At 39.0% G+C, this 72,089-nt stretch overlaps 6 annotated features.

Annotated features, from left to right (window-relative positions):
* Positions 17,111-17,612: an enhancer, noted in NCBI's record as "H3K27ac hESC enhancer chr4:56573715-56574216 (GRCh37/hg19 assembly coordinates)". NCBI's record gives its function as "activates a minimal SCP1, AML or CMV promoter by ChIP-STARR-seq in primed H9 embryonic stem cells {active_cell/tissue: H9 hESC(primed)}" and the evidence as "EXISTENCE:reporter gene assay evidence [ECO:0000049][PMID:30033119]".
* Positions 17,613-18,112: an enhancer, noted in NCBI's record as "H3K27ac hESC enhancer chr4:56574217-56574716 (GRCh37/hg19 assembly coordinates)". NCBI's record gives its function as "activates a minimal SCP1, AML or CMV promoter by ChIP-STARR-seq in primed H9 embryonic stem cells {active_cell/tissue: H9 hESC(primed)}" and the evidence as "EXISTENCE:reporter gene assay evidence [ECO:0000049][PMID:30033119]".
* Positions 33,073-33,232: a transcriptional cis regulatory region, noted in NCBI's record as "candidate enhancer chr4.1625 targeted for multiplex CRISPR interference". NCBI's record gives its function as "positively regulates NMU gene expression with high confidence in K562 cells {active_cell/tissue: K562}" and the evidence as "EXISTENCE:mutant phenotype evidence [ECO:0000015][PMID:30612741]".
* Positions 39,251-39,977: a transcriptional cis regulatory region, noted in NCBI's record as "candidate enhancer chr4.1626 targeted for multiplex CRISPR interference". NCBI's record gives its function as "positively regulates NMU gene expression with high confidence in K562 cells {active_cell/tissue: K562}" and the evidence as "EXISTENCE:mutant phenotype evidence [ECO:0000015][PMID:30612741]".
* Positions 40,028-40,491: a transcriptional cis regulatory region, noted in NCBI's record as "candidate enhancer chr4.1627 targeted for multiplex CRISPR interference". NCBI's record gives its function as "positively regulates expression of the NMU and SRD5A3 genes with high confidence and the PDCL2 gene with lower confidence in K562 cells {active_cell/tissue: K562}" and the evidence as "EXISTENCE:mutant phenotype evidence [ECO:0000015][PMID:30612741]".
* Positions 43,425-43,790: a transcriptional cis regulatory region, noted in NCBI's record as "candidate enhancer chr4.1628 targeted for multiplex CRISPR interference". NCBI's record gives its function as "positively regulates NMU gene expression with high confidence in K562 cells {active_cell/tissue: K562}" and the evidence as "EXISTENCE:mutant phenotype evidence [ECO:0000015][PMID:30612741]".

Genomic DNA, 72,089 nt, shown 5'->3' on the forward strand with positions numbered 1-72,089 from the left:
TAGCTCCCAAATTACTATCGTGTGTTTGATTGTGGGAGGCTCACATAATCTACTTTAATCTTGTAGGAATATTATTACAGATTCTACCTGATCCAGCCATCCATCCATCCACTTATGCAATTATTTATTCAATATGCATTTATTGAGCATCTACTAAGTGCCGATCACTTTCACTTGAGACATCTTAGAGTTAAACTAGATTCAGATTCTGCCCTGGAGGAGACCAGTATAGAAAGAGAGACAGACATGAATATAAAACAAGGCAGTGTAAAACATCATAGGTGACATAAAGAAAACCTGTCCTGATCACAGTGGACAGAAAGAAGAGGTCACTTCTTGGTGACTATGTTGCCCAGGCTGGTCTCAAACTCTTGGCCTCAGAGATCCTCCTGCTTTAACCTCCCAAAGTGCCAGGATTACAGATGTAACCCACTGCACCTTGCCAAGAGTTAGTTTTTAAATCATTGACAGTATGAAGGGTTTCTTTTCTTTTCTTTTCTTTTGGTGGGGAGATAGTGGCTTACAGTAAAAAAAAAAAAATTATACACTATATCTCAACTAGAAACTAAATGAAACCAAACTAGTATGCACTTTTGAGACATTAAGATGAAATCAAAAACTAACACCAATCATACTTCCAAACTCATTTATCATATCAAAGCCAGAGAAGGACACTATAAGAAAATAAAAATTACAGGCCAATATCCCTGATAAACATAGATGAAAAAGTCCTCAACAAAATACTAGCAAGCCAAATTCAACAGCACATCAAAGGATAATTCATCAAAAGGATAATTCATCGAGATCAAGTAGGATTAACCCTGGGATGCAAAGAAGGTTCAACATAGGTAAATTAAATATATGTAATGTACTGCATTAAGAGAATGAAGGTCAGGAATCACATAATCATCTCAATAGATGCAGGAAAGGCATTTGGCAACATTCAACATCTTACAATGATAAATACTCTCAATACATTAGGTACAGAAGGAATGTATCTTAATACAACAAAGTCTATATATGACAAGCCAATAACTAGCATTAGTGAAAAGTTAAAAAATCAGAAAGGAAGAAGTTATTTCTGTTTGTGAATGACATGATCTTATATAAAGAAAATCCTAGGGTCTGTTCCAAGATGGCCAAATAAGAACAGCTCCGGTCTGCAGCTCCCAGCGTGATCGATGCAGAAAACAGGTGATTTCTGCATTTCCAACTGAGCCTCTGCTGGTGGTACCCAGGCAAACAGGGTCTGGAGTGGACCTCCAGCAAACTCCAACAGACCTGCAGCTGAGGGACCTGTTTGAAGGAAAACTAACAAACAGAAAGGAATAACATCAACATCAACAAAAAGGACATCCACACCAAAACCCCATCTGTAGGTCACCAACATCAAAGACCAAAGGTAGATAAAACCACAAAGATGGGGAGAAACCAGAGCAGAAAAGTTGAAAATTCTAAAAACCGAGAGCCTCTTCTCTTCCAAAGGATCACAGCTCCTTGCCAGCAATGGAACAAAGCTGGATGGAGAATGACTTTGACGAGTTGACAGAAGTAGGCTTCAGAAGGTTGGTAATAACAAACTTCTCTGAGCTAAAGGAGGATGTTTGAACCCATCGCAAGGAAGCTAAAAACCTTGAAAAAAGATTAGATGAATGGCTAAGTAAAATAAACAGTGTAGAGAAGACCTTAAATGACCTGATAGAGCTGAAAACCATGGCATGAGAACTACGTGATGCATGCACAAGCTTCAGCAGCTGATTTGATCAAGTGGAAGAAAGGGTATCAGTGATACAAGATCAAATTAATGAAATAAAGTGAGAAGAGAAGTTTAGAAAAAAAGAGTAAAAAGAAATGAACAAAGCCTCCAAGAAATATGGGACTATGTGAAAAGACCAAATATATGTTTGATTGGTGTACCTGAAAGTGACAGGGAGAATGGAACCAAGTTGGAAAACACTCTTCAGGATATTATCAAAGAGAACTTCCCCAACCTAGCAAGGCAGGCCAACATTCAAATTCAGGAACTACAGAGAAGATCACAAAGATACTCCTCAAGAAGAGCAACTCCAAGACACATAATTGTCAGATTCACCAAGGTTGAAATGAAGGAAAAAATATTAAGGGCAGCCAGAGAGAAAAATCAGGTTACCTTCAAAGGGAAACCCATCAGACTAACAACGGATCTCTTTGCAGAAACTCTACAAGCCAGAAGAGAGTGGAGGCCAATATTCAACATTCTTAAAGAAAAGAATTTTCAACCCAGAATTTCATATCCAGCCAAACTAAGCTTCATAAGTGAAGGAGAAATAAAATCCTTTACAGACAAGCAAATGCTGAGAGATTTTGTCACCACCAGGCTTGCCTTACAAGAGCTCCTGAAGGAAGCACTAAACATGGAAAGGAACAACCAGTACCAGCCACTGCAAAAACATGCCAAATTGTAAAGACCATCGATGCTGTGAAGAAACTGAATCAACTAACAGCTAACATCATAATGACAGGCTCAAATTCACACCTAACAATATTAACCTTAAATATAAATGGGCTAAATGCCCCACTTGAAAGACACAGACTGGCAAATTGGATAGAGTCAAGACCCATCAGTGTGCTGTATTCAGGAAACCCATCTCATGTGCAGAGACACACATAGGCTCAAAATAAAGGGATGGAGGAAGATCTACCAAGCAAATGGAAAGAAAAAAAAAAGGCAGGGGTTGTAATCCTAGTCTCTGATAAAATAGACTTTAAACCAACAAAGATCAAAAGAGACAAAGAAGGCCATTATATAATGGTAAAGGGTTCAATTCAACAAGAAGAGCTAACTATCCTAAATATATATGCACCCAATACAGGAGCACCCAGATTCATAAAACAAGTCCTTAGAGACCTACAAAGAGACTTAGACTCCCACACAATAATAATGGGAGACTTTAACACCCCACTGTCAATATTAGACAGATCAATGAGACAGAAGGTTAACAAGGATATCCAGGACTTGAACTCAGCTCTGCACCTAGTGGACCTAATAGACATCTACAGAACTCTCCACCCCAAATCAATGAAACATACATTCTTCTCAGCACCACACCGCACTTATGCCAAAATTGACCACATAGTTGGAAGTAAAGCACTCCTCAGCAAATGTAAAAGAACAGAAATCACAACAAACTGTCTCTCAGACCACAGTGCAATCAAATTATAACTCAGGATTAAGAAACTCACCCGAAACTGCACAACTACATGCTCCTGAATGACTACTGGGTACATAACGAAATGAAGGCAAAAATAAAGATGTTCTTTGAAACCAATGAGAACAAAGATACAACATACCAGAATCTCTGGGAGACATTTACTGCAGTGTGTACAGGGAAATTTATAGCACTAAATGCCCACAAGAGAAAGCAGGAAAGATCTAAAATCGACACACCCTAACATCACAATTTAAAGAACTAGAGAAGCAAGAGCAAACAAATTCAAAACTAGCAGAAGGCAAGAAATAAGTAAGATCAGAGCAGAACTGAAAGAGATAGAGACATAAAAAACCTTTCAAAAAAATCAATGAATCCAGATGCTGTTTTTTAGAAAAGATCAACAAAATTGACAGACCACTATCAAGACTAACAAAGAAGAAAGGAGAGAAGAATCAAATAGACGCAATAAAAAATGATAAAGGTGATATTACCACTGATGCCACAGAAATACAAACTACCATCAGAGAATACTATAAACACCTCTACACAAATAAACTAGAAAATTTAGAAGAAATGGATAAATTCCTCGACACATACACCCTCCCAAGACTAAACCAGAAAGAAGTTGAATTTCTGAATAGACCAATAACAGGCTCTGAAATTGAGGCAATAATTAATAGCCTACCAACCAAAAAAAGTCCAGGACCAGATGGATTCACAGCTGAATTCTACCAGAGGTACAAGGAGGAGTTGGTACCATTCCTTCTGAAACTATTCCAATCAATAGAAAAAGAGGGAATCCTCCGTAACTCATTTTATGAGGCCAGCATCATCCTGATACCAAAGCCTGGCAGAGACACAACAAAAAAAGAAAATTTTAGACCAATATCCCTGATGAACATAGATGCAAAAATCCTCAATAAAATACTGGCAAACTGAATCCAGCAGCACATCAAAAAGCTTATTCACCACAATCAAGTCAGCTTCATCCCTTATATGCAAAGCTGGTTCAACATATGCAAATCAGTAAACATAATCCATCACATAAACAGAACCAACGACAAAAACCACATGTTCATCTGAATAGATGCAGAAAAGGCCTTCAACAAAATTCAACAGCGCTTCATGCTAAAAACTCTCAATAAACTAGGTATTGATGGAATGTATCTCCAAATAATAAGAGCTGTTTATGACAAACCCCCAGCCAGTATCACAACGAATGGGCAAAAAACTGGAAGCATTCCCTTTGAAAACTGGCACAAGACAGGGATGCCCTCTCTCACCACTCTTATTCAACATAGTGTTGGAAGTTCTGGCCAGGGCAGTTAGGCAAGAGAAAGAAATAAAGGGTATTCAATTAGGAAATGAGGAAGTCAAATTGTCCCTGTTTGCAGATGACATGATTGTATATTTAGAAAACCCCATCGTCTCAGCCCAAAATCTCAAGCTGATAAGCAATTTCAGCAAAGTCTCAGGATACAAAATCAATGTACAAAAATCAGAAGAACTCCTATACACCAATAACAGATGAACAGAGAGCCAAATCTTGAGTGAACTCCCATTCACAATTGCTACAAAGAGAATAAAATACCTAGGAATCCAACTGACAAGGGATGTGAAGGACCTCTTCAAGGAGAACTACAAACCACTGCTCAACGAAATAAAGGAGGACACAAACAAATGGAAGAACATTCCATGCTCATGGATAGAAAGAAGCAATATCGTGAAAACAGCTATACTGCCCAAGGCAATTTATAGATTGAATGCCATCACCATCAAGCTACCAATGACTTTCTTCACAGAATTGGAAAAAACTACTTTAAAGTTCATATGGAACCATAAAAGAGACCGCATTGCCAGACAATCCTAAGTAAAAAGAGCAAAGCTGGAGGCATCATACTACCTGATTTCAAACTATACTACAAGGCTACAGTAACCAAAACAGTATGGTACTGGTACCAAAACAGAGATATAGACCAATGGAACAGAACAGAGCCCTCAGAAATAACACCACACATCTGCAGCCATTTGATGTTTGACAAACCTTGCAAAAACAAGAAATGGGGAAAGGATTCCCTATTTAATAAATGGTTCTGGGATAACTGGCTAGCCACATGTAGAAAGGTGAAACTGGATCCCTTCCTTACACTTTATACAAAAATTAATTCAAGATGGATTAAAGACTTAAATGTTAGACCTAAAACCATAAAAACCCCAGAAGAAAATCTAGGCAATACCATTCAGGACATAGTCATGTGGAAGGACTTCATGACTAAAACACCAAAAGCAATAGCAACAAAAGCCAAAATAGACAAATGGGATCTAATCAAACTAAAGAGCTTCTGCACAGCAAAAGAAACTACCATCAGAGTGAACAGGCAACCTACAGAATGGGAGAAAATTTTTGCAATCTACCCATGTGACTAAGGGCTAATATCCAGAATCTACAAAGAAATTAAACAAATTTACAGAAAAAAAAACCCCATCAAAAAGTGGGCAACGGTTATGAACAGACATTTCTCAAAAGAAGACATTTATGCAGCCAACAGACACGTGAAAAAATGCTCATCATCACTGACCATCAGAGAAATGCAAATCAAAACCACAATGAGATACCATCTCACACCAGTTAGAATGGGGATCATTAAAAAGTCAGGAAACAACAGATGCTGGAGAGGATGTGGAGAAATAGGAAAGCTTTTACACTGTTGGTGGGACTGTAAACTAGTTCAACCATTGTGGAAGACAATGTGGCGATTCCTCAAGGATCTAGAACTAGAAATACCATTTGATCCAGCCATCCCATTACTGGGTATATACCCAAAGGATTATAAATCATGCTACTATAAAGACACATACACACATATGTTTATTACAGCACTATTCACAATAGCAAAGACTTGGAACCAACCCAATGTCCATCAATGATAGACAGGATTAAGAAAATGTGGCACATATACACCATGGAATACTATGCAGCCATAAAAAAGGATAGTTCATGTCCTTTGTAGGGACATGGATGAAGCTGGAAACCATCATTCTGAGCAAAGAATCATAAGGACAGAAAACCAAACACTGCACGTTCTTACTCATAGGTGGGAATTGAACAATGAGAACATTTGGACACAGGGTGGGGAACATCACACACCGGGGCCTGTCATGGGGTAGGGGGTTGGGGGAGGGATAGCGTTAGGAGAAATACCTAACGTAAATGACGAGTTGATGGGTGCAGCAAACCAACACGGCACATGTATACCTATGTAACAAACCTGCACGTTGTGCACATGTACCCTATAACTTAAAGTATAATAAAAAAAGAAAACCCTAAAGACTCTACAAATAAAAATATTAGAACAAGTAAACAAATTCAGTGAAGTTGCAGGATAAAAAAAATCAACATAACAAAAATCAGTAGCATTTCTATACACTAACAACAAACTACCCCCCAAAAAATCATGAAAATGATCTTGTTTATGATAGCAACTCAAAAAATAAGATACTTAGGAATAAATTTCACCAAGGGAGTGAAAGATCTGTACTCTGAAAACTATAAAACACTGATGAACAAAATTGAAAAAGACAAACATAAATGAAAAGATATTCCATGTTCATGGATTGGAATAATTAATATGGTTAAAATGACCATAAAAAACCCGAATAGCAAAGCCATCACAAGCAAAAAGAATAAAGCCAAAGGTACCATACCACCAGATCTCAAAATCAGAACTACAATGTATCTCCACTAGAAACTAAATGTCAGTACCATGCTGTTTTGGTTACTACAGCTTTAGTAGTAGTATAGCTTAAAGCTGTAGTAACCAAAACAGCATGGTACTGACATAAAAACTCATACATAGTCAAATGGAAGAGAATGAGGGACCCAGAATTTAATCCACATATCCACAGCCAACAGATTTCTGACAAAGATGTCAAGAATACTCACTGGAGAAAGGACAGTCTCTTCAACAAATGGTGCTGGGAAAACTGGATATCCATATGCAGAAGAATGAAACTAGACCCCCACCTCTCACCCTATACAAAAATCAACTCAAAATGGGTCAAAGGCCTAAATGAAGAAGAAAAACAATAAAGCGACTAGAAGAAAACACAGAGAAGATGCTTCACAGCAATGGTCTGGGAAAGATTTTATGAATAAGACCTCAAAAGCACAGGCGTCAATAGGAAAAATAAACAAATGGGATTATATCAAACTAAAAAACTTCTGCACAGCAAAGGAAATATCAACAGTGAAAAGGCAACCTACAGAATAGGAGAAAACATTTAAAAATTACTCATCTGACAGGGGATTAATATCCAGAATATACAAGGAACGGAACCATCTCAACAGCAAAACAAAAATCTGTTTTTAAAATGGGCAGATGATTTGCACAGACGTTTCTCAAAGGGAGACATGCAAACAGCTAACAAACATATGAAAAAATGCTCAATATCATTAATCATCAGGGAAATGCAAATCAAAACCACAGTGAGGTATAATCTCACTCCATTTAGCATGGCTATTATCAAAAGGATAAAAAAAGATGCTGATGAGGATGCAGAGAAAAGGGAACTTTTATACACCGTTGATGGGAATGTAAACTAGTACAGCTACTATGGAGAACAGTATGGAGGTTTCTCAAAAAACTACAAACAGAACTACCGTATGATCCAGCAAGCCACGACTGGGAATTTATCCAAAGGAAAGGAAATCATTATATTGAAGGAACATTTGTACCCTATATTTATTGCAGCACTATTTTCAACAGCCAAGAGATGGAATCAACATCAGTATCCAGCAACAGATGAATGGATTTTTAAAAGTAGTATATATACACCGTGGAATACTATTTAGCCATAAAACAGAATGAAATCCTTTTATTTGTGGCAACATGGATGGAATTGGAGGACACTATCTCAAGTTAAACAAGCAAAGAACAGAAAGTTAAGCACTGCAGGTTCTCACTTGGAAGTGGAAACAAAAACATTGATCTCATAGAAGTAAAAAGTAGGACAGGGTAGTAGAGGCTCAAAAAGGTAAGGGAAAGGAGGGGATAATTGGGAGAGATATGTTAGAGGATCCAAAATTATAGCTAGATAGGAGACAAAAGTGTTCTATACCACTGTAGAATTATTGCAGTTAACAATAATATGTTATATAGTTTCAAATAGCTAGAAGGAGGATATTAAATCTTCACAACACAAATAAATGATAAATGTTTGAGATGATAGATATGCTAATTACCCTAATAGAATACATTATGCTGAAACATCACTATGTACTCCATGAATTGGATGGTATTATTTGTCAATTAAATAGAAATGAAACAATTTAAAAATGTATACAATTTTTAAAAATTGCTAAAATGTCCATACTGCTCAAATTAATATACAGATTCAATCCAATTTCTATCAAAATTCCAACGACATTTTTACAGAAATAGAAAAAACAATCTTAAAATTCATATGAAACCACAAAAGACTCTGAATAGCCAAAGCAGTCTTGAGCAAAAAGAACAGAGGGAGGTATCACACTACCTGATTTGAAAATCTACTACAGAATTACAATAACCAAAAAAGCATGGTACTGGCATAAAAAAAGTCACATGCACCAATGGAATAGAACAAAGAGCCCAGAAATAAATCCACACATTTAAAGTCCATTGATTCTCAACAAGGATGTCATGAACACACAATGGGAAAAGAACACTCTTCAATAAATGGTGCTTTGAAAACTGGATATTCATATACAGAAGAATGGAATTAGATCATCACCTCACACCATGTAAAAAACTCAATGCAAAATGAATTAAAGACTTAAATGTAGGACTTGAAACTTCAAACCTCCTAGAAGAAAACATAGAGGGAAAGCTGCATAACACTGGTCTAGGCAAAGACTTTTTGCATATGACTCCAAAAGCATGGCAACAAAAGCAAAAATAGACAAATGAGATTATATCAATCTAAAAAGCTTCTGTACCACAAAGGAAACAATCAGCAGAGTAAAAAGAGACAACCTATAGAATGGGAGAATATATTTGCAAACCATATGTCTGCTAAGAGGATAATATCTAAATACATATAATGAACTCAAACAACTCAATAGTAAGAAAACAAATAGCCCAATTAAAAAATGGGCAAAGGACCTGAATAGACATTTCTCAAAAGAAGACATACATATTGTATAACATGACGACTACAGTTAACAAAATATTGTATTCTTGAAAAATGCTGAGAGTGGATATAAAATGTTCTCACCACAGAAATAGGAATGCTTTTACACTGTGAGAGTGTAAATTAGTTCAACCATTGTGGAAGACGGTGTGGCAATTCCTCAAGGATCTAGAACAAAAAATACCATTTGACCCAGCAATCCCCTTACTGGGTATATACCCAAAGAATTATAAATCATGCTACTATAAAGACACATGCACACGTATGTTTATTGCATCACTATTCACAATAGCAAAGACTTGGAACCAACCCAAATGCCCATCAATGATAGACTGTATAAAGAAAATGTGGCACATATGCACATGGAATACTATGCAGCCATAAAAGGAGTGAGTTCATGCCCTTTGCAGAGACATGGATGAAGCTGGAAGCCATCATTCTCAGCAAACTAACACAGGAACAGAAAACCAAACACTGCGTGTTCTCACTAATAAGTGGGAGTAAAACAAGGAGGACACATGGACACATAGAGGGTAACATCACACACCGGGGCCTGCCAAGGGGGTGGGGGGCAAGGGGAGGGAAAGCATTACAACAAATACCTAATGCATGCAGGGCTTAAAACCTAGATGATGGGTTGATAGGTACAGCAAACCACCATGGCACATGTATACCTATGTAGCAAACATGCACATTCTGCACATGTATCCCAGAACTTAAAGTAAAATAAAAATAAAAAAGATTTAGTTGTAAGAACGTCCGCCGGGCGCGGTGGCTCACGCCTGTAATCCCAGCACTTTGGGAGGCCGAGACGGGCAGATCACGAGGTCAGGAGATCGAGACCATCCTGGCTAACACGGTGAAACCCCGTCTCTACTAAAAATACAAAAAAAAAGAAATTAGCCGGGCGTAGTGGCGGGCGCCTATAGTCCCAGCTACTCGGAAGGCTGAGGCAGGAGAATGGTGTGAACCCGGGAGGCGGAGCTTGCGGTGAGCCGAGATCAGCGCCACTGCACTCTAGCCTGGGCGACTGAGCGAGACTCCGTCTCAAAAAAAAAAAAAAAAAAGAATGTCCTATAAATTTTTTTATTATGAAAAAATGTTATCACCACAAAAATGACAGCCATATGAGGTAATGCATATGTTAATTAGCTAGATTTAGTCATTCCACAATGTATAAATACTTCAAAATATTATGTTGTACACAATACATACATACAATTTTATCTGTCAATTTAAAAAGTAAATATTTATTTTGGGGTATGATAAAGCAAATATCTTCAGTTACATGCTGTTACTGAAATTTAAGGACTATTATTGTTCAAGAACGATTTTTAAATTAAAATTCTTTATACTCAAAAAATGAGGGCATAAATGGTTAATAGGTATATTTTTTTAATGTTCAACATCACTAATCATGAGAGAATGCAAATTAAAACCACAATGGGGTATCATCTCACACCTGTTAGAATGGCTACTATCAAAAACATGAAAGATATCACAAGTTGGCAAGGATGTGGAAAAAAGGGAACCCTGTACACTCTTGGTGGGGATGTAAGTTAGTACAGCCATTATGGAAAATAGTATGGAGGTTCCTCAAAAAATTAAAATATAACTAGTATGTGATTCAGCCATGCCATTTCTGCATATATATCCAAAGGAGATGAAATCAGTATGTCAAAGAGATATGTGCACTCCCATGTTCACTGCAGCATTATTCACAACAGCTAAGACATGTAAACAACCTAAGTATCTATCAGCAGATGAATGGATAAAGAAAATGTAGTATATATACAAAGTGGAATACTATTCCGCCTTAAATAAGAAGGAAATCTAATTTGCGACAACATGGGTGAACCTGGAGAACATTAAGTGAAATTACCCAGACACAAAAAGATTTAAAAATTGCATGATCTTATTTATATGTGGAATCCAAAAAATTCAAACTCATAGAAACAGAGAGTAAAATAGTAGTTACCAGAGGCTAAGGGGTAGGGAGTTTGGTGAAATGTTGGTCAAAGACACAAAGTTTCAGTTACACAGGAGGAGTAAGTTCAAGAGATCTACTGCATACCATGGTACTATAGTTAATAACAATATATCGTATACTTGAACATTGTGAAGAGGTAGATTTTAAGTTTCTTACCATACACAAAAAATGGTAACTATGTGAGGTGATGCATATGTTAAATAGCTTGATTTAGCCATTCTACAATGTATACATATATCAAAATATCATGCTGTGTGCCACAAATAATACAATTTTTAGTCATCAATTTAAAAATTTAATAAATAGTAAATAATAAGCAGTTTTTTATATTAAGTATAGAAACCTTAAAAAGAGAAAAATCAAATAATTTTATCTATTACTTTTAATTTAATGGCAGCTAAAAATAAGCAGAAATACTACAAATCTAATAAATTCAAGAACAGAAATTTAGGAGGAAGATATGCAAATGAAATTACTCATAAGATTATATATTACAAGGCAAATCAAACTGTTGTATAGGTCAAGCTAATCTTTTTTTTTCAGTGTAATGAAGTAGGATTTGCCCATTAACTAAGTTATGTAGATCTACCTTGCTTTTTTGCCTATGTTCAACAAGATACTTAGAAAGGAATTATTTCCAACCCATTAGCATGGTGGTTTTTCAAACCTGAGTGTAAGAATCACCTGGGGAATCTGTGAAAATTGCAGATCCCACGGCATCATCTCCTTCTGCCAGATTCTAATTCAGTAGGTCTGAGGTGAAGCCAAGGAATCTGCATTTTAGCACACATACAAGGGTATTTTAGTGCTTCAGGTTCACAGACCATACTTTGAGATAAACTATATTGTAGATGGTCAAGTAAAAACAATCTATCCCACATGTATCCTGATTTTTTTTTTTTTTTTTTTTTTGAGACACAGTCTTGCTCTGTCGCCCAGGCTGGAGTGCAGTGGCACAATTTCAGCTCACTGCAACCTCCGCCTCCTGGGTTCAAGCAATTCTCCTGCCTCAGCCTCCCGAGTAGCTGGGATTACAGGTGCATGCCACCACGCTCGCCTAATTTTTGTAATTTTAGTAGAGATGGGGTTTCACCATGTTGGCTAGGCTGGTCTCAAACTCCTGACCTTGTGATCCACCCGCCTCAGCCTCCCAAAGTGCTGGGATTACAGGCGTGAGCCACTGTGTCTGGCCATGTATCCTGAATTTTGAGATACAGTTGATAAATGATCAATTCTAATTGGAAGATTCCTTTAGCATCAAAAGGTAAACTCATGTTATGTCATATTTATCCTTTGAACAAGATCTCCAAGGATTTGACCATGATCCTCAAGTTAGACTTGAGGTCCAAGATGGCTGTGACCATGACATGTACCTACAGCCTCCCAGTAAGGAAGAGTGTCACCCATCGCCTCTTCTGTTGGAAACTTCTCTGCTCTCCTGAAACCCACAATGGATCATTTTAGGGAATTTAAATTAGCGTGGGCATGCCCATTGGTGTGCTCTGACATGTAACCAAAGGAGACAGGGAAAAGTCAGAGTTGAATGAATCCTGGAATTTCAGAACTGGAAGATGATGCTTGAAGGTCTAATCCTCTAAATGTACAGATGAGTAAACAGGCAGCCAAATAAATAAATAAAAATGTAAGCAACTTACTAAAAACCACATTTGTGGAGTTTCCCTGTACTCTATGTCAGATGATAGCCTGACCTTTAATTCCTCCATAATGATGGATTGCTTCATCCATCCTTCCATACACCAGGAAAAAACAAACTAATTAGATGCATATTTTCTATCTACTGAATGGCAAAAGGGATTCTTGGAGTGGGGCAGCAGGCAATTTGGGCTCTTGCAATTTTCCTTATAATTATGTCATTTAAAATTTTTAATCTGTCTTCTCTATTGAGATGTCTTCACTGGTAATGAATAATGACAGATGCAAACTTTTTAACTAGAATTTCATATGTTATGGAAATACTGACACTCAAGAGTTGAAGAAAACTCACTGGTGTTTTTGCTGATAAAATACATAATTTGCTTTTAGTTGCTCCTAGATTTTTATGTTGTATATACCAGTACAAAAAGAAATAACTGACATAATTGTACCTGATTTGCTAAATAACTAGCAATCATGGCAATAGTTTGATAACAGTATGACAGATAGGAAGAAAAGCAGCAGCTATTCTATATAGTCTGTGAGGACCAGAAAGTGAAATCTATGCTCTTTACTGTAGCTGAATGCATAGATCCCAATAAAAATGGCATAGGTATCAATAAAATGAGAAATGAATTGATTCCTAGATTCAAGGCCAAGTGCTTCTTGTAAGCCACCTCAAACCATTTTGTGAAACAGATCAAGGTGTAGATAAATGCATGCACACGCAGCACATTCATATATACACATAAAACTATTTTTCTCTTTCACTTCACCATCATTCATTCAATTTATTCAACAAATTTTTACTTCATGCCTACCAAGTACCAGGCACTCGTGTGAGTAACAGCAGCAAACAAGACATACCAAGCTTTCTGAGGCTCATAACCTAGAGGGAGGAAGACAGACCATAAGCAAAAAAGCAAACAGATATACAAAGTAATTTCAGAAAGTAATAAGAGCTCTGAAGAGTTGGACCAAGACATGAGAGACAGACTGGGTAAGAGGTCATTTTGATGGGAAGACCCCAGTGAAGAAGTGACTCTGAGATGGGAACAATGAGAAGGAGCCTGAGAGTGTAAAGCACTGTGTGAAGAGGGAGGAACATTCTGAGCAGGGCAAACAGCAAGGACAAGGTCAGTCAGGAGGCAGGAATAAGCTCAGCCCTAAGCATCGTGAGCGGGTGAAATGAGCAAGAAGGGGATGGTATGAGCTGAGGTTGGCAAGACAGGCAGATGTCAAGTCATGCTGGGCTTTAGGGGTTATTCCAGTGTTGCATAGCAATAAGGGTCAGAACTCTGATTTTCTGATTTATAGCTCAGGTCCTTATTCTCCCCTTTGCCACTTTCTTTGGGGGGAGGCATGGAATGGAATAGCCAGCTGCCCATTCAAACAAAACAGAGACCTGCCAAGCTCTGGGAGGCATGGAAGAGGTGACTATGTCCTCAGTCGCATTTTGCCTTCTTGGATGTGGCTCCCCTTGGGGTTCTCTTACTTTGATTCCCATCAGTCCCATCCTGCCCAAGTCCCTGAAGTATAGTTGTCCATACACGGACAAAGAAATACTGCTGTCCTTGTTTCTCCTTGGCATGTGTGAGATAAGCAAACATTTTTAAAGGAGAAATTTAGTAAATAGAAAGGGAGAAATAGATTTCCAAAATGCAGGTTACTGAACATAAGATTCATTCATCCCTGTGTTACCCAGCCTCAATGGATTGGTGCAGATCCTCAAATACCCTGACCAGCTTTTTTCCCACCCAAGTGCCACCCATTATTTGACATTAGATCTTGGGGACCCATCCTGTTTCCTGACTGTGGGAGATGATCTTCCTGTCCAGTCTGTCATTCTGAGACAAGTTTGCAAAATAATCAAATTAAACTTTGATTCAAACTTGCTCTCCTTATGAATGAAAAAAAAATTTACTTTCCCAAGAAGCTCTTTCTTCATTGCCTATCCAAACCCTTTTCATTCATTAAGATCCAGTTCACATTCTATCTGATCACTCTGGGTTATATTACTGTCTTTCTCTAAATAGCTACCTACCTACCATTTATGTAAGCCAACAAAGCATTTATTTACATATGGGTTTATTCCCAAATTGTGGCAGCAAAGCCATAAACTTCTCAAGGGTAGAGACAATGTCATAATATTTTATTATTACTGTCTGTTATAACTTGAAATGTAAATGTTGCATTTCTGTTTTTTGTTTTTGTTTTTGTTTGTTTGTTTGTTTGTTTGTTTTTTTGAGATGGAGTCTCGCTCTGTCACCCAGGCTGGAGTGCAGTGGTGCAATCTTGGCTCCCTGCAAGCTCTGCCTCCCGGGTTCACACCATTCTCCTGCCTCAGCCTCCTCAGTAGCTGGGACTGCAGGTGCCCACCACCGCACATGGCTAATTTTTTTTTTTTTTTGTATTTTTAGTAGAGATGGGGTTTCACCATGTTAGCCAGGATGGTCTTGATCTCCTGACCTCATGATCAGCCCGCCTCAGCCTCCCAAAGTGCTGGGATTACAGGCGTGAGCCACCACACCTGGCCCTGAAATGTAAATGTTGTATTTCTTGGATTGTTATTTTTCAGTTATTTAAAAAAAAAAAAAAACATGGACTACATTTATATCTTAAATAAATAAAACAAAAAGATATCTTTCTTGATTAGACAGTCTAGCATAACTTTGGGTACAAGATTATGTAACTAACATCCTTATTAAATTTAATTAGGAGGTAGGGGGTTGCACTTACATACTAACATTTTTTCTTTGTGCCAGGCAATGTTCTTAGTGCTTTGCATAAATATTTTTATTTAATTAAGTGGAATAAAATCTGAGTCACATATAAACATTAGTGTACATTTAGGATGCGCAAATAAGATGAATTATTTTTATCAATTTAAAAATGTCAGTTAATCTAATTCAGCTACCCAAGAAATCATTCCTCAGAATCCCAAATTTCTGTCTTGATGCACCTCATCATGATGAAAATATCAAACTTAGAATGTTCAATACACTATAACATTGCTAATCATATTCTCCAATAATTTATAGTGATAATCATGTTCTTAAAATATGATTACAAAAACTATTTGAATTGTCCTAAAACGATTTTCATTTTATGCATTTGAATTAAAGTCAATAAGTTCCTCTAAAATAATTACTTTATCTCACTTTCCTTGGTATATTCTCTTAGTACTCAAGAGTATCTTTGTTTATATTAGATTCACATGACTGTCCAAATATGTAACTGTGGATGCCAGAAATATTTTTCAGATTAGGGCAAATAGTTACTGGAAAAAAATTACTATTTTTCTACTAAAATAGTCACTGGAAATTTTTTTCTAAAAATACCCAATATGAAATGTGGTAGAATTATTTAATGTGGGAACCACAGCTTTAACTCAAATATTGTTGGCATCAGTGAGAGTCTGTGTTGCTACATAAAGGAAAAAATAGCCCTTATTATAGATGAAATATTAAAAAGATTTCAGAAATATATAAATTTAAAAGAGGTCACTTATATTTAGTGATATATTTAGTGATATAACTTGAAATGTAAATGTGGATTTGTTGGATTGAATGTTATCTTTCAGTTTTTTTTAAAAAACCATGGACTACATTTATATCTTAAATAAATTAAACAAAAAGTTATATTTTCTTAGATAGTCTAGCACATAGCATCACTTAATAAATGTAACCTTTCATATCACATTATCACATGACTCTCAACATTTCCAATGGTGAGATTTAGTGAGTGATAGAGATAAGTTACTTATATGTTAGTTTTTCATAACAGTCTCAATCAATACTTATTTAAATATTTACTCATGCAGATATTCATTCCTAAAACATTTTTGTCTAATACGTGCCAAGGACTGAAGAATTACATGTTTTCTATAACACATACAGGATGTGCACATGCATCAGTACCTAATCTACTATACTCTAAAATTTAAATATTATCTCATGCTTTCAGCAGGGAGTGATTATTTAACTATATGTATATCATGCTTCTATTTACACCTCTAAATTTAAGTAATAAATAGAGGCAGATTTACCAAGAAACAATGAATCTTAAACTTTAGAGTCCCTCATTTGCACAGGCCCCTTGCAAGGTCTAAGAGGAGTTCCAGCAACAGAGTCACAAAAACATATATTTTTTGTCAAATTTGAAAATGTAAGACATTTTAACTACAATTGTTTAAGAGCTTTCCCGGGGGGCAGTTCCAAGATGGCTGAATAGGAAGGAACAGCTCCAGTCTATAGCTCCCAGCATGAGTGACACAGAAGACGGATGATTTCTGCATTTCCAACTGATGTACCAGTTTCATCTCACTGGGGATTGTTGGACAGTGGGTGCAGGACAGTGGGTGCAGCACACTGAGCGTGACCCGAAGCAGGGTGAGGCATCACCTCACCCGGGAAGCAAAAGGGGTCAGGGAATTCCCTTTCCTAGTCAAGGAAAGGGGTGACAGACAGCACCTGGAAAATCAGGTCACTCCCACCCTAATACTGCGCTTTTCCAACGGTCTTAGCAAACAGCACACCAGGAGACTATATCCTGCGCCTGGCTCGGAGGGTCCTACGCCCACTGAGCCTGGCTCATTGCTAGCACAGCAGTCTGAGATCAAACTGCAAGGCGGCAGCGAGGCTGGGGGAGGGGCACCCGCCATTGCCGAGGCTTGAGTAGGTAAACAAAGCAGCCAGGAAGCTCGAACTGGGTGGAGCCCACCGCAGCTCAAGGAGGCCTGCCTGCCTCTTTAGACTCCACCTCTGCGGGCAGGGCACAGACAAACAAAAGGCAGCAGAAACCTCTGCAGACTTAAATGTCCCTGTCTGATAGCTTTGAAGAGAGTAGTGGTTCTCCCAGCATGCAGCTTGAGATCTGAGAACGGACAGACTGCCTCCTCAAGTGGGTCCCTGACCCCTGAGTAGCCTAACTGGGAGGCACCTCCCAGTAGGGGCAGACTGACACCTCACACGGCCAGGTACCCCTCTGAGATGAAACCTCCAGAGGATCGATCAGACAGCAACATTTGCTGTTCAGCAATATTTGCTGTTCTGCAGCCTCCGCTGCTGATACCCAGGCAAACAGGGTCTGGAGTGGACCTCTGGCAAACTCCAACACACCTGCAGCTGAGGGTCCTGACTGTTAGAAGGAAAACTGACAAGCAGAAAGGACATCTACACCAAAACCCCATCTGTACATCACCATCATCAAAGACCAAAGGTAGATAAAACCAAAAAGATGGGGATAAAACAGAACAGGAAAACTTAAAATTCTAAAAATCAGAGCGCCTCTCCTCCTCCAAACGAATGCAGCTCCTCACCAGCAATGGAACAAAGCTGGGCAGAGAATGACTTTGATGAGTTGAGAGAAGAAGGCTTCAGATGATCAAACTTCTCCGAACTAAAGGTGGAAGTTTGAACCCATCGCAAAGAAGTTAAAAACCTTGAAAAAAGATTAGACGAATGGCTAACTAAAATAACCAGTGCAGAGAAGTCCTTAAAGGACCTGATGGAGCTGAAAACCACGGCATGAGAACTACGTGACGAATGCACAAGCATCAGTAGCCGATTCGATCAACTGGAAGAAAGGGTATCAGTGATGGAAGATGAAATGAATGAAATGAAGCAAGAAGAGAAGTTTAGAGAAAAAAGAATAAAAAGAAACGAACAAAGCCTCCAAGAAATATGGGACTATGTGAAAAGACCAAATCTACGTCTGACCAGTGTGCCTCAAAGTGATGGGGAGAATGGAACCAAGTTGGAAAACACTCTGCAGGATATTATCCAGGAGAACTTCCCCAATCTAGCAAAGCAGGCCAATGTTCAAATTCAGGAAATACAGAGAATGCCACAAAGATACTCCTTGAGAAGAGCAACTCCAAGACACATAATTGTCAGATTCACCAAAGTTGAAATGAAGGAAAAAATGTTAAGGGCAGCCAGAGAGAAAGGTCAGGTTACCCACAAAGGGAAGCCCATCAGATTAACAGCTGATCTCTTGGCAGAAACTCTACAAGCCAGGAGAGCATTTCTTTAAGAATATTCAACATTTTTAAAGAAAAGAATTTTCAACCCAGAATTTCATATCCAGCCAAACTAAGCTTCATAAGTGAAGGAGAAATAAAATACTTTACAGATAAGCAAATGCTGAGAGATTTTGTCACCACCAGGCCTGCCCTACAAGAGCTCCTGAAGGAAGCACTAAACATGGAAAGGAACAGCTGGTACCAGCCGCTGCAAAAACATGCCAAATTGTAAAGACCATCGAGGCTAGGAAGAAACTGCATCAACTAACGAGCAAAATAACCAGCTAACATCATAATGACAGGATCAAATTCACACATAACAATATTAACCTGAAATTTAAATCGGCTAAATGCTCCAATTAAAAGACACAGACTGGCAAATTGGATAAACAGTCAAGACCCACCAGTGTGCTGTATTCAGGAAACCCATCTCGCGTGCAGAGACACACATAAGCTCAAAATAAAGGGATGGAGGAAGATCTACCAAGCAAATGGAAAACAAAGGCAGGGGTTGCAATCCTAGTCTCTGATAAAACAGACTTTAAACCAACAAAGATCAAAAGAGACAAGGCCATTACATAATGGTAAAGGGATCAATTCAACAAGAAAAGCTAACTATCCTAAATATATATGCACCCAATACAGGAGCACCCAGATTCATAAAGCAAGTCCTGAGTGATCTACAAAGAGACTTAGACTCCCACACAATAATAATGGGAGACTTTAACAACCCACTGCCAACATTAGACAGATCAACGAGACAGAAAGTCAACAAGGATATCCAGGAATTGAACTAGGTCCTCACCTAGCGGACCTAATAGACATCTACAGAACTCTCCACCACAAATCAATGAACTGTACATTCTTCTCAGCACCGCACCACACGTATTCCAAAATTGACCACATAGTTGGAAGTAAAGCACTCCTCAGCAAATGCAAAAGAACAAAAATTATAACAAACTGTCTCTCAGACCACAGTGCAATCAAACTAGAACTCAGGATTAAGAAACTCACTCAAAACCACTCAACTACATGGAAACTGAACAACCTGCTCCTGAATGAGTACTGGGTACATAACGAAATGAAGGCAGAAATCAAGATGTTCTTTGAAACCAACGAGAACAAAGACATGACATATCAGAATCTCTGGGACACATTTAAAGCAGTGTGTAGAGGGAAATTTATAGCACTAAATGCCCACAAGAGAAAGCAGGAAAGATCTAAAATTGACACCCTAACATCACAATTAAAAGAACTAGAGAAGCAAGAGCAAACACATTCAAAAGCTAGCAGAAGGCAAGAAATAACTAAGATCAGAGCAGAATTGAAGGAGATAGAGACACAAAAAACCCTTCAAAAAATCAATGAATCCAGGAGCTGGTTTTTTGAAAAGATCAACAAAATTGATAGACCGCTAGCAAGACTAATAAAGAAGAAAAGAGAGAAGAATCAAACAGATGCAATAAAAAATGATAAAGGGGATATCACCACTGATCCCACAGAAATACAAACTACCACCAGAGAATACTATAAACACCTCCACGCAAATAAACTAGAAAATCTAGAAGAAATGGATAAATTCCTCAACACATACACCCTCCCAAGACTAAACCAGGAAAAAGTTGAATCTCTTAATAGACCAATAACAGGCTCTGAAATTGAGGCAATAATTAATAGCTTACCAACCAAAAAAAGTCCAGGACCAGACGGATTCACAGCCGAATTCTACCAGAGGTACAAGGAGGAGTTGGTACCATTCCTTCTGAAACTATTCCAATCAACAGAAAAAGAGGGAATCCTCCCTAACTCATTTTATGAGGCCAGCATCATCCTGATACCAAAGGCTGGCAGAGACACAACAAAAAAAGAAAATTTTAGACCAATATCCCTGATGAACATCGAAGCAAAAATCCTCAATAAAATACTGGCAAACTGAATCCAGCAGCACATCAAAAAGCTTATCCACCATGATCAAGTGGGCTTCATCCCTGGGATGTAAGGCTGGTTCAACATATGCAAATCAATAAACATAATCCAGCATATAAACAGAACCAACGACAAAAACAACATGATTATCTCAATAGATGCAGAAAAGGCCTTTGACAAAATTCAACAGCCTTTCATGCTAAAAATTCTCAATAAATTAGGTATTGATGGGACATATCTCAAAATAATAAGAGCTATTTATGACAAACCCACAGCCAATATCATACTGAATGGGTAAAAACTGGAAGCATTCCCTTTGAAAACTGGCACAAGACAGCGATGCCCTCTCTCACCACTCCTATTCAACATAGTGTTGGAAGTTCTGGCCAGGGCAATCAGGCAGGAGAAGGAAATAAAGGGTATTCAATTAGGAAAAGAGGAAGTCAAATTGTCCCTGTTTGCAGATGACATGATTGTATATTTAGAAAACCCCATTGTCTCAGCCCAAAATCTCCTTAAGCTGATAGGCAACTTCAGCAAAGTCTCAGGATACAAAATCAATGTACAAAAATCACAAGCATTCTTATTCACCAATAACAGACAAACAGAGAGCCAAATCATGAGTGAACTCCCATTCACAATTGCTTCAAAGAGAATAAAATACCTAGGAATCCAACTGACAAGGGATGTGAAGGACCTCTTCAAGGAGAACTACAAACCACTGCTCAATGAAATAAAAGAGGATATAAACAAATGGAAGAACATTCCATGCTCATGGGTAGGAAGAATCAATATCATGAAAAGGCCATACTCCCCAAGGTAATTTGTAGATTCAATGCCATCCCCATCAAGCTACCAATGACTTTTTTCACAGAATTGGAAAAAACTACTTTAAAGTTCATATGGAACCAAAAAAGAGCCCACATTGCCAAGTCAATCCTAAGCCAAAAAAACAAAGCTGGAGCCATCACACTACCTGACTTCAAACTATACTACATGGCTACAGGAACCAAAATAGCATGGTACTGGTACCAAAACAGAGATATAGACCAATGGAACAGAACAGAGCCCTCAGAAATAATGCCACACATCTACAAATATCTGATCTTTGACAAACCTGAGAAAAACAAGCAACAGGGAAAGGATTCCCTATTTAATAAATGGTGCTGGGAAAACTGGCTAGCCGTATGTAGAAAGCTGAAACTGGATCCCTTCCTTACACCTTATACAAAAATTAATTGAAGATGGATTAAAGACTTAAATGTTAGACCTAAAACCATAAAAACCCTAGAAGAAAACCTAGGCAATACCATTCAGGACACAGGCATGGGCAAGAACTTCATGACTAAACACCAAAAGCAATGGCAACAAAAGCCAAAATAGACAAATGGGATCTAATTAAACTAAAGAGCTTCTGCACAGCAAAAGAAACTACCATCAGAGTGAACAGGCAACCTACAACATGGGAGAAAATTTTTGCAATATGCTCATCTGACACAGGGCTAATATCCAGAATCTACAATGAACTCAAACAAATTTACAAGAGAAAAACAAACAGCCCCATCAACAAGTGGGCGAAGGATGTGAACAGACACTTCTCAAAAGAAGACATTTATGCAGCCAAAAAACACATGAAAAAATGCTCATCATCACTGCCCATCAGAGAAATGCAAATCAAAACCACAATGAGATACCATCTCACACCAGTTAGAATGGAGATCATTAAAAAGTCAGGAAACAACAGGTGCTGGAGAGGATGTGGAGAAATAGGAACAGTTTTACACTGTTGGTGGAAGTGTAAACTAGTTCAACCATTGTGTAAGTCAGTGTGGCGATTCCTCAGGGATCTAGAACTAGAAATACCATTTGACCCAGCCATCCCATTACTGGGTATATACCCAAAGGACTATAAATCATGCTGCTATAAAGACACATGCACACGTATGTTTATTGCGGCACTATTCCCAATAGCAAAGACTTGGAACCAACCCAAATGTCCAACAATGATAGACTGGATTAAGAAAATGTGGCACATATACACCATGGAATACTATGCAGCCATAAAAAAGGATGAGTTCATGTCCTTTGTAGGGACATGGATGAAGCTGGAAACCATCATTCTCAGCAAACTATCGCAAGGACAAAAAACCAAACACCGCATGTTCTTACTCATAGGTGGGAATTGAACAGTGAGAACACATGGACACAGGAAGGGGAACATCACACACCGGGGACTGTTGTGGGGTGGGGGGAGGGGGGAGGGATAGCATTAGGAGATATACCTAATGTAAATGACGAGTTAATGGGTGCAGCACACCAACATGGCACATGTATACTTATGTAACAAACCTGCACGTTGTGCACATGTACCCTAAAACTTAAAGTGTAATAAAAAAAAAAAGAGCTTTCCCTTTCCACTACTACTTTTCCTTTATCACATTTTCCATTTTGTTGGGTGGCCTTGGTGTGACCAGAGGTATTTTGAAGATCCACCTTAGGGGAAGTTGAACTGGAGACATTCAGCCTGAATTTAGTGGGATCTATTGATTCAGTCATCAGTCAATTCTCTGTGTAGTTAGGTTACTACTGGCCTCCCAGGATAAAATTTCCTCGATGAATAGTGCAAGTGCCCACTCTGGGACTCATCTGGTATCATAATTCAAAGATTAAGGGCATGGGCTATATTGTGTAATGAATGTGGAGACAAACAGAACTTTGAAATAAACAGAGCCAGATGCTAGTCTATGAAGAATTCTTTCAATTATCAGATAGGTAAAATCGTAAGTTGAAGATTTTATCTCATTTTCTGCTATTCAAAATGGAAGTTCTATTTTGTCAGAGACATGCTTGATATTGCAATGTATTCAAATGTAAACACATTGTATTTTTTAAAGTAGGAATCCTAAAATAAAAATGTTCAGAATTCCTATGAATGGAGGGTACAAATTTACAGTGACACTACAAACAGTGTTTTTGTAAGCAAACTTGGATATCTGTGATCTCAACATATCTGATCATCTCTTGGCATATCTGACACATCTTGCAGTGTGGAAATTCCAGAGAAAATGGGTTCCAAAATTCCTTTTCTTAAAAAGTGATCTCTAAATTATATAAGGTTCATGTTCCACAAAACCTGGATCTGTCCCTAGATTATCCTGAGCCAGTGAATCATAAAATCATAACATCTTAAGAGATGGTATAGACTTTAAATACCATGTAGTCTGGTGGGGTTTTTTTCATATATTTTCTTTTAAGTTTCAAGATCCTTTCTTTTTTTTTTTTTTTTTTCAAATAAAGGCCTATGTTAGTTTCTATAGCACTTCCCAGGAGATGCAATAGAAAGTCTTAGTAGTTGATATTATGAAAAAAGTAGAAAATAATAAACCCTGGAGTTATATATATAAGATGTATACTTGTTTCTATTTAATAAGAGAAGAACATATGCAGAGAACAAGGACACCAAATAGTTCTAGAAAAAAAAATAAGAATTGTACCAAAATAAAGAAAGGATTGTCTAGCATGGGTAATCAAGAATCATAAGAAAAGGAATCCAACAATATGTGTCCTAATGATAAATTAACCCAATGTCCTAAAGACAAAAATTAAATATGTGTCTTCAAGCTCTCATAGCTGGGGGGTCAAACTTCTATACTACCAAACTAACTATAATAAAACTCTTGGCCGGGCACGGTGGCTCACGCCTGTAATCTTAGCACTTTGAGTGGCCAAGGTGGGTAGATCACTTGATCTCAGGAGTTCAAGACCAGCCTGGGCAACATGGCAAAACCCCGTCTCTACAAAAAAATACAAAAATTAGCCAGGCATGGTGGTGTGTACCTGTGGGGCTGGGGCAGGGAGGATTGCTTGAGCCCAGGAGGTGGAGGTCGCAGTGAGCCAAGATTACGCCACTGCGCTCCAGCCGGGGTGACAGAGACCCTATCTCAACAAAAAATAATAATAAAAAAATTCTAATACAATGTACATAGTTTTATATAATTTTATTTTTTTTAAATGTAGCCACATGGTTCAAATTTCAATCATAAAATATTAAAAGGTATAATTTTAAATTTTACATTTCTTTTTAAGTCCCTCTTTTTCACTTGTCCCCCATCTGCTCAGTTATGAGTGTCTCAGAAGCCCCTCCCAATCCAGGTAACCACTGATCAGTGTGTTATGTCTTCTTACAGAGTTTCTTCATGCATAATAAAGAAAATAATGAATTATTTGTCCCTCTTTCTAAACAAATTTTATTCTCTTCCCAGGTTTTAAAAATTGAAACATAATATACCATAAAATTCACTCTTTTAAAGTGTACAATTAAGTGGTTTTTATTATATTCATAAAGATGTACAGCCATCATCACTAATTAAAGAACATTTTCATCACTCCAAAAATAAATGCCCCTTAGCTATCACCCCCCTGCCCCCAGTTCCCCCAACCCACTATCCCTAAGCAATCATTAATCTACTCCTGTCTCTGTAGATTTGTCTATTCTGGACATTTCATGTAAATTGAATCATACAGTAGGTGGCCTTTGTGACTGGCTTCTTTCACTTAGCACAATGTTTTCAAGGTTCATCCATGTTGCAGCATGTATCAGTGCTTCATTCCTTTCTATGATTGACTATCCCCATTGTATAGACATATACCACATTTGATCTATTCATTAATTGATAGATATTTATTGTTTCGAAGCTTTTGGCTATTATGAATAATACTGCTACAAACACACATGTACACATTTTTGTATGAACAGGTATTTTCAATTGTCTTGGGATGCATCTAGGAGTGGGATTGCTGGGTCATACAGTAAATCTACATGTAATTATTTTGCAAAACTGCCAGACTCTTTTCCAAAGTGGCTACATCATTCTACCTTCCCACCAGCAACTTATGTGTGTTCCAATTTCTCCACTTCCTCACCAACAGTTGTTATTGTCCATCTTTTTAAATTATTTCACTTTTTAATACAAAAGGAAGGAAGCATACCATGCACACTGCTGTGAAACCTGCTCTTTCACATAGTATCTTGGGCAGATTTTACTATCTGGAAAACAGAAAGGACCTGTTTCTCGGAAGCAGCCTCAGCTGGTACAGAAGAAGAGGATGTGAGGGGAACCCTGAATGCACGTGTGCATGCACTCACACACACACATTAATACAATATAGTATATATAATATATATGTGTATAATATATATACTATATAACACACTATACTATATATACACTATATATACATACTATTTCATTTGTTCCAGTTTTCTGTATCACAAACACTCACACAGAGGCCCCTGAAAGGCTCCAAGAACACCATCAATAAACTACTTATCTGCTGTAATCGCAGCACTTTGGGAGGCCAAGGTGGGCAGATCACTTGAGGTCAAGAGTTTGGGACCAGCCTGGCTAAAATGGTGAAACCCCATCTTTACTAAAAATACAAAAATTAGCCGGGCATGGTGGCAGGTGCCTGTAGTCCCAGCTACTCAGGAGGCTGAGGCAGGAGAATCACTTGAACCCAGGAGGTGAAGGTTGCAGTGAACAGAGATCGTGCAACTGCACTCTCCAGCCTGGGTGACAGAGCAAGACTCCGTCTCAAAAAAAAAAAAAAAAGCTACTTATCTGGTTCATCCCTCACTTGACATACAAGGAAACCAAGTCCAGAGAGGCCATGTGACCTTCCTAGGTAGACTGGTTTGCCGAAGCTATTGTAATAAAGTATTGTAAACTGGATGGCTTAAACAACAGACATTTATTATCTGGGGTTCTGGAGGCTGGACATCCAAAATCCAGGTGTCAGCAGGGTTGTGAGAGAAAATCTCTCTTCTGACCGCTGTGAGAGAAAATCTGTTGCAGGCCTCTCCCCTGGCTTCTGGAAGTTGGCAAGCAATCTTTGGAGTTCCTTGGCTTCCAGAAGCATCACTCTGATCCCTGCCATCAGGTTCACATGGCTCTCTCCCTGTGTGGGTCTTTGTGTGCAAATTTCCCCTTTTAATTAAGACACCCATCGTATTGGAGTAGGATGCAGCCAAATGCTCTCATCTTAACTTGATTCCCTCTGTGAAGACCCTGTTTTTAAATATAGTCGCGTTCTGGGGTGCTGGGGGCTGGGACTGCAATATATGAATTTTGGAGAAACACAATTCAACCCGTAACACCAAAGTTACTGCCACTAGCAATGCTTTCTAGATTTCCCAGATATCCTTGAATTTCCTAAGTGTCTTTTATACGAAGGATCTAAGCTTATAAAACATTTTCATTAGTAACACCTCTAATTAAAGACAAATCCCTTAATTCCACAAGAAAACAACTGAGATTTGATGTCAATTCAAAAAGCTAGTTATTAATCCATCATAACCCATTTTGTGGGCATTAATGGAGGATAACTTTTCATGCACACTGTGAGCTGAGGGTCAGGAAATATGGGGCCAAGCCCTGACTCTGCCATTCATTCACTGTGGGATCATTTACCTTCTGGATTGCCACTGCCTCTTATTGTAGAGGAGTTGATACGATTTTGAAATTCCAGATGATCCTCTGATTCCTATTCTATTTGGTGATGCTCTGTTTTGTGCTAGTCTCTTCTATGCCCCCACACAAATATAGGCAACAGAGAGACAGATGATATGTACAAGCAAGCATACTTATAACACTTATTCACAGCCCCCTAGATTCTTAGAAATAGAAGGCTTTCACTGACTGTCCTCATTTAACAAAGAAATGGAAGCCTAGGGGGCTTAAGTGACTAGTCCTAAGACACACACATCATTCCTTGCTTGAACAACTTCAAATAGGGCAGTGGTCCTTAAATTAGATCCACAGACCCAGGGGTCTTCATGGATGAATTTTAGGGGTCTATATATCCCTGAGAGTTAGTACACAGAAATGGAAATGAATGTACATGTGTACATTTTAATTTTTTCTGTTGGAATGAGTCCCTAGCTTTCATCAAACTCTCAGCTCTCAGCACAATGCCTGGTATATAAGGCATACCTAGGAAACATCAGTTGACTTATGTGTGTCAAGTTCTCAACCACAGAAAAGTTAATAACTACTGAAATAGGGTAAAATAGAATACAGTCATTCTCTGGAAAATAATCCTCACTAGTTCCCATCACCCAAATGCCCTATGTATACAGAGTCTTTCATCATCCTGCTGTTCTGAGTCCTGGATGAATTACACCATGCTGTGCTTGTCTATTAAACCAATAGAGAAAGATTTTTTAAATCACTATTTCATCTCCTTCAGGAAATCATCCATTTTTTAAATTTCACTTTACTATCCTATTTAATTAATAAGGGTTTAAAGGTAGTTAATAAATTATAATTAATTTAGGAAATGACCGTTTTGTCCTTATTAAAGTAATTCAAATTTTAAATGCTTGTAATTTTCATTAGTTCAATCAAGTAAGACAGCCCCATTCCAATTAAACCTAAGCTAACTTACTTTACTGTTAGTCCAGGGAAAATCTCTGATACATTGAGCACATGTGATAGAATGATTATTAAAACTGTGACTTTGATAACTTAATTATTTCTGTAAAGAAAAAAAAATGTGACTCTGAAAAAGGCAGGGAAATGCCTTGGGTCCAAGACAGGTGGTATCATAAGCAGAGAGCAGCAGCCCCATGGAGTAGGTGCTCAATACATATGTGATGAAGCAATGAATTAAAAAGAAGTAGCTGGCCGGGCATGGTGGCTCACACCTGTAATCCCAGCACTTTGGGAGGCTGAGGTAGGCAGATCACCTGAGGTCAGGAGTTTGAGAGTAGCTTGGCCAACATGGCAAAACCCCATTGCTACTAAAAATACAAAAAGTCAGTCAGGCATGGTGGTGCATGCCTGTAATCCCAGCTACTCGGGAGGCTAAGGCATGAGAATCACTTGAACCCAGGAGGTGGAGGTTGCAGTGAGCCAAGATTGTGCCACTGCACTCCAGCCTGGGCGACAGAGCGAGACTGTGTCTCAAGAGAAAAAAAAAAAAAAAGAAGCAGCTGATGCTTCTAAGAGAACAGAAAAGGCCGGGTGCGGTGGCTCATGCCTGTAATCCCAGCACTTTGGGAGGCCAAGGCGGGCAGATCATGAGGTCAGGAGATCGAGACCATCCTGGCTAACGGTGAAACCCCGTCTCTACTAAAAAAAAAAATACAAAAAATTAGCCAGGTGTGGTGGCGGGTGCCTGTATTCCCAGCTACTCGGGAGGCTGAGGCAGGAGAATGGCATGAACCTGGGAGGTGGAGCTTGCAGTGAGCTGAGATTGTGCCACTGCACTCCAGCCTGGGTGACAGAGTGAGAATCCGTCTCAAAAAAAAAAAAAAAAAAAAAAAGAGAACAGAAACTCTCTTTGAGCAGAAAACTATCCACCTTAAGAACAGCTAATAGGACATCCATCAGTGGAGGGATATATAATGGTGAGACCCTTGTCTAAAAGATCATGGTTTTTTTGTGACCCATTGAGGAATGGTGCCATGCTGACAACTATCAATATGGATATCAAATACAACTATCTGTCTGTAGTTATTAAACATTTCCTTCTGTCAATTTGTTACTAAGGACATGCCAATATGGAAGAAGCCCAGAGGTCCAGGGACAGGGCCTCAAGACGGAAGAAGTATGATACCCTACAAGAAGCAAGCCAGGCCATTTGTGCCATAGATATGTGAAATAATGAATTATGTTAAAAAATCAAATCTTATTTGGAAATAATGTATATTGTTAAGTATTTACAGATAATGATTAACTTTGCCAATGGAGGTTAAAAGCTCTCTTCCTTACAGTACAGGGTCTTACTCATGTTTATGTCCCCAATCCCAGGAAAGAGTAGCTGCTTAATAAATGATTGTGGATATAAATTAAGTTTAATCAAGAACATTATTAAGATAATCAAGGAAGATCTTACAAAGTTTTGCCATTTATCTTGTCTAGTTTGTTCAGCTACCTTATATTACAAGGAAGGAGTGACTTTTGCATCCTACAAACTTCCTGGAAGAGTAATTATCAGTTAGACATCTAGGGACCATCCAAGACTTAAATGAACACAGGAACTTTGAGTGCTCCCTTGGTGATCATTTTTATCAAAAGGATCTTTCTATCTCATTACTCTGTACTCCTTTGAGCAACAATCCTCAATATTTTAGATAGTAAAGAACCTAAGAGCCAGATGTTCAATGAGACACCAAATTTATTCCATTTATCTTACCTGGAGCTGAGGTTTCTTTGTGTTTAGCGTTGTTTTTCTAGAAGCTGAGAATGATGTCTTGGGAGAGACTGTGGATGCTTTCAGAAGAGTACATATTTTGTTGTTACAGATTTTTATTTTAAAATTATTCATATTATGATCCATTTATTAGATGAAATACTAGGCATTTCTTAAAATGGACTCATAGGAGGATATTTAACGAAAAAGGCAATACATATTTTAAGCTTTTTCCTGATTTTTATGGTACATTGAAATTATTTTATGTAATTAATAAAAATAAATATGAGACAGATAACAGGCCCACTATTGGTAGATTCCAACTCAGAAATCAATTTCAATATTTGTGTAGCATCATTTCACAGAAATGTTCTTACTTTCTAAACTTCTCCCAGGTACATCAACAGTTCCTGTTGGTGGAAGACCAGTGTGGAAATTTTTTAGGTTGGAAGAATCTGTCATTACCCAGGAATGTACAGATATTTTCTCATAATTCATCTGAGTAATTACCAGACAATGGCCCTGAAAAAAAGACTGAATAACTGACTACCAAAGAAACTTGGATTTCTTTAACGCATCATCTTCTATATTGACATGTAAAGATTATTTAATTCAAAATTCCAAAGAGGAGTTGAAATTACTCCTGATTAGTTATACTATTGAATCATCGAATATGTCAATGGGTAATCTATGGTCAGGTTCAACTAGCTCCTAGTTCTAGAGATGATCATAAATATGAAGGCATTATAGAAGATATGTAATCTTTGGTTGTAGCTCTCTACCAGAATTTTAACTGAAAAAGTTAATGCTTCTATTACATACTTACAGATGTGATTAATACAAGGAAATCTGAGTTTAAATTATCAGAGATAATGTTTGTTCCAGCCCTGAAAGAAAATGGGGGATTCAAGATGCATTGAAAAAATGTCTATTTATTCATACAAAACACTCATTGAGATTATTACGCACTAGGCCTAAGATAAAATGAGCAAGGCAGAGACAGTCCCTCACTGTGAAGTGTACGTATTTATCCACTCACAAGTACTTCTTGAGCATCTTCTATGTGCCAACATTGTAGATTTGGGGTGGAGAGGGTCATAGCCCATAGTGCTAGCCTTGAAAAGGAACAATATATTCTATTTGTGCTCCACCTGGAGATATTGAGGAAACACACTACTTAAAAAGTTGGGGGAGACCATTACATGATATCATTTAAGCAAATGTGCAGTGGTATAGGCAGAGTAATTTGAGGTAGGATTGTGAAATAGATGACATTTGATTGCAGTGCTCCACTTCTGTTTTTATATGTATATTTCCTTTCTCTGAGTGTCTCTGAGGCTCCTCAGCCCCTTCTTGTGGTCTCCCCCTTAATATTCACCATCTATGTCCTCACAGTGAATTCAAGGCCAAATAACTAATTTGATAAACTAATCTCTAGTAAATTGCCATGGAAAATAATTTAGGGTTAGTCTCTTAAATAAAAGATATGAATTTTAACTTCAGCCTTGTAGAGACACCTGGAATACAACCATCATGCCTCATATTATAATTATGCTGTTAATTTATGTGCAAACATCAGTGCAAGGTACTATGTGTTAAGCACTAAGGTGATGCGTAAAGGAATAAGATGCTAGCTCTATCTATCAGGGGTCTCATGAGTTAACAAGGGGGAGAGATCAATATAGAGACAACTTTGATCAAGGCAGTTAATAGCATGGGCGGAATAGGCACAGTGCCAAGAGAGGGCTGAGCTTTCACCGGTGCCAGCTGTTGTGCACGCCTGAGATTCTGACGCTTGATGTTAATGGGCGTTTGTAGCTAAACCTGTTGTCACATTTCTCTAATGAAACCAAGCCCTAGGCAGGGAAGTGGAGAAGTGAGGGGTGACCCCAGTATAACAGAGGAGCAGGGCAATTAGTGAGCTCCCCATGGGAAAGATAACCTCTAGAAAGAGAAGGCAGGGCTCTGAGGTCCAGCCATTCCCATCCACATGAAGAATCTCTGTTCTTTCATTAGCTTGGAAGGTCCAGGTCCAATTTTTCCAAAGAGTTAGCTTTTTCTTAAATTCATACATAGCTTTTCAGAGATAGAAGCGGGGCTGATGAAAGGTTACTGTCCCAGCCTACCGGGTCCAAAGACTTTTGAAGGAGTTTTGTCTTTGTGGTTTAACCCAGCAATGATGAATACTGGTAATTCCAGGTCAAGCTGGGGGAAAGATAGTGCCCTGGCAGGGCAACAAGGATACAACTGTGGGCAGCCAGTGCCTTAATTACCACTCAAGTTACACTCAGCTTTGGAGGCTTATGCCAGGAAGATAGGTCATGAAACTTATCTACAGGTCCCAAGTGCATCCTCAGGTCTCCTGGATCCTTCCCTTCTTGTATTTTCATTCCTGTGACATAGATCAGATTTTTCTTTCTCTCTAGATTACAACAACAATATTCCCTGTTTCCAATAAATCTGATGGCAATGCATCCTCTTTTTTTTTTTTTTTTTTTTGAGATGGAGTCTCGCTCTGTCGCCCAGGCTGGAGTGCAGTGGCACAATCTCAGCTCACTGCAACCTCCGCCTCCCGGGTTCAAGCAATTCTCCTGCCTCAGCCTCCCAAGTAGCTGGGATTACAGGTGTGTGCCACCACGCCCGCTAATTTTTGTGTTTTTAGTAGAAATGGGGTTTCACCATGTTGGCCAGGCTGGTCTCGATCTCCTGACTTCATGATCCACCTGCCTCGGCCTCCCAAGGCAATGCATCCTCTCTTAGCAGTCACCAGAATAATCCTTAAACACAATTACACTGTGTTAATTATATAGATAAGGGTAGTTTTCTTCTAATGTTTTTTGGAGGCTGATCCTAAAGTATTGAAAGCTTCCACCTACCTCATCTCATCTAAGTTAATTTCTTCATCCCTCTATGTTACACACACTCTCCTCTCCAACCCAGAAACACAATTTAGGCTTATCTGCTGAAGCATGTTGTTACACTATCTGTGCTATTTACTTCTCTGGATGCTTTATCCAGAGAAGTTACCCCAAAGCTGGCTTTACACGTGTTATTCTAGGAAACCTCTAATCATTGACTCTAACTTAACCTTTCACATCTGGAGTCAATGCTTCCAGTATTAATATTAATTTGCTTGTGAACCTGCTTGTTTCGATTTCTTTATTCCAAATGTGTTATTTTGTTGTTTCATGTCACATTCTAACTTCCTAAGGAGCTTTCAAAGCCTTGAGATCGGAAACCATGTCCTCCAGTTGTGTTTTGTTTGTTTTTGTACTCTCTGCATCCCATCTCCCAACTCTCCAAGACAGTTTATTTTGAGCTATATATTTCTATCAATTAGCGGATCATGAAATCAGTTTAGTAAGTCTCCTACTAACATCTCTAAATGAAATAGAATTGAACCTAAGAGAATTGAAAACATGAGAGTGACAGACGCATGGTAAGGGCAAGTATCTTTCTGAAACTCTGACACAGGAGTGTGCATCAGGCTATGATATAAAATATATTTCATACTATGAGTTGTGGTCAAAACAGCTTGAGAAACACAGGTAAGGATGAAACATCTGCCTGAAGCAAGAGATTTACCTTGTGCAAATTTATTTGGGTCCCCCTAGCATTTGCTCCCAGATTCCTGGCTTTAGTTTGGCTTTTGGTGTCACCCAGTTGGCTCCAACCATTACCCAGGTGACCTCTCAGGTTGGATCCTGCTTGCCCCTTGGATTGCAGGCTGACCTCAGCATGCTGCTGTTCACACTGACCCTATACACCTTGGTCTCGAAACTTTCTGCCCCATATTATTTTTTTATATTTTGAGATGGAGTCTTGCTCTGTCACCCAGGCTGGAGTGAAGTGGCGTGATCTCGACTCACTGCAACCTCCGCCTCCCGGGTTCAAACGATTCTCCTGCCTCAGCCTCCCGAGTAGCTGGGACTACAGGTGTGCGCCACCGTGCCTGGCTAATTTTTGTATTTTTAGTAGGGACAGGGTTTCGCCATGTTGGCCAGGCTGGTCTCAAACTCCTGACCTCAGGTGATTAGCCCGCCTTGGCCTCCTAAAGTGCCGGGATTACAGGCATAAGCCACTGCACCCGGCCTCTGCCCCACATTATACCGGATGCAACCTTGCTCCGAGCAAAAGCCCAGACATGATGATGAGAATACTGATATACATAAATGCAGATACCTGGCTCTTTTTGGAAAGAGAGTCCAATATTCTCTTTCTATGTTAAAGTATTGGGTGCCTGGTATCTGATTTTATCATATAATGGGAAAAACAGACTCCAGGAAATTAACATTTCTTGGAGCTTCCTGAGAGTAAAACTCTAATTCATGGAGGAGTACTTAAACCCATGATTTTAAATGAGCAACTTAGTTGAATTTTGAAAATACAGCAGCAAAAATTCAGCATTCTTGAAGAAATAAGTCCTGTGAGAAAAATATTCTAATTACTAGTTACATCTGAGATGATATAATTTTTCTAACTTTCCTAATGCAAATGATTGGCTTTAAAAATGGCCTAGAAGGGACTTTCCTCTACAATAATTTTGCTTAAAATATACAAATTAGGTAGTGATTTGGAGGAAATCTGTAGCTTTTCTTGTTGCCATGGTAACAATCTACGTTTCCTTATATTTGTACAGTCAGAATGGTCCATGCATAGTTTGCCCTGGAGCCGTAGATGACGATGTTGGTGCCATGGAGTGCTCTCACAACATTTGAAAAATGATAATCATATCCTTATCTTATTTGCTGCCATTTAGCCAATGTAGAGGAAACAACATATAAATGAGGTTTCTTTTGCAGAAGCAGCTATAACCTAATGAAAAGCCTGCCAGTAGTTCATTTTATTAGACGTTAATATAATGTACTAAGTACACACAAGCTAGAATAGAAGTTCCTTGAAAAAAATTGAGGGATATCCAGTCTCCCCAGCATAATTATATGAATGGCTTTACAGTCTTGGCATTGAAGACTTGAGAACTTGAAAAAGACTCAGAGAAGAGCTAGCAAGATATCGATGGAGTGGGAAAGAAGGTCCTTTGATGAAAAATACTAGCACCATCAAGATTACACTGTTGCCTGATTTCTACAGACACACAATAGTAAGGAGTAGGTGATTTCATGAGAGTATGGGTAAGTCAGGACTGAATTATTAACACTAAAACTCTGGTGAAGGTTTGAAGCTGGTCTCTGAATGTTTCCTCGTCCAAAAGCCACAGCTTTGCCCTGGGTCGGGTCTGTATTCCAGGAGAGCAGGCACTGTCTATCATGTGGGACATGACTAGTGTTCAATAAATATTTGTAACACTTGGCTTCATCTTATATTCCTATATTTATTTTTCTTACATTTGCATTTTCTCATTTATATTGTATTTTCTTCTATAGATTTCCTTTATGGAACAGGGAGGGTTATAAATTAAATGTTGTTGAAGAGAAAAGGAAGAAAATAAAATGGGAGGGCCATAAAGAACTTACAAACAAAGGTGCAATGTATGGGGTTTGAAGGATGGAAAAATCACCTATCGATGGATGAGCCAGGAGAGGTTTCATGGAAGAGGTGATTTTTGACATGATTATAATCAGTAGGTAGTAGTGTGACTGGCAGAGAGGATTCTGAAAGGTGAAGACAGCCAGGCCTTCCAATTCATCAAAACAAATTTGTACTCAAATATTTATTGATTCTGAAAAAGAAACTGAAAAGTACAAAATATAACAATATAACCTGTAGTATTGGCATAAGGAAAAGTGAACCAGAAAGGCTATCTTTTCTCTGGGCCAAGAGGAAAATAATGGGAGATTCCTGTTGAGAGAGGAAAACAAATTTATCAGAATTTAGAATCATTCTCCAGACTCTTTTTTTAATTTTAAAACATTTTTTGAATGTTTGTCAGTACAGAGTAGGTGTATATATTTAACATGAGATATTTTGACACAGGCATGCAATGCATAATAATCACATCAGGGTAATGGGGTGTCCATTATCTCAAGCATTTGTCCTTTGTGTTACAAACAATCCAATAATGCTCCTTTAATTATTTTTAAATGTCCAATTAAATTATTTTTGACTATACTCACCCTCTTGTGCTAGCAAATACTAGATCTTATTCATTCTTTGTAACTACTTTTTGGCCGCATTAAATGTCCCCACTTAACCTCCATGTTTCCAAGCTTCTGGTAACCACGCTTCTATTCTCTGTCTTCATACGTTCAGTTGTTTGCATTTTTAGACCCCACAAATAAGTAAGAACAAGTGTAGTTTGTACTTATGTGTCTGACTTATTTCACTTAACATAATGACCTCCAGCTCCATCCATGTTGTTGCAAATGACTGGATCTCATTTTTTTATGGCTGAATAGTACTCCATTGTGTATATGTACCACATTTTCTTTATCTATTCATCCGTTGGTGGAAATTTAGGTTGCTTCCACATCTTAGCTATTGTGAATAGTGCTGCAGTAAACATGGGAGTGCAGCTATCTCTTCAATATACAGATTTCCTTTCTTTGGGGTCCTAGCAGTGGGATTGCTGGATTATATTGTAGCTCTATTTTTAGTTTTCTGAGGAAGCTCCAAACTGTTCTCCATAGTGGTTGTACTAATTTACTTTTCCAGTAGCAGTGTACAAGGATTCCCATTTCTCCACATCCTTGCCAGCATTTATTATTGTCCAGCCTATCATTTTAGTTCTTTAAAAGTGGCTGTAATTTCTCTTGTTCATTTCATGATCAAAGTCAAAATGCATTACTTCCTAATCTATCAATCCGTACTCTTGGTCCAACAGAACCCACTAATCATTCCCTTCCATCTCACATGCACCTCCACCTGCCCGCTCTAGCCTCACCTGAGAGTAATGAACATGGCCAGGGCATCCTCCAAGACCGCGGGAGACTAAGGCTGCATTATGGGACGGTCTCCTGGGCTTCCTAGCACAATCTGGCCCTCCAAGATTATCCTTCTCCTTAGGGATATCTAGCACATGATCACCCCCACTATGACCCTGCTGGACTTAAGAGGGTGAAGCTTCAAGGACACCCAAATCCTTTCACATCTGAACCAAATGGACCGAAGCTTTGAAAGAAGCTGGAGTTTCCTCATGGCCTGTCTAGCCTCCTTGGTGAATTCTGGTGTCCAGAGGACCTTTCATTTGCTCTAATGGCTGCCATCCAGTAACAACATCTTTCTCAATAGAGAGGTACCACTCAGTTTTTACCCATAAGGGTACAGCCTAACCCAGCCCATCAAGACAGGGACACCACACAAGCCTAAATATTCTGTTTGCCCTGAGAGGGCTGGAGGCGGTTATCACCCCTCCCATCTCTGTGGCTGAATTCTTGACTGATGCTGTATTTCCCAGGATCTTCTCTGGTCTCCCACAAGCACTAGAGCCCTGCCTAAAATAGTTTCAGTTCACTGGAGCCCTAATTCCCACATCCAGAATATGATAGCCCTGTTTCTCCAGGCTATATCTTGCTTCCAGGACGCCTTCCAGATATACCATCTACACACCCTTCTGAATCCAAAAAGTCCTTGCTTCCCAGTCTTGCCCTACCCTCTGAGAGAGAGTTTGAATCCTGATGCCAGATTGGGTTGGACTAAAGCAATGTTTTCCAAATTTCTCTAGTCATAAAAGCTCATCAGGAGCACTCATTAAAAATACAGAATCCTAAGCTCTCTCCTAAAGATCCTGCTGTGAGAGACATGGGGCAGGGCCTGGCCGTGTATTTTTTTTTTTTTTTTTTTTTTTTTTTGAGACGGAGTCTCGCTCTGTCGCCCAGGCTGGAGTGCAGTGGCGGGATCTCGGCTCACTCCAAGCTCCGCCTCCCGGGTTCACGCCATTCTCCTGCCTCAGCCTCCCAAGTAGCTGGGACTACAGGCGCCCGCCACTACGCCCGGCTAATTTTTTGTATTTTTAGTAGAGACAGGGTTTCACCGTTTTAGCCGGGATGGTCTCGATCTCCTGACCTCGTGATCCGCCCGCCTCGGCCTCCCAAAGTGCTGGGATTACAGGCGTGAGCCACCGCGCCCGGCCCTGGCCGTGTATTTTTAGCAAATGTCCAAGATGATCGCTAGAACTTTTTGATATTTAGAGAAACACTAGATTAAAGTTTGCTATACTTTCTTAGACCTGGTGATTTGGGTTTCTAGCCCTAGAAGGGCTCAACCCTTTTGTCCCAACTAATTTCCCGTTGCTTCAACCTCAACCACTTCAATCCTGCCCTTCTTTCTTCCATTTCCCAGCATGTCTTATAGCCAACATCACCCTCACCATGATACTCCTTATACACAGAAAGACTTCCCTAAGATTCTGTTACTAACCTTGCAGGGAACTAGCCTCACCTTCCCGCCCCTTGGATCCGTCCCCTTGGACAGTATGGCTGGCCCATATCAGAATGGAGTTTTCCACACTCCATGGACATGGTGATTTTAATCTCTGGGCCTTCCTGAGAGGGCACCAGCTTTTTATATTCATTAGTTTCTTTTGGCCCTTGCTGGTAACTTCCTTTTTGCTGGATGGCCTATGATCAGCCTATTTATGGTAATTCTAACACTTCAAAACAATATAGAAATACAGTCTCTACCATAGTGTTATGCATATACCTATATCCTCTAATAATTTTTCCTAGGGGTGTAATGTTTACAAGATTTGTCTCTTCCATTTAACTACAGACCTAGTAATTATTAAAACCACTTATTTAGCACCTTTATTTATGCAAGCCATTTTATAAACATATATAATACAGTAAATATTTTAAATTTTCGTTGTATTTCTTTTCTCCTTGAGAATAGAGTCCAACCCCTCAACTTGTTTCTTATCCTTCCTTATTTCCCACAGAACTAAAATGCAAAGACACAAAGTAGGCAGTCAGTAACTGATTACAACATTAGTTAATAAAATAAATGAGACATGTAAGGTATACAACTGAGTGATAGTGAGAACACATAATTAACCTCAAAGACTAGAATGCTTGGAAATCATTTATTAGATGAATGTAATATATCAGGCATGAAATGTCAAAAAGAGAAGAAAGGTCTGCATTTTTGGACCCCTAGGTCATCCTAGACATTAAAGAGGGCCACACCCCCCTGGCAATGAAATGGGACAAAATAAAAATTTGGCCATCAATACTGCCTCTGGGAAATCTCAGGCAAAAGGAAGAAAATGAGAAATAGAAATGAAATCCTAAGCCCACCAAGCAACAGAACAGACCTCTTCTTTGCCAAGGGACCCCAGAGAAACTCAAAAACTGAGTTCCCAGCCATGACGGGATGGGAGGTTGGAGAAACCTCATTATAACCCCTCCCTCACCTTTTCCTAAGGGTTAAACAGAAACCAGCCCTTTGGAAAGACTCACTCCACCCCTAGTATCAACCACCTGATGCGACCTCTCCCTTCTGTGGTTTCTACAAAATAACCGGCCAGCATTCCTTCCTGATAAGAGACCATGGAGGATGCGCAGTAAGGGTTTTCATGTCCTCTGCTTCAACTTTTGACCTCAGAGGGCTGAAAACTCCTCCCTGGGATCATGCTAACTCCACTATTTTTTGAACATGGTACCCATGAAGGGGCATGAAGTTTACTGGGGCATGTGCATATTTCTCCTTTCATAAATATTCATGACTCCTGCTATAGTTTATTGAATATGTATGTTTCGCCACCCCTTTCAGCATAAATTCCTGTTCCCTTTGCTCCTCCCTCAAAGAGCCTGTTTCTAGCTTGTCAGAATGGCCACCCTGTAAGATGCAACCTTATATGAGAAATAAAGCTCCGCTTTCCAAACGAAATAGAGCTACATATTAATCTTAATCTACTTGACAAGTGGAAAATAAAATAGAACAAATAAAAACACAACTCAACTCAACTCTTCTGCCTGAAAATACTGAATGTTCAGGTTGACAGAAATCTAAAAAATGGTGTTTTCCATGTTTATGCTGGTGTAGATCCTATGGAGATGAGATTAGCTGATTTAGGGCTTGTAAAGCTAAGAAATACAGGGAGAAGTTCATTCTGTTTCTGGGAATTCTGATCCTAGATACTCTTCTTAGAAATCATGATAGCTTTCTCTGAAAATGCTTTACTTTGAATCAGTTGCATTCAGGAAAATAGATAATTCTAGCAGAAAAAGGGTAGGATGGCTGTGAATTCATAAGGGAATGGTCACTGACTAAGCATCTGGTACCTCCCAAGCTCCATGCTCAGTGCTTTGTGCATACTCTCTCTGCTGAGGTCCAATGGCACCTGGCATATCAGAAAACTGAAGCTCTGGGAAGTGATATACTTTGTCCCAGGTCACTGAGTCACAGAGCCAGGACTCTGACCTAGGTCAGTCTGACTCCAGAGACAAAGTTATTTTCCCAACATCCAGTTACCAACCCAACTCAATCAAAGGCTATTGAGCACTTGTGCCAGACACTGTTCTAGAACTGGGATGGCAGTGATCACAGACAAAATCCCTGCCTTTGAGGAGTCTACATTCTAGGGGTTCCCAGATTATCATTTGGGATATTTAACATATTTAAGATCATTTAAGATAACTTTGAGATATCTGGAGAGACACACCAAGAAAGGAATGATGAAGCTATCAGAATCCTAAATCAACAAGAAACCACATCCAGAGATGTTTTTTTACACTTATTTTTCTAAGGTTCACTAAAACCAAGGCAATTTTTTTCTTTATTTCAAAATGAATGAAAGGCAGAGAAGGCATGCATGCAAGGAATGACATTAGAAATGGCCCGATTAATGTCTCATAAATGTTAACTTTGTGATTCATCTGCTACATTGCATTAAATACCCATAGATACCAGGGTCCACTTTGATATTTGTTTCTTGTGTCATATGTAATAAAAGAAGTCATGTTCTCTATTCCACACAGACACTCCATGTAGCTGCAATTGCAGTTCTTATTCTGGTCGTCTCTTGACCTTAAAACTTCTAAAGGCTTTGGAGAAGAGTTTAGAGTGGCCCAAACTATAAAGAAAATTGAATTTAGCAAGCAATTCCCAAGAGTCTCCAAAGTTCATTTATGTAATTGCCAATGCAGAATCATTTTTAAATCTTGAACAGAAACCTCCTTTTGCTTTCACATTTTTTTCCTAAGTATAGAATAAAAATCAATTAGGAATAATTGTCTTCAGATTTGGTATGATACTGATCTAAAGATTCAAATAAGCATCAACCCTGAAACAGCTTTGGGAAAACCTACTTTAACCCTGTAGTAAGGAGATCTTGCATTGGAATGAGAAAATTAGCAATTTTGAGTGCCCCCTTATATTGTCAACATTTTGACCAAGGCGAGTGTTATTGAAAACACTACCAAACTGGAGGTGCCTTTATTTATATGTAGTTATGTTTGTTGCTTTTAAAAATCTAGACACATTCTTGCCATGCAAAGGAATAATTCAGACATTTAAATGCTGAGACTCTTGCCCTCAGTACTAAAGTATAAATAAAGAGAACTTCTCTGCTCTGCTCTCCCCACCTACCTCTGCTAGTCAGATTCTTCCAACACCCCATCCTCTCTTCAGAAATACGTATGAGTGCACACAGAGCAGAGACCAGATTTATGACTATAAATGGAATTTGCTGACCTGGATTTGGGTTTTGTGAGGATAAAAGAGAGAGATTACATTAGGCACAAGGAAGAGAAGGCAGTGAAAAAGGGAGAGAGAAGCGAAGAACTTTCATATATTAAAAAGGAGCAGAAGAGAGTGATGGAAACTGGACCAATGGGAGGGAGAGAAGAAACTAACACTGAAAGGAAATATTATTGAGGAAACTGTGACCAGAAAATTGTTATGGATTATTGTCAACCTTCCTTTTTTCCCAAAGCATTTGGTGTTACTTCCTTATACAAGTAGTCCAAGAACTCACATTCTGGCATTTAAAATTTTCTTTAAAAAAAAAAATTCATATACCTAATTACTTCTTTCCATTCATTTGTTAAAATAATAAACATAAAATTGATCTTTATGTTTGAAATAGTTTCTCACAAGAAATTGGAAAAATAGTACAGAGAATTATCATGTACCCTTCACTTCCCCCAGTATTATTACATATCCCCAGAGCACATTGTCAAAACCAGGAAATTGATGTTGTTCATTATTATTACCTCAGATACAGTCCTTATTCATATTCCAGTGTTACTTACACTTTTTCTTCTTTTTTTTTTTTCTTGGTCTATAGTTTTCTGAAGTTTTATCACACATGCAGATTCGAATAACCAACACCACAGTCAGGGTACAGAACTCTTCTGACACTACAAAGAAACCCCCAGTATTCTTCCTTGAGAATCACACCGTTCTCCCAGTGCTGGTCCCAGGCAACCTCTGATCTGTTTTCCATACTATTATTTTGTCACTTGGGGTTAGTTATATAATCAATCATGTGGTATACAACCCTTTGAGACCGGCTGCTGCTGCTTCTTTTTTTTTTTGAGAGAGAGACAGGGTCTTGCTACATTGCCCCAGCTGGACTTAAACTCCTGGGCTTAAGCAATCCTCATGAGTAGCTGGGACTACAGGCATGTGCCACTGCACCCGGCTGTGACTGTCTTTTTAAGCTTGCCTTTAAGATCCAGCCTTCACATTGATTTTTAAAGTTCCAATTAAGCAAAATTTAAAATAAGACCAACACCTTATTATCTAAACATTTGTTTTCCATGTGCTCTATTCAAGAAAATAAAGTGATCAGAATAGTTTTTTTGAAATTAAAAATAAAGAGAGAATGGTGACATGCAATTTGGAATGAATTGCACAGTTAATAATTTAACTTTTTTGGAGGTGATTAAGAAGAAACAGCTTTGGCAAGTTGAAGCATCATATTCTGACTTCCCTACAAACTATGATATTAGGATCCTTGGGACCATAAGCATTTTAGTCCATGGCTCAAAATGGCTATTGCTATTTTAGGAGAGCAGACTAAAGTTTTCGAGATAAAATTTGCATTAAGAATCAGTTTCACAGAACCCAGAGCTTGATCAAATGCTGATTACCACAATATTTCTCTATCTGTAACTGGCACTATCTATGAAAAGCAGCAGATTTTCATAACCATTTCCATCACTAATAAAGTGGCGCATTTGCAAAGTTTCTATTAAGATACGTTTATTCTCTCAGAATTTTATAGCCTTGGATTTTAAGAATTTAATGTAAAACCCACATGAAGCTAAATGTTAACAAAACAGTCAATTCTTCCTAACAGAAGAAGCATTTGTGGCTGTATAAGTTTGAAGAATAAAAAGTAATTCAGATAAATGGACTTTCTAAAGGACTCGTTTTGGCATAAAAACAGTTTCAGAAAGATGGTATATAAAGTTATGTCCAGAAACTGTAGAGTTGGTATTTAAATAAATATTAATAGGAAAGTTCTGCTAAGCCACTGCAGGAACATGTATCCTAATGGGTGTGCCCAGCTGGCAGCTTTCCAGTTGTACAGCCTCATATGACTCACTGCGTTGGGGCCTTTGGCCTGGACTACCTGCTCCAAATGCACACAAATACAGAGCTTCTTACTCGGTCTCCCCTGGAACACCTCACCTCACCTTTCAGACTTCCTATTACAGCTGTGGCAATGCTGCCTTAGGTGGACTCCTGCCTGGAAAGAAACAGGTTTTATGGTGGTGCAATGCCCCAGGTGGCATGCTTGCTGATCTTCAAGCTGTACTAGCAGAGACCAGCAGTCTCTATCTGGACAGACAGACCACTTCCCAGCTCCACTTTAAAAATCACAGCCTTTCTGCTTTTGTTCAAAAGTCAAAAAATGACAGATGTTGGCAGGGCTGTGGAGAAAAGGGAACACTTATACTCAATGTGAATATATTGGTGGAATGTAAATTAGTTTAGCCACTGTGGAAAGCAGTTTAGAGATTTCTCAAAGAAGAGTTGAATGACCATTCAACCCAGCAATCCCATTACCAAGTATATACCCAAAGGAAAATAAATCATTCTACCAAAAAGACCCGCACCTGTATATTCATTGCAGCGCTATTCACAATAGCAAGGCCAGGCACAGTGGCTCACACCTGTAATTCCAGTGTTTTTAGAGGTCAAGGCAGAAGGATCCCTTGAGGCCACGAGTTCAAGAACAGTCTGGGAAACATAGTGAAACCCTTTCTTTACAAAAAATAACTTAAATAAAATTAACTGGGCATGGTGGCATGTGCATGTAGTCCCAGCTACTTAAGAAGCCGAGGCAGGAGTATTGCTTGCGCCCAGGAGCTTGAGGTGCAGCAAGCTATGATCACACCACAGAACTCCAGCCTGGGTAACAGAGCAAGACCCGGTCAGTCACTCTTTTTAGATCATACTCTTTTTGAAAAACAAAAAAACAACAAATATAGAGACAATAGCAAAGACATGGAATCAACCTTAATGCCCATCATTGGTGGATTTACTAAAGGAAATGTGGCACATATACACCATGGAAAATTATGCAGCCATAAAAAAGAATGAAATTTTATAATTTGCAGCAACATAGATGCAACTGGAGGCCATTATCCTAAATGAACTAACACAGAAATGGAAAACCAAATACCATGTGTTCTCACATATAAGTGGGAGCTAAACATTGGGTATATATGAACATAAAGATAGGAACAATAGATACTGGGGACAACAAGAGTGGGGAGGGAGGAAGGGGGGCAATGGTTGAAAAACTACCTATTGGATACTCTGCTCACCACCTAGGTAACACATTCAACCATACTCCAAACCTCAGCATCATGCCATACACCTTTGCAACAAACCTACACATATACCCTCTGAATCTAAAATAAAAGCTGGAAAAAAATCACAGCCTTTCTGAACATGTGCAGGTGGCAAAGAGATACTATGCACAGTGCAGCTGAACAGCTCTTTTCTGAAGCATCAGGCCCGGTGATTTGGAGGCAGGGTAACATTTGGGGGTTGGGGAATGGCTAACCCAGCAGCAGGAAGGGGGATTTTGTTAGGTCAAGGGGAGTGGTGGACATACCCAGTTGTCAGGGATAGCCATTCAAGAAGGTGGGCAGGCAACTAGCCCCAAAGAGGTACAAAAAAACACATCAGGTGGTTATCCCAGCAGTGCATGGGCCGACAGGGAACTGAAAGTAACAAGATGGTAGAGATCCAGCCAGTGGTCAGCATCAGGAAGATTTGGAAGCAGATTACCAAGGTAGGCGTAAAGTTGAGGGGAACGCAGCAGCATCCCTGTTACTGGCACTGGGGTACAATTTTGAGTTAGAGCACAGGAATAAGGTAAGGAAGGGAAAGGAAAAGGTACTGAAATTGATAGGCAGCCTACTAACCTAGGTGCTTTAAGCATATGATCTTATTTAATTCCCACAACAACCATGCAAAGTAGGAATTAGCCTTATTATATAGGAGAGAAAAGTGAAGTTCAAAGAGAAATGAATTTTGCCAAAATAACACACTTAAGAAGGGGGGCAGTCAGAATTTGAACTTAGGACCAGCTGACTCCAAAGATACCATTGCTGTATTCCCATTGTCATTTGTCCTCATTATTTTTTAGTGCCAAATCTTTGAGAACACAGCCCCCAATGCATATTTCCCATTGTGTCATTTATGTTTTCCCCTTTAAATTACATTGTATCATAAATTAGAGACTTTAAAAATTGGTCTAAATTCACTTCCAGTGCCTATGGGAGGGAAATAAGGGTCAGACCTCTCTGCAAATGATGTGTGGAGGCAGTCAAGAGGAAATCAGTGGGTTGGATGAACAAGCTTCTGCAGGGTCCCCTGAGGATGAAGATGAACCAAAAGCAGCAACCAAAACTTGGAGTATAGGGCTAGAGTGTGTTTGGTGAGGCCAGGTTGGATCCAGAAAACTAGACTCCTCCCATGAACTTTTCACAGTATTCCACAGCATTTCACAGACACACAGTGGGGGCCGACGGCTCCAATGGAGCCAGTGTCAGTCCTAAGGAACTTCAAGGAGGATATGTAAACATATAGATTTTTTTGGTCCAAATATTTATTGCAATTCTCTTGATTTTTAAAATTGTATACTTTATATCCAAGAAAATAAAAAATAATTTAAACAGCAATCTCTAGTTTTCCTCCTAAATGTCATCTTTCAAATACAAATCTTGTATGTTTTTATACAGTATAAATATTTTCAAATAAAGGGTGGTTGGCCATGTATCTTTTCCACCTTCGATAATAGGTGGAAGGTGTAGTAAATGTAATTTTTAAAATTAAAGACTGAAGTTTATTTGGTATTTCAGAGCACCACCTGGTGGATTAATTAACGATAACAGTCCAAAACAAAAATGAATCTTAAAACTGGCTCCGAAATAAGAAGTATTGGAACCCTTATGAGGCTCACTTCTTCTATTCTTTTCCCTCTCCTTTAGTTCTCTTTTTCCCCTTCTCTCTCTCTTTCTCTCACTCTTTTCATTTCCTACCTAGTCATTTCCTCCCTCCTATTTTGTTTATACCTTAGAACTTGTCCACATCATCTACTGGTATTGATGAGTCCTCAGAGTGGGTAAGGAGCTCACTTACTTATGCTTGGTTTAATAAGATCTACAAGGTCTCTAAATTTCAAGTAGAAAGGCAAATATAGAGTTGCAAAATTCAGTTGTCTTTCAGAGACTGAATCTTTTTACCTAAGGATGGGCCTGTATTTCCCCAAGGTGGAGTTTTTGTTTGTTTGTATGTCTGTTGTACACACAACATTCATTCCAATAGAACCCCTCTTTCCTATTTTATTTGTAAATAATGCCTAAAATTGACTAATTTTCAGTGTTTTTGCCTGTTGTTCTGAGTAAGCTACCCAATAGCTTTTGAAAGAGAGGCAAGCTGGTTTACTGCAACCTTCTTAAAGGTATCTGATCTCACATGACCCACATGTAATATGAATGAATGGAACAGGAAAGATATAAGACACTAGGGAGTGGGGAGACTGAGGACCTGGAGACCTCAAAGCTTGTCTATGGGGGTACACATTATTCTGATCCAGCTGCTGCTTTTAGTTTTTTAAAGAGAAGCCAAAAACTTGATTTTTATTTTTATGAAGATCCTTAAGTATTTAAATGTTAGCAAATTTTCAAAACATACCTGCAGACCAGAAATGGCGCATGGGCCAACCTCTGATTTAAAGTGGTGGGAAACATCAAAAAAGCAATACACCATGATCAAGTGGGTTTCATCCCAGGGATGCAGGGATGGTTTGACATATGCAAGTCAATAAATGTGGTACATCACATACGCAGAATTAAAAACAAAAACCATATTATCATCTCAATAGACACAGGAAAAACAATAAAATCCAGCAGCCCATTATGAGAAAAATTCTCAACAAACTAGGCATAGAAGGGACTTAATTCAGAATAATAAAAGCTATATATGACAAACCCACAGCCAACATCATACTGAATGGGGAAAAGTTGAAAGCATTCCACACTGAGAACTGGAACAAGACAAGATGCCCATTTTCACCACTTCTATTTAACACAGTACTAGAAGTCCTAGCCAGAGCAATCAGGCAAGAGAAAGAAATAAAGAATATCCAAATTGGAAAAGAGGGAGTCCAACTATCACTGTTTGCCAATGATATACCTACAAAACCCTAAAGACTGCTCAAAAAGACTCCCAGATTTGATCAATGAATTTGGTAAAGTCTCAGGTTACAAAATCAGTGTACACAAATCAGTAGCACTTCTATACACTAACAATAACCAAGCTGAGAATCAAATCAAGAACTCAAAATTAGCCAGGCATGGTGGTGCGTGCCTGTAATCCCAGTTATTCGGGAGGCTGAGGCAGGAGAATAGCTTGAACCCAGGAGGCAGAGGTTCAGTGAGCCGAGACTGCGCCACTGCACTCCAGCCTGGGTGACAGAGTGAGACTCCATCTCAAAAACAAAACAAAAAAACCAATAAACTCAATTCCTTTTACAACAGCTGCAAGAAAAGTAAAATACCTAGGAATATACTTAGTCAAGGAGGTAAACAATCTCTACAAGGGGAACTACGAAACACTGCTGAACGAAATAACAGATGATACAAACAAATGGAAAAATATCCCATGCTCATGGATTGGAATAATTAATGTTGTGAAAATCACCATACTGCCCAAAGCAATCTATAGATCTGATACAATTCCCATCAAATTACCAACATTATTTTTTCACAGAATTAGAGAAGACAATCCTAAAATTGATATGGAACCAAAAAAGAGCCCGCATACCCAAAGAAATCCTAAACAAAAAGAGCAAATCTGGAGGCATCTCATTACCAGACTTCAAATTATACTCCAAGGCTACAGTTACCAAAACAACATAATAGTGGTATAAAAATAGGCACATAGGCCAATGGAACAGAATAGAGAACATAGAAATAAAGCCAAATACTTACAGCCAACTGATCTTCGACAAAGCAAACAAAAACATAAATTGGGGAAAGAATACCCTATTCAACAAATGGTGCTGGGGCAATTGGCAAGCCACATGTAGAAGAATGAAACTGGATCCCCATTTCTCACCTTAAATAAAAATCAACTCAAGATGGATGAAAGACTTAATCTAAACCTGAAACCATAAAAATTCTAGAAGATAACATTGGAAAAACTGTTTCGGGCATTGGTCTAGGCAAAGAATTCATGGCTAAAACCCCAAAAGTAAATGCAACAAAAACAAAAATAAATAAATGGGATCTAATTAAACTAAAAAGCTTCTGCACAGTAAATGAAATAGTTATCAAAGGAAACAGATAACGCACAGAATGGGAGAAAATATTGCAAGCTATGCATCTGACAAAGGACTTGTATCCATAACCTACAAGGAACTCAAAGAAATCAGCAAGAAAAAAATAATCTATCAAAAAGTGGGCAAATGATATGAGTAGATATTTCTCAAAAGAAAAGGGGGTATACAAATGGCCAAGAAACATATGAAAAAGTACTTAACATCACTAATAATCAGGGAAATGCAAATTAAAACCACAATGAGATACCACCTTAATCCTGCAAGAATGGCCATTATTAAAAAGTCAAAAAACAATAGATGTTGGCATGGATGTGGTGAAAAGGGAATGCTTATACATGGCTGGTGGGAATGTAAATTAGTACAATCTCTATGGAAAACAGTGTGGAGATTCCTTAAAGAACTAAAAGTAGATCTACCATTCAATCCAGCAATCCCACTACTGAATATCTACCCAAAGGACAAGAAGTCATTATATGAAAGACACATGCATACATATGTTTATTACAGCACAATTCACAATTGCAAAGATACGAAACCAACCTAAGTGTCCATTGACTGATTAGTGGATGAAGAAAATATGGCATCTATATATACACCCACGGAATACTCTTCAGCCATAAAAAGGAACAAAATAATGTCTTTTGCAGCAACTATTAATCGTGCCTGTAATCCATTTTTCTAAGTGAAGTAACTCAGTAATAGAAAACTAAATACCGTATGTTCTTGATTGTAAGTGGAAGATGAGCTGTGAGTATGCAAAGGCATACAAAGTGATGTAATGAACTTTGGATATAGTAGGAGGAGGGTGGGAGTGGAGTGAGGGATAAAGAAAAACTACACATGGGTACAATGTACACTACTTGGGTGACAAGCGCACTAAAATCTCAGAATTCACTACTACATAATTCATCCATGTAACCAAAAACCACTTGGACCCCAAAAGTTATTGAAATAAAAATATATTTAAAAAATAATAAAGTGGTAGGAATATAGACAACTCACTGGATGATACAACATGAGTAAAGAATAAGTCTGAGGATAAAATCCACTCTGTTCTCTGAACAAACGACTTTTATTATTCCCAAGGATCTCTATCGCCTCTCACACTCTGAATCCACATTATCTACCCCCATTCTTGACATAATCACATCACAGGATCATATAAAATTGAGATATCCTGGCAGTGACCTTTTATCCATGAGAATGACGTTTGTCTTGAAATAATCTGAGGTTCAGATTTTGGCTCCAATGAGAAGCTGCTGAGCAAAGCTAAGAAAAGCAGTTATAGAGTTTATAGGCTTCAGATGTGTACTGTCAGATTAATCCATATTTAAGTTTAAAATGTGTAAGTTAAATATTTGGATTCTAATTTTGACCATTTATAAAACCTACTCATTTATACACCCTAGTGGGGCAACCAGAAGCACTTTACTGCTAACTGATTTAGGAAAGATGTTGATGGAATTAAGACAGTCAAAGAGAAAAAAATTAATTTCCTTACAGTTCTTTGGGAAACAGTACATGGGGTTTTGTTTGTTTCTACTTTTTGTTTGGCATGAAAAAAACTCATAGAGTGTGATGTTTTAGTAACAAATTTCATGGCAAAAATGATTTGAAGGAGAGGAAGGAATTAGGAATATTTTGTTATTATAAAGTACTTGCCATTAAGTGGTATAGTGTTGAGAGAGTGGGCTTGGATTACCTGCAAATGTACATTACAAACTCTAGGGCAACTACTAGAAACAAGTTTAAAAATATATAATTGACATGCTAAGAAAGGAGAGAAAATGGAATCATAACACACTCAATTAAAAACCACAAAAGGCAGAAAAAGTTTGGAGAACAAAAATAGAAACTAAGATCAAGGGCAACAAATAGGAAACTATAACAAATATGGTAGATATTAATGTAACTCTATCAATAACCAACCTAAATGTCGATGGTCTAAATATAGCAATTAAAAGACAAAGATCGTCAGAGTGGATCAAAGATCAAGACCCAACTATACATTATCTACAAGAGACCCCCTTTAAATATAAAGACAGATATAGATTAAAAGTAAATGGGTAGGTGCTGGGATAATTGGCAGCCACATGTAGAAGAATGGAACTATATCCTCATCTCTCACTTATACAAAAATCAACTCAAGATGGATCAAAGACTTAAATCTAAGACCAGAAACCATAAAAATTCTAAAAGACAAAATCAGAAAAACTCTTCTAGACATTGGCCTAGGCAAAGAGTTCATGACTAAGAACCCAAAAGTAAATGCACCATAAACAAAGATAAATGTATGGGACTTAATTAAACCAAAAAGCTTCTGCACAGCAAAAGAAATAATCAGCAGAGTAAACAGACAACCCACGGAGTGGGAGAAAATCTTTGCAAACTCTACATCTGACAAAGGACTAATATCTAGAATCAAGGAATTCAAACAAATCAGCAAGAAAAAACAAATAATCCCATCAAAAAGTAGGCTAAGGACATGAATAGACAATTCTCAAAAGAAGATATACAAATGGCCAACAAACATGAAAAAATGATCAATATCACTAATGATCAGGGAAACACCAATTAAAACCACAGTGTGATACCACCTTACTCCTGCAAGAATGGGCATAATCAAAAAATAAATAAAAATAGATGTTGGTGCGGATGTGGTAAAAAGGGAACACTTTTACACTGCTATTCTACTAAGAGTAGAACTACCATTTGACCCAGCAATCCCACTACTGGGTGTCTACCCAGAGGAAAAGAAGTCATTATATGAAAAAGATACTTGTACATGCATGTTTATAGCAGCACAATTCACAATTGCAAAAATATGGAGCCAGCCTAAATGTCCATCAATCAATAAGTGGATTTTAAAAATCTGATATATATTCCACACACCATGGAAAACTACTCAGCCAAAAAAGGACGAAATAATGGCATTTGCAGCAACCTGGATGGAGTTGGAGACCATTATTCTAAGTGAAGTAACTCAGGAATAGAAAACCAAACATTGTATGTTCTCACTTATAAGGGTAGCTAAGCTATGAGGAAGCAAAGGCATAAGAATGACATAATGGACATTGGGGACTTGGATGGGGAAGAGTGGGAGGGGGGTGAGGGATAAAAAACTACACATTGGGTGCAGTGTATACTGCTTGGGTGATGGGTGCACCAAAATCTCTGAAATCACAGCTAAAGAACTTATCTATGTAACCAAATACCACCTGTTTCCACCAAATTATTGAAATAATAATAGCAAAAAAATACTTTCCCATTAGCTCCGTGAAGCATTTATCTTTGTATCTTATCTCTTGGTACAGTATTTGGCACAGACTCAGCATTTGGTGAATGCTTATTGAATGAGTGGAAGAATGAGTAGAAAAGCCACTTGTCTAATTCTGAGAGTTATCTGGTTGAGACCATAACATTTTGACACAAATTGCAATTTCTTCATTTTTCTCTTCACTTTGCCCATCCACCCTGTAAGGAACATGGCTGTGCTTTAGTCAAGCATAAGCCGAGGTAAACATCCAAAGTGACTCAGCAAGTCTAGAGTGCAGATGCATAACTCCACTTGTTATCACAGCCATGTAGCCATAACATGGGAAGGCTCATCATTTGGCTCTAAGCCAGTAATGTCTGTAAAAGGTATAACTGCCCTGCTGACACTGTACAGGCACTGGTGCCCAGAGAAAGAGAGGGAGTCAAAGTTGTCCGTTTTTCAGACAGACAGAGGGGAGCCAGGGCACAGCATGGCTTGGCTCGTGCCCAGAGAGAGAGAAAGAGTTAAGCTGCTGACCCCGAAGGCAGGGGAGAGCCAGCCACACAGCTGTGTGTGGGAGCCAGCTGCTGAGAGGAGCCGCAGGGCTGGAGCAGACAGCAGAGACAAAGCTCAGTGTGAGAGAGCTAGTGGGAGTAAGCTGCTGATGAGAGAGCTGCTGAATAAAACTACATTTCACCTGCTTACGGCCCCCCTGCGTGTTCTTTCAGCTACATGCCCATCTGCCTACTCCCCTCGAACCTCAGCATGGGCTGGAACCTGAACCCAAGCAGGGCATTTGGCATAGTGATGAACCTGACACACTATATCCCAGGAGGCACAAAACTGTGCAACCTCTCTACCCTTTCTCACTCCAGGAAGCATTTACCTGGAATTTAGTCTGGAGCCACAAACTCTAGAGCCCACCAAAAAAAAAAAAAAAAGTAAATGGGTAAAGAAAGACATACCATGCTAAGGGTAATCAAAAGAAAACAGGAGTAGCTATATTAACTTCAGACAACGCAGACTTCACAGCAAGGGAAATTGTCAGGAATAGAAGGGGATATTACATGATGATAAATCGGTCAATAATCAAAGAAGACATAACAATCCTTAATGTGTATATGCCTAAAAAAGTGTCAAAATGTGAAGCGAAAATGGATAGAACCTCAAGGAAAAATATTTGTATCCGCTTATAGCTGGAGACTTTAGAAATGAACAGATCCAGCAGGCAGAAGAGTCAGGTTAAACTCAACTGTACCATTAATCAACTGGAAATAATTGACATGTGCTCCACATTTTGAAATGTATTCACTAATTGGGTAATACATTTTTGTGGTGTGTCTCTCCTTTTAGACGTCTAACTTCTTACTGGCAAAAGTATTCTGCATTTCTCATTCTTTCCTTTCTCTGGGCCTTTATTCCTCATATAAAAGTCTAGGCTGTAAAAGGGAGGCATGAGCAGAAATGAGCTCTCAGAATACTGCTCTAACAAAACCAAACATAAAGGAAATAAAACATAAATTGAGCTGCTTTTAAGTTCTATGGCCCTCAGCTGCTTGGCTATTGTAGCACTGGACCCCTATTAACTCCAACAGGGATGGCACCAGGTTCAAGAGGCCAAATAAAAGACCTGCAGCCAGTGAAGAAAAAATAGGGCTTATTTGGAGGAACTTACAGGGTGGCCCAGTAGTGGTGGGCTGGACGAAAAGAACCACAACCGCTTATGAAATGCAAGCAATTTATATAGCATTTTTACTTAGCACTCTCCCCTTAGCAACCTCTTCATGGCAACCCTCATTTCTTAAGTGATTGCTGTCAGGTGTATCTGCCATACGGGGTATGTTTAAGTTATGCTTTCAGGTGCGTCTACCATACAGTGATGATTATCCTTGATTTTCAAAATGTTTCCATTACTTGTCTCATAGTCTAGTTCATTCATGCACTTATTCTTAGATAGAGTAATCTATGGCCAGTCTGATATCAGCCGTGGTAAATACATGACTCATATGTAAATTAAATACATGAAGATGTACTGACCACATCAAATGCGTTTGTGTCATGAAATTAACAGCGTTAAGAACACACATGTGCAGGTACGTGCACACATACACACAGTGCTCACAGATGCTACTAATTTCTGACAAGTGATTGCCCTGCCTGATTCAGTGATGCTCCAGGAATAGACCAAGCAGTAGGAAAGAATAGAAGACCCAGAAACAGATGCACTCATAGGGTTTATATAACAGTTTTAGTATTTTTAACCTGTGCTATTCATTCAGTCATTTATTCATTCAACAACTATTTATTGAATATGTACTAAATGTCAGGCACTGTTCTAAGTATCCTGAATAAGAAAAAAATCAAAAACTATTTTTTATTTTGTTTAATCTATGGCAGCTCAATGAGAAAGGTACTAGGAAGTCCATTTTATCAATGGACAGGCATAAGTAAATTTACTTGACCAAATAAATATAACCAACAAGTGGTAACCATGGGGTTCAGATTCTAGTCTATATGTCTTCAAAGCCTATGTGCTTTCACCACACCCTGTTGCCTTCCACCATAGAAAACATTTAGAAGGGATTAGCCTGAATTTCAAATCAAAAATTTCAAATGACTCTGTCAATGACTTTCTTTTAAAACTGTTAAGAACTGTCCATGGTAAATGCACACCTTAGAAAGCTGCATGTTTCTTGATATTGTTCTTGTGCTCTCTGTGCAAGAATACAGTAAAAATCCTAGAAGACAATGTAAAAATAATGAATCTCTCTTTCTCTCTGTACACACACACACACACACACACACACAAGACTACACACACACATAAACATATATGAAGCAACCTTGTAAAGTCATTCACCCTATTCTTCCCTGGCCAAGTCACATGATTTCAAAAAATCCCATATACCTCCCTTGGAATAAAAATTTGCTAGAAAAATTGTTCATCATTTATTTTGAGAAATAATTTTAATGGTGGTAATATTTTACATTAATATTACAAGATTAATAAATATTACTTAATAAATTAATTTCTTCTTACTTAAAAATAAATGCATGATAGTTTCAGGTAGCTTCAATTATTAAAAAATAGATCTTTAAAAATAAATAGGCTTTTTCCTAATTTCTAAATTGCATAATTTTCTTATAAAGTGGTGACATTAACGGCCCTTCAAACAAGCTATTCTATTTCCTACGGTGTATTTTTCAACAAGTGATACTACATGAAAAGATACTGGAGTACAAACGTATACAATGATTTTTTAAAGACAATAGTCAGTTTTACCATATCCCCTAACACCAATATAAAACCAAACTTGTACAGTAAAGGTAAATACAACATAAAATAAATGCACTGTATTGCATTAACTGCACGCTGAGATGTGCATATGTCAGTTAAAGAGCAAACTCCAGTGAAAGACCAAAGCATAATATGTGGAAAAAAAGAAAAGATACAACAATGGGTTAAAAGGGCAGTTTTCTCCTCTGTTCAAACAGAAACCAAGGAGACTCTCCTTCTGGGGAGGGGGTGCTTTTCCTAGCTTAAGGCAAGTAAGTGATGGGAGGCTTCAAGAGAAACTCACAATGGAGCAGCATCACTTTGAGCTGCCTTTGCAAGAAGGATACCAATCTTTTGTTCCCTGACTGATTGCTTGCTGCAAGCCTATTAGGAGATACTGGTGGAGCAGAGTGTGGTGAATGAGATCTGAGGACAGCTTGACATCTGCCCCTGAAGTCTCTGGTCTTCTAGAGACTGGTGCCCACTTCTGGTCTAGACTTTTCTTGAGCCAGGTGGTCTTCTGGTATAGCCTGTATCCAAAGGACATAAAGGGGTTGTGGCATCAAGTGCTGAGGGAGAAAATGGGCATCCCCCAACCCTTTCAAGTTCTCTAAGTGCTCAGAGGGTGTGGAGGAGGACAACAGAGGTTCTTTCAGCTCCTTGTGGAGAAGCAGGTAAGTGAACAGAAGGGTGCGAGCCATGGGTTGCCTACTCAGTGAGATACCCAGCTCTCTGAGGGGTATCAGTGACAGGGCAAAGATTAGTGCTGCCAAAGGAAAGACCACATCAGGAGAAGAGGCCAAGGAAGGGTGCTTCCTTCATGAAACCTTTCACTCCTCTATACCTCACCTCTGCCTCTCCCCAAGGAAGAGTGAGCTAGTGTCTCAAGCGAGATCACAACCCCTCTGGACTCAAAGCAGCCAGGACCACAGCTTCAGATTTCATTGGAAGGAAGAGAGAAGCCAAGAGGTAAGAAGCTATATTTAAGGACTGAAGTTTTGGATTGGACTAGATTAAGTTTTAATAACTGAAAATGATTGAATAATTATGGAATTGGGCCAGGATAATGTTAAGGGAGCCACTAACCAGCAAAAGAGTAGGAGTCAAGCCAGCACAACTAAAATCAGTTAAATAAATTAGATAAAACTATTTTGTGTTTGTCTTGATGACGTGAGACTCAACAAACTCCAGTTACACCTACTAGACATTCATATAGAAACACATCAATTTGGGTATATAAATCTAGAGCCCAGAAGGAAGATCAGGAAAGGAAAGATAGATTTGGAAATGATGGTTATAGAGACGGACCCTGCTGATGGTTAAAACCATGGGACTAGATAAGAACTTTAGAGACAGTGACAAGCCCTAGAACACTCCACAGTGACACATCAAGCAAGAGTGGAGTCAGCAAATCACAGTGGGAAGCGGGCCTTGAGAGAAGTGAAATACAGCATAATGTGTCCCAGAAGCAAGAGAAGAAAATGTTTTCTGAGGAAGAGAATAGACAACTGTGATGGTATGTGGAGATGGCACCTTTGGAAGGTGATTTGGTCATCAGGGTGGAGCCCTCGCTATGGGATTAGTGCCCGTATCAAAGGACGCATCAGAGCTTGCCTCCTCTCTCTGGTCTCCACCTTGTGAGGACACAGTGAGAAGTTGCCATCTGTAAGCTAGGAAGCAGGCCCTCGCCAGAAACCAATCAGCTGGTGCCTTGCTCTTGGACTTCCACTCTCCAAAACTGTGAGAAATAAGTTTTTGTTGTTTAAGCCATTCAGTCTATGGTATTATAGCAACCCAAATGGACTAAGACAACTGAAGCAAAGACATCGAGATGTCTAGAAATAAGAGAAGAATCTAGAAACTACAATGGGTTTTTTGGTCACTCAGCAGTGACCTGACAGAGGCCACCTTACCAGAGTGGTGGGAGCAGAGGTACAGGTGGACCAAGCTGAGGAGAGACCAAGAGAGGAGGGTGCGGAGACCACCGATGACCCTTTCAGGAAGCTCTGTTGTCAAGAGGAGCAGAGCAACAGAGTGGTAGCTAACGGGCTGGGGATGGGGAGTATGGAAGGTTTTCTTTGCGTCTGTTGAAAAAAATGAAATCTCTTGGGCATATCTGCATGCCGAAGGGAAGGATCTAGGAGAGAGGGAGAGGCTAAACGTGGGACAGAGTCACCACAGCAGCAGGCCACACCCTGTTCTAAGCATTTCCCAGAAACTTACTCCTTTAACCTTCACAACAACTCTGTGAAGGAGATAGCATTAACTCCAGATTTTACAGATGGGACAACTGAGGCATGGAGAAATTACATAATTTTCCTAAACTCATCCACTTGCATTGGCTGCCAAGGAAAACTACTACAGAAGCCGTGTCCCCAACAAATGACAGAGGATGGGACCAGGGCATGTGAGGAGAGGCTGGCATTTGACAGGCTCAGGGACACCTCCTCCACAGACAGGAATGGATGGAGACTATGGTTACAGATGGAGGGAAGTTATGTAATGGAGCCATGATGGAATGAAGAGGGGCTCCTGCTTTCTTACTTGTTTTTACTAAGCACTGTATAAGGCAAGACCATCAGATCAAAACCAAGGGGAGAGAATTTAGGAGAGAAGAAAAGAAGTGAAATCGTCACTTCAGAGAATGAGAATACTAACATATTAAGGAAATAAAGTACAATGATGGTGCATGGCTATACACCACGCAGACAGACTAGCTAACACGTTTGAGAGGTATTTCCTCCATATTATTCAGCTGTTCAGGTTCCCAGTTTATACAGGTTTGAGAGAGAGAGAGAGGAGGGAGAGAGGAAGAGGATAAGGATATTTGTAGAAGTATGGTTATAGTGAAAAACCAAGGGATCTAAGTTGGATATGGAGAGAACCAACCACAGGAGCAGAAAGCATGACAGTAAAGAAACAGAGAGAGAGAGGTGGGTCCATGGATGAGAGGTCCCAATGGAACTGAGGCACTGTTGGAATGGGAGAACCAGAGCACACAGGCTGGAGGCATAGAAGAGCCTGGTTGGGAGATGAATGCTACAGTAGAGATTTTGGGAATAGTCCAGTTATTATAAAGATCAACATTAGACCATGGGAATGGTGGGTGAGGTAGGGAGAACCAATCCAGGATCAGAGAGACTTGGGTGCTGGGTGCAAATCACCAAGAATGAAGACAGAGAGTAGTGACAGGAAGACAGTGAAGCAGTCTGTGGTCAGCAGTGAATGAGGAGGAACCAGGAGGTTGTAGTAACTGGAAGGGGGAAAGGGGGAGGGGTGGGAAAGTCAGAGGCCATGAGATTCAAAGGAGCTGGGTGTCTAAAGGAAGAAAGAGGAGATAAGGTTGGGAAGCAGCAGTAGGGTGCTAGGAGGACACTCACCCCATCCCCAGGGCTGCAGTACTTGTAGTGTGAGAAATCGCAATAATAAACTGCATCCATGGGAGAGGGCTGTGGAGGAGATGGTGTCTGTAGGAAGCACCCCAGTTTCAATTAGGTCCAGGTGGGAAAGATGTTCAGCACAGCAGTTGAGGAGACTTGAGGATGCAGGAGAGTTTGCTGTGACCGACCTTAAGTTCCAAAGGGCATGTGGAAGAAGGTAGAGGTTGGGGAGGAACAGAAACTGGGTCAGATGAGCAGAAGCACAGAATGATAACAGAGGGTATGAACAATATGGAAGCCCTTCCAGTGGACTGTGAGGCGTGATGGGATTCATTCTCATAAGCCCCTGGTGTCTAGTCCAAGCTGAACAGTATGGGGCCACTGGGCAACAGTCCTCCCCTGCTGACCTCAGAGTGTGGTGCCCTAAGTAGGAACCCTGGGTGTGAGGGCCTTTTTTAGTTGTCTGTAGTTCAAAGAGGCCTGCAATGAAGGCACAACAGCAGGGAGGAAGAATTAGAAAATTAATTAGTCACAGTTCTGTTTCTACTGTGCAACAAAGAATAATCATTTACCAGCTTAAGTAGGACAGTGATTAAAGGTGTTAGTTATTGGAAAGTATTGAATTGGTCTGGTTCTTGCTATGAATTCCAAGTATGATTTGAAAATGAACTTACGCCCTCAACTACACTCAAACACTAGTCACTTGAATTAATTCAGAATTAAAACACACAAATGATTTACTTGGATGGAATAAGCATAAGCTAGCTTCTTAAGGGTTCTTTCCTGCTGTGAACATTGACTAGAGTCCTTAGAACAGAAAGTATTCAGACTTGATTCTACTGAAAATTGCAAAATGACATTGGTGGGCATTCAGTTGTTACTTATGACATACCTTGTAATAAATTGCCCTGTTTATAAATTTAATATTTCATAATCCAAATGTCCATGAATGGATGACTAGTTGATGAAATTATAATATGTCTAGATAACATACCATATAATATACTTGTTTAAAATGAGGTATACACAATGAGATACCATCTCACACTTGTCAGAATGGCTATTATTAAAAGTCAAAAAATAACATGCTGGTGAGATTGCAGAGAAAAGGGAATGCTTATACACTGCTGGTGGGAGGGTAAACTAGTTCAACCATTATGGAAAGCAATGTAGTGATTCCTCAAAGAACTAAAAATAGCAGTATCATTTGACCCAGTAATCCCACTACTGGGTATATACCCGAAGGCATATAAATCATTCTACCAGAAAGACACATGCACACATATGTTCAATGCAGCACTGTTCACAACAGCAAAGCTCTAAATGCTCATGAACAGTAGACTGGATAAAGAAAATGTGGTACATATACACTGTGGAATACTATACAGTCATAAAAAAAGAATGAGATCATGTCCTCTTCAGGAACATGGATGAAGCTGGAGGCCGTTATCCTTAGCAAACTAACACGGGAACAGAAAACCAAATACTGCATGTTCTCACTTATAAGTGGGCGCTAAATAGAACTTACAGACACAAAAAGGGGAACATTGGGACCTTCTTGAGGTAGGAGGTTGGGAAGAGAGAGAGGATCAGAAAGAAAAAGAAACTGTCAGGTACTACGCTTAGTACCCAGGTGATGAAATAATCTGTACACCAGACCTCTGAGTCATGAGTTTAACTATATATCAAACCTGCACATGTACCCCTGAACCTAAAAGCTAAACTATTTTTAAAAATTTAAAACATAAAAATGAGGTATATCTATATATACTAATGAGGTATTACTAAGTGAAGAGAGAGAGAGACAGTATGGGAGTACACACTGGGGGAGAGGGGGAGAGAGAGAGAGAGAAAGATTAGATAGATGATAGATAGATAGATAGATAGATAGATAGATAGATAGATAGATAGACAGAGATCTTTTTTTTTCAGGGGTTACTTCTCCATGGTAAAAATATTGAGTGTTTTATTTTTAAGTTTCTTCAGTCTTTATATTTTTTACAGTGTCCAGTTGTAGCACAGAGAAACAGGAGATAAATAAATAAGGTTTGTATTTATCATGGCCAGCAGAGAATCTCAAAGCTTAACCAAAAGTTTGTATTGTTCCTTGGATGAATCCTGTTTGTTATTTAAGCTTGTCTGAAAACTCGCTATTGCATGGATTTTTGTGCTTCCCTTGTGCCTAACATTTCCTGATTCTCAGTTAAAACTACATTTGCAGCAGAGTGTCCTGTGTCCAAACCAGACTGTGGTTTGCAGCAGTGGTGACCGAGTAATCCCTGTAGAAATCAATCAGTGTGAGTTGATCATCAAGATGGCTCATGTCTGACTGAAGAAGGAGATGCATTTCTTTCCTGGGGTGAGCAGGGATGCTCAGAAGAGGGATGACAGGAGATGAATGGGATGGGATGGAGTCTGTGCCCTTCACAGTCCAAGGCTCTGGTTCTGAATCATAATGGAGAGAAGGTTTAACCATATAACTGAAGGGCATGGAGAAGTCTACTCTATCCCGCAACAGACCAAAAGACCACCATGTAGAACTGACATTGTTCCCGGAGGCATTCTCCTGGCAGCCAAAGGAGCTTAGCGAGGAGACGAGCAGAAATTTTGAGTGGACAAGCTTCTAAATACAAGCAAACACTACCTTAGGGATGCCTGAAATAAGAAGGGAGATTCCAGGGAGGGAATGGGGAGACAACAGCTACCATGGTTTGGGCATCAATGTTAACACAGCTGCATCTGTGGTGAAGGCATGAGGGAGGCTATGTGGGGTTCACTATCAAACAGGGTTATCAGGAATTAGTGAGCCTGTCCAAGAGTATGGGTCCATATCTCTTTTCTTGCTGGGAGATTCCATTACATATTCCTCATGTCCATATTTCTGGCCCCTTAAAAAACAGTAAACTTAAAAAATCGTTTACTGTATTTATAGGACTACATTCCGATTTAGGTCAGAACTTCTTTAACCAATCCTGAAGGCTGTCAAAATACTTGGTTTCTCTTTTTACATTCAAATTACTCCATGCTAATGTCAGAAAAACTCATGGAATCTTCAATTTATCTTTGAGTTTTGATCTAATTTTATGTGAAAAATTTCCACTTGATAGTGCGATTTTTAAAAACTGTCCTCTTTGGGCATTTAATCAAACACTGATCACATAAGGGCTCATTTTTTCAAAGAACAGACCCATGAACTGAGAATCCTTGCAAATGTACTTGATTTTAAGTGAAATGGCTGGCCATTCTGAAATAAGAATAGTAGGGTTTTTAAAAAACAGAGGTTTAATGACATTTGTCACATGCCTGCATTCAAGTACTAGGCTGTAACTTTTAGCAAAACTAAGTCTTTAAGAATGTGCCATAAGCTCTACTGGAAAGAATATAAATAATGGAAGCCGGAGCCTAGAAAATGGCAAGCTGGCTCAGCCTCCTGTAGCATCATTCATTAGATCCAACTCCAAAAGCTAGAAGTCATAAAAAAATGCATGCAGGATTTCTTTTTAAGCATTAACACACCACTACTTTAAATGTTGTTTCTGACTGAGAAATTCCTCTCTGCAGGTACTTTTTACCCCTGTAACCTCAGCAAACTGCCAGGGCCTCAGGAGACTAAACAAACGGCCAACTTAAAAATTCATTATAGTATCTGCTCCCTTTCCAAGACATAAAATATACTCTGTAATATTTGCTCTTCTGAATCCTGAGACTTTAATCTTCAAGGCTTCGTGTGCTTGTATGACACCATCTCTTGTCCATTATTTTTAAAAACACATCATATCTGAAAGTTTTAAAACGAGAAGTGAAAATGCCGCTAGTCAGCATATTAATTTCCCTGAAATAAGCAATATCAGTAGTGATGACAAAAGTTACATCAATGCACCAGATTCCTGGGAAGGAAGTGTGAAATGCTAAACTACATAGTTCGCAGTTACCAACCAATGGTAGCAAATGGATGATAAAATCCAGGGGCATGAACTCACTGTTAGAAGTCCATGAACAGAAGAAATTCAATTTCATACAGCTACGAAGATAACATAAAATTATCAAGTATATAATATAAAAGTGTGATGGTCAGGCACCATTTTGAAAACATAAAGACTAGCCATCTGGGCAAAGGCCCAGACTTAGTACAGATAAAGCAAGTGGCTGCTTACCTTATCACATCTCAAAGACTTCTAAAAAGGGCCCATGAACTCAAGATGGCTATAGCTCAAGTAGGCGTAGGCAAGACTTCTGCACTGCAGAATGGGCACATAGAAAAAGAAGGAAACGAGCAACCAGAATGAAGGAAACTGACCCAGCCAAAGAGCAAAGAGGAATTCCTGAGAAAGTGATAAAAGAGTGAAAAATAGAGGTTATTGACATTATTTCATTTTAAAATAATTCCTTAGGGTGTAGGTCATGATTAAGAACCAGCTTTTCTTTCTCAGAAAACTTGGGGCTGAATTCCTAAGTGAATTCAGTTCAAAGTATTTGTCTAAAATTTAGTCTGTGGCAAATATAGTAGAAATGGGTTAAATGAATTAAAGAATTGAAAGGACTAACAAAAAATCATAGATTATTTATGGATAATGTTTCTGTTCTAAAGAAATATAGCACTTTTTTGAACGCAGTAAGAGAACAGAGGCAAAGAGAACAATTTGATTAGACAGAGTTACAAGAAAAGCCCCCAAAACTCCAAGAGTTTAGCCAATAATCATAACCCATTATGAATTAAATCAGAAATAAGCAAAGTCACTTCAAAGGGATGGAATGGCTAATTTAAGAGTATGATCTGACTATAACTTCACCTTGATGATATTGGTATATGTCATGAAAGAATGTGTCACTCAGAAGAGCAATCAGTCTCAAAACACAGGACATGGGGACTTAGAGTTAGCAATCAGTTCCCAGCACTGGTGAGACACTGAATTTGGAAATACAGTGGCTTCACTCTCGAAGTGCTCTTAGCTACAGGGCTTAGATTTCTACCAGGTAGCCCCTTGGCCTGGATAAAAGATCCCTTAAAACCACTTACATAACTTTACTTCAATTCTGTCTTCACTTAGCAAGCTCCCAACTGTTAATTCAACCTCTCAGTCACCCTGATACTGGAAGGGTTCATTAGATGATAAAAATGATAATTTTAGTAACTGGAAAGAGATATTCTCCATAAAAATTAATAAATCAACAATCAGATTTATACACCATTTGCTCATAAGTTAATATGAACCTGTCTTCTCCTCTTGTCTCAGGTAGCATCCTGTGAGACACTGACACAGAAACTTCCAGAATTGCAAATTTAATATCAGACCCAGATGATGGGAATTCCACCACCCCATGAGTCAGCTTGGCTGCCAGTTAGCTAGCCCCCTTAAGTGGCTCTACCCCTTCATGTTATTAAAAAAAAAAGAAACATATGGTGGAGCACAGTGGCTCACATCTGTAATCCCAGCACTTTGGGAGGTGGAGGCGGGCAGATCACTAGAGGTCAGGAGTTTGAGACCAGCCTGGCCAACATGGTGATACTCTGTCTCTACTAAAAATACAAAAAATTAAGTGGGTGTGGTGGCGCTTACCTGCAGTCATAGCCACTCCGGGGGCTGAGGTATAAGAATTGCTTGGACCTGGGAGGCAGAGGTTGCAGTGAGCTGAGATTTCGCCATTGTACTCCAACCTGGGTGACAGAGCAATACTCTGCCTCAAAAAAAAAAAAAAAAGAAAGAAACGTGTAAGAATACATGATTCACTTCATATCCTGTGAATTTAGTACTAGATGATTACATGAGTCAGAACTCAACTATGTACATCAATAACTAGTATTAAGTTCGTTAGATTGTGCAAGGAGAGATACTATATCTTTTTCTATTGTGGGCCATCACGCAGTGTCTGACATTTTAGGAACACATGAAGTATTTTTCAAATAAAAAAAATTTTAAGAAAGGAAAGGAGATGAAGCAAAAATAATCCAGTTTCTTTCCAGAAGATTAAGCTACTGATGAGACATGATGACTTTCATATGATTTACATCAAGTGGTTTCCTTCCTTTTGAGGAGCTATTCAAAAAACTTTTGGAGGATAGAGAGAACTATGAAAATAAGTCAATCATATAATTGGACTGTTCCTTATGGTACAAGGGTGGGAAGATGTAAGTTGGTCCTGCTTCAATATAAACATAAATTAAGGTTATCTTAAGATTATTTCCTGTTTATATTTACTATCCTGCTTGAAGAAAAGAGATAACTGAAAGTCCACTGTGTTTGTCTATTATATGACTCAGGTATACACAGTCTACAGAGCTAAGTTTCAACAAAAAAATATAATGTTGAAGAAAGAGAGACTAATAACCCACAAAAAGGTGATAAACAGCTATGCCGATGTTGTCCTTATGCTCTCTGAGGGAAGAGATGAGATAAGCCATAGTAGATCAATCAGGACATTGAAACCCTTGTTATGGAGACTCAGCAAGCCTTTTGCACACACTATAGACACTGCTGCGTCATCTTGAATTATGCAGTGTGTAAGTATTAAGAGCTGCCTAACATCTAAGCTAGTCCTATGCTGTTATAAGGTCAGAGATCAGGGTCCGAAAAACGGACTTATTAAAATTTAGTGAGGACATCATGCTAAGTGAAATAAGCCCATCACAAAAGGACAAACCCTGTATGATTCCTCTTATATGATGTACTTAGAGTAGTCAAATTCATAGAGAAAGAAAGCAGAATAGAGGTTACCGGGGGTTTGGGGAAAGGAAAATGGGAGGTTAATGGGTACAGATGTCATTTGGAATGACAAGTTCTGGAGATGGATGGTGTTGATGGCTGCACAATATGAATGTACTTAATACCACTGAACTGTATACTTAAAATGGTTTAAATGGTCAATTTTATGTTGTGTATATTTTACCACAATAAAAAAAATCTAGGCCGGGCACAGTGGCTCACGCCTGTAATCCCAGCACTTTGGGAGGCCAAGGCAGGTGGATCACGAGGTCAGGAGTTCAAGACCAGCCTGGCCAACATGGTGAAACCCCGTCTCTACAAAAAATACAAAAAAATTAGCCGAGCATGGGAGCGGGCACCTGTAATCCCAGCTACACTCCAAGCTGCACTCCAGCTTGGCAACAGAATGAGACTCCATCTCAAAATAAATAAATATATTTATATATTCAAAATAAATAAATATATTTATATATTCAAAATAAATAAATATATTTTATATATCTAAAATAAATAAATATATTTATTTATATATCTAAAATAAATGAATATATTTATTGATATATCTAAAATAAATAAATATATTTATTTATATATCTAAAATAAATAAATATACTTATTTATATATTTAAAATAAATAAATAAATATATATATAGTGAGTAAAAAAATATTGTGAAGGCACAATTTGAATGGGGTGAAATCAGCCACCCAGATGCAGCAACCTCTTCTTCCCACTCGGACGCCTGGCATATTAAAATGCTCTGAGAATTAGTCTTCCATTATGACCCTTAAGCATAGTTAGAATGTCCCTCTCTTACTGGAAATAAATGATTCTAAGAACTCAAGCATCTGCCGCTAATAGCCATTGCCTTCATTTACGGAGGGCAAGTTTTGCGCTAGTACAGATCCCTTTACATAAGCCATTTCTTTGGAATGAGATTCCACACCCTTGTGTTCTTGCCCTGGCTTGACTCTTCAGCCTCACTTTTCTCCAGCTCTATGTCCAGTTGCTGCATTTCCCTAGAATGTACCACAACACAATCTTTTGCCCCTCCAGCTCTATACACATAGACACACACACACACACACACACACACACACACACACACACACACGGCTTTTCTTGTATATGTGGTTCCCTCCTCCTTTCATTTAGCCAACTCTGGTGCATCCGGCTGACTTCAGTTCAAGACTTCAGCTTCCTTTGATAAACATCCTGATCACCACAGGAACCACTGTTCCTCAGACCTGGCTCCACGTTAGAATCACCTGGGGCAGCTGAAAAATTACTGACCCCTGGCTACACTTCCAGAAATTTATTTAACTGGTCTGTGACCAGGGCATTGTTCGTTTGTTTACAAAACAAAACAAAAATGAAAAACGTCTCTATGAGATCTTATTCAACAATGGAGGCAGAGAACCACTGGCCTAAAATGGGGTATTTTCCCCCTCACCACCTGATGCCTCTCATGCTTCTCCCTATCTTAGCCCACATCTTATTTTATTAAAATCACTTGTTAGTTTAGGCCTCCCCTTTGAAGCTCAAGTTTACCATCATATTCACAGGGCCTAGAACAGCACCCAGCACACTGTAAGGGCTCAACTACTGTGAACAAATGTGAACCAGAAAGAGCCAGTCCTGCAAGATGGATTCCAAATAGCTAACTGGGCCTAAATTTAAAACAGAGCCAAGCAGCCACTTGCTGACTAAAGGTCACACACACACTTTGAGCTCCCTGAAAACCCACACCTCTGCTCAACTTTGGGACTTTCAGAGCTCACCTGAACCAACCAAACAGGGCTCAGCTGTATCAGCCAATCAGAACTAAGAGCATTTTAACCCTTAATTTGCATAAATGGATCTGATTGAGAACCTGAGCAGGAACTTTTGCTATAAAATCCAAACCCTCCCTTTGTTCTCTGGAACACACCTTTGTTTTACACCAGGCTGTTACACCAGGCTGTGTCACCCCAGTTTGCACTGGAATGAAGTCTCTTTCCTCCAAATTCATTTTCAAATAACTTTTGTTTACATTACCTTGAGTTGCTTTCTTGAATTAATTTTGTACCCACTAAATGAGGCTCAGAGAGGCTAAATCATTTACCCAAAGTCACACAACAATTGAACAGCAGAGTAAGGACTAGAATTTAGCTCTCTCTGACTACAAAACTCTGTTTACTACACCACACTGCTTTCTGGCTTCTTGAATAAGTTGCTCGTAATGAAATGAGTTATTCCTACTGAACAAGTTCAAAATAAAGATGAAACCAGAAGTGTGCTGTGAATAACTGGATGACACACATCCAAAGATCACTCAATTTCCTAAGTACTCAGGGACAAGCTTTTGTAAAATCTGGACCTCAGATGAACAATCAGCAACATACTCCCGAACAGGCTTAATCACCACTCTCAGAGGGACATTTATTTCTCAGTGCTTAGAACTCTTTTTTCTAGTACTCTAGATCCATTAAAACCTAAAATGGTTTGGATGTATCAAGTTTCTGAGTAAACAACAACAAACAAAACAAAACCAGGAAGAGAAAATTGTGAATTGTAACGGCCACTGTAACTTTCTTAGGCAACCACACCAGTACTGCTGACAGCCACTCACTCAATTTTAGATAGGACCTGTTATGCATGTGTTCAAAATACAAAACTAGGACTTCAAGTTTCCTGTGGCCACTCAGTCTCTGCCACAGTATGTGTTTTCCCACAAAGGCAGACACTGCTGAAACTGCCCCACTGCCTGTCTACAGCAGAGCGCACACCATGGCTCTAGATGCACCAGCATGAAGCTGCTTTCCAAAATACAGGCAGTTGTTGACATCTGAGGTTTGCTAATGTCCTGAGATGAACTTCCACCGCTGAGGTTTCCCTGACTGCTCAGGAGAGGAGCTTGGCTGCCAAGTGCCAGATGGCATAGAAGTGCCAACTGCTTACTTCTCAGTACCCAACCCCAGCTTTTATTATGGAAAATTTTAAAGCATATACAATAGTAAGTAAACGCTTCTACCCACTATGGAACCAGATAGTAAGCATAGAGTGTACGAGTCTTTGATTAAGACGGTGAGTCAGGGCCAGGTGGCTCAGGCCTGTAATACCAGCACTTTGGGAGGCCAAAGTGGGCAGATCCCTTGAGCCCAGAGGTTCAAGACCAGCCTGGGCAACATGGTGAAACCCCATCTCTACAAAAAATACAAAAATTAGTCGATTGTAGTGGCATGCGCCTGTAGTCCCAGCTACTTGGGAGGCTGAGGTGGGAGGATCGCTTGAGTGTGGGAGATACAGGCTGCAGTGAGCCGTGACTGTGCCACTGCACTTCAGCCAGGGTGTTAGAGTGAGACCTTGTCTCAATTAAAATAATAATAATAATAATATGGTGAATCAGGCTACAATCCTAGGTTTGCACAGTGTTCTAGTGGCATATTTGTCAGATGGGCCACTTGGCACTTGGCACAAATGAATAAATATACCTTATTTTATTTTATTTTATTTTATTTATTTTATTTTATTATCCTGGAAGTCTCACAACCATTTCTCCAAGCTTGCCGGTGTAATCTTTTGGAACTTTATGGGGAGGCCTATAGCTTTCATTGCATCACTCACTGGGAATAACTTAACAGACAGAAAATCATAGTGGTTACAAGTAGAAGCTTTGGTCAGGTACTCTGGGTGTACCCTGGGTGAGTCCCAGTTCCACTACTTATTAATCTTGTGAACCTTGAACAATTTGTTTTAACATCTCTTAGCTTCCTTTCCTTCATCTATGAAAGGTAAAAAGAAAAGTAGCTAATAGGGTTATTGAGAGAATTAAATGAGATAATACAAGTAAAATACTTAGAACAATGCAGTTTGGCTTTTTTAAAATAAGTGTTCCATAAATGGCAGTGGTGGATACTGTGAGTTACAGCTGTGTTCATTCCTATAATCTTTTCCTACTTGGTCTTGGTTTTATTAAAGGCCTCCGCCCTAGCAGCCGTTCCCTGGGGTCCCATGGTGTCTCATGACCATAGCCACTTCACATACATTTCTCGCTGTAATGTTCAAAGAGCCTACAGATGGCTGAGTGAGTTGTATAATCAAAGTAGCTCTGATGTCAGGGGATGGTGAAGTCACTCTGGCCTGAATATATGGAACGCTTGGTGCAGGAGATGAAACTTTTAAAGTTAATTTAATTTAATTTAATTATATTTTACCCCAATCCCTAGTATTTGTTGGATTCATTAAAAATACACATAATACAATGGTGAAAATAAACAGGTTAGAGTCAGAGAGAGGGGAGAATACAGACAGGGAAATAGAAAGCTAGCTATAGTATTTCACCAAACTGTGTCCCAGGAAATCTTAGGCTTGATGTGTGCAAATCAGGACGTAAATATCCTCTTACCAAAGCAAAGAAGGAAAATATAATCAATTGCAAAACTCATATATGTCAATATATATCTCATATGCCAGGCACTGTTGTAAACATTTCATCTATACTAGCTCACTTAATGGTCACTGTTAACACTCTATCAATTGGTGTTGTTTTTGCTGTTTTTATGGATGGGAAACTGAGGCTCAGAAGGTGAAATAAGTGGCCCCGTGTTCACTGTGGCTGCACTGAAATTTGAACCCTGGTAGCCTGGGTTCAAGACCCATGCTTTTAAGGCCTGGACAATACTGTTCTGATAGACAATGTGGCATAGAAAATAGCAAACAAGCAGTGTAGAGAAAGCATTTGTTATCACTGAGATCTGAGTCCCCAAAAAGACAAAACAGTTAACAAAGCATACTAGTTTCCAGATTTGAAGATTTCCCAGATCAATTAAAATATTTTTTAAATGGTGGGGGATAGAGGGATATTATGTACAATTGGCAACCTCTTTTTTGTTTGTACGTGCCAAGTAAAAGCATTAAAATAACTACCAGGGTTGGGAAAACTGGCTAGCCATATGCAGAAAACTGAACAGAAAACCAAACACTGCATGTTCTCATTCATAAGTGGGAATTGAACAACGAGAACACATGGATACAGGGAGGGGAACATCATACACAGGGGCCTGTCGGGAGGTGGGGGGCTAGGAGAGGGAGAGCATTAAGACAAATACCTAATGTAGATGACAGGTTGATGGGTGCAGCAAACCACCATGGCACATGTATACCTATGTAACAAACCTGCACGTTCTGCATACGTATCCCAGAACTTAAAGTACAAAAAAAAAAAAAAAAAAAAAGAAAAGAAAAAAAAAAGAAAGAAAGAAAAGCTACCAGGAGCATCAACATAGCTCCTCACAAAATAAATGACCTTGACTAGGCTTGGTGACTCATGCCTATAATCCCAGCACCTGGGGAGGCCGAGATGGGTGGATCACCTGAGGTCATGAGTTCGAGACCAGCCTGGCCAACATGGTGAAACCCGGCATCTACTGAAAATACAAAAAAATCAGCTGGGCATGGTGATGGGTGCCTATAATCCCACCTACTCAGGAGGCTGAGGCAGAAGAATCACTTGAACACGGGAGGTGGAGGTTGCCGTGAGCCAAGATTGTGCCATTACACTCCAGCCTGGGCAACAGAGGGAGACTCTGTCTCAAAGAACATAAATAAATAATTAAATAAATAAATAAATTTAGGCACTGAAATATATATATACACACACATACATACTATATATATATACACATATATATATACACACATATATATACACATATATATATACACATATATATGCACACACATATACACACACACACAAAGAGCATACTCTAAAAACTAAAGGACCTTGCTTTAAAAATGTGAATAAATTCAGCTTTGTGAAAAATATACACATACACTGTCCATATCATTCTCATTTTACCTGTTTGGTGAAGACCAATTGGAGAAACTCAGTGATGCATTTGAGAATCGCTGACAGTCTCCCCCCGGATTACCTCTGTGACCTCAGAACACCAAGGGCCTACGGCAGAACTGAGGGCTCCATTCTTCTGGTTGGTCTCAAAATTAGGTTCTTAAGAACCAGATGATGTGATCAGATCAGAAAACACAGAAGGTCTGCGAAGAGCAGCCTGAGAGGAAGCCCATGGTTCGTGATTATCATACAAGGTGTACACGGTACTCAAAATATGAGCACATCCCTGCCGTGGCTGAGATACGCCACAGTGACACTTAGTGTGAGGACATCATTTCAGTCTTGAATGAAAGCTATGACTGTTACTTTTAAAAGGATATGAAATGCAAAACGAAAATATAAGATTAACCCTAGGAACATTATTAGATTTTCCTGATGCTAACAGATTGGCAGCATTTTTTTTCTATTTTGTTTGGTAAAAAATTTGAGTTGCTTATAAATTTATTCTAAAACTCACTGGACACTTTCAGAGGCTGAAGCGAGCAGCCCCAGTGTTTAGGGAGTTGTATTTACAATACCTACCTACTGTTCCTCTATTTCCATTAGAATGCAATTATCCTGCTTGGGGAAAAATAAAGGTCACTGGGTTAATGGAGCTCACCTTTCTTTTTTAGTCCATAAATAATAAATCAAATATAATATTTAAAAAGAAAACCACATCCTATATATCACTGTATTTCTGATGTTTTTTTCATAGGACATTTGAGTATATGGTGCTTACTCTGG

The sequence above is a fragment of the Homo sapiens genome, chromosome 4 (genome assembly GCF_000001405.40).
Source record: "Homo sapiens chromosome 4, GRCh38.p14 Primary Assembly".
Taxonomy (NCBI): Eukaryota; Metazoa; Chordata; class Mammalia; order Primates; family Hominidae; genus Homo; species Homo sapiens.